This window comes from Netta rufina (assembly GCF_964035555.1).
Source record: "Netta rufina genome assembly, chromosome: 21".
Lineage (NCBI taxonomy): Eukaryota > Metazoa > Chordata > Aves > Anseriformes > Anatidae > Netta > Netta rufina.
In genome coordinates this window covers 1,007,012-1,067,959 of record NC_140145.1, presented here as the reverse complement: position 1 = coordinate 1,067,959, position 60,948 = coordinate 1,007,012, and the positions used below count along the sequence as shown (strand labels likewise).

General features: G+C 46.7%; 5 protein-coding genes across 5 annotated transcripts; 3 read left to right on the top strand and 2 right to left on the bottom strand.

Moving 5' to 3' along the window:
• Positions 1-245: 245 nt before the first annotated feature.
• Positions 246-7,788, top strand: LOC311217489 (1-acyl-sn-glycerol-3-phosphate acyltransferase alpha-like; the record flags this gene model as incomplete). Its single annotated transcript, XM_084299568.1, has 6 exons — positions 246-436; positions 3,482-3,615; positions 4,052-4,227; positions 4,514-4,609; positions 5,110-5,182; positions 7,643-7,788. The coding sequence occupies exons 1-6, from the start codon at positions 252-254 to the stop codon at positions 7,786-7,788; spliced, it is 810 nt and encodes a 269-aa protein (XP_084155694.1). The 5' UTR covers positions 246-251.
• A 2,793-nt stretch (positions 7,789-10,581) lies between these two features.
• On the bottom strand, positions 10,582-25,125 carry LOC311217667 (eosinophil peroxidase-like; the record flags this gene model as incomplete). The annotated part of the gene is made up of 14 exons (XM_084299920.1): positions 10,582-10,601; positions 11,167-11,384; positions 11,875-12,112; positions 12,953-13,123; positions 14,441-14,693; positions 15,224-15,384; positions 16,579-16,894; positions 16,988-17,188; positions 17,831-17,960; positions 20,725-20,842; positions 22,604-22,779; positions 23,412-23,505; positions 24,113-24,190; positions 25,119-25,125. The coding sequence occupies 14 exons, from the start codon at positions 25,123-25,125 to the stop codon at positions 10,582-10,584; spliced, it is 2,181 nt and encodes a 726-aa protein (XP_084156046.1).
• Positions 25,126-39,797: 14,672 nt separating this feature from the next.
• LOC311217423 (C-C motif chemokine 5-like) lies at positions 39,798-41,658 on the top strand. The gene is made up of 3 exons (XM_084299472.1): positions 39,798-39,916; positions 40,371-40,482; positions 41,125-41,658. Exons 1-3 carry the CDS (start codon positions 39,844-39,846, stop codon positions 41,210-41,212), a joined length of 273 nt encoding a protein of 90 aa, XP_084155598.1. The 5' UTR covers positions 39,798-39,843; the 3' UTR covers positions 41,213-41,658.
• Positions 41,659-49,360: 7,702 nt separating this feature from the next.
• LOC311217642 (C-C motif chemokine 4-like) lies at positions 49,361-50,435 on the bottom strand (the record flags this gene model as incomplete). Its single annotated transcript, XM_084299876.1, has 3 exons — positions 50,318-50,435; positions 49,736-49,847; positions 49,361-49,448 (listed from the first exon to the last, which is right to left on the bottom strand). Exons 1-3 carry the CDS (start codon positions 50,388-50,390, stop codon positions 49,361-49,363), a joined length of 273 nt encoding a protein of 90 aa, XP_084156002.1. The 5' UTR covers positions 50,391-50,435.
• An 8,436-nt stretch (positions 50,436-58,871) lies between these two features.
• On the top strand, positions 58,872-60,149 carry LOC311217479 (C-C motif chemokine 4 homolog). The gene is made up of 3 exons (XM_084299555.1): positions 58,872-59,116; positions 59,455-59,569; positions 59,905-60,149. Exons 1-3 carry the CDS (start codon positions 59,047-59,049, stop codon positions 59,990-59,992), a joined length of 273 nt encoding a protein of 90 aa, XP_084155681.1. The 5' UTR covers positions 58,872-59,046; the 3' UTR covers positions 59,993-60,149.
• Positions 60,150-60,948: the final 799 nt, after the last annotated feature.

The following is a 60,948-nucleotide window of genomic DNA, read 5'->3' as shown; positions in this document are numbered from 1 at the left end:
TCCTACACACAGTGTTTCCACAGCTCCCTTGCTAAACCGGCTTTCCATGGTTATTTTAACTCCAAGATTCAGCCTTGCTGAAGATCTCCCAAATCTCATTCCAGTGCTGTGCCACCCACATGTAGCTGAACAAGGTTGCGCCACCCACATGTAGCTGAACATGTAGCTGAACTCTGCTCTGCAGCATTGGGTGCTAGTTACTCATTTACTGTTCTGGGCAACACTCCTCTGGTTAACACTGGGCTGAAAGGATGGAGCTACTGCTTCTTCGCTACCCATTTACTTTTCTGCTCATTGCATTTCTAATTCTTTACCAGATGTATCCTGCATTCAGATTCTTTTGCAAGATGTGCTTCTATAAGCTGTGGGTCTTCGCCATAAGCCTTCTGGTTATTACCGCCAGTATTCCTCGTGGACGTAACTGTGAAAACATGAAGTAAGTTGGCTGGGGCTTCTTTCCGCTCTGGGCATTGATGTAGTCAACTCTCTGTTTTGGAGAGTCCTGGGAACTGTGCTGCAGTGGGGAGGAATTAGTTTTATATTGATGTGCAGTATTACATAGTCCTGCAATTGAGAGAATGGAGGCAGTTTTGGGGATTTTACTTGAGTTGATAGAAAGAATAATTAATGATGAGGAAGGAAAGGATGTAAAAGGTGATGAATTTGACAAACCATGTAATACCAACAAACCGAATATAACGCACAGGTAAAGTAACCTGCTTTTTTTCAGTAAACCACTCCTAACTCGTCTTCAGAGCTGTTTCCTGCCTCCCTGTGGGTGGTCATTCCCCTTCTAAGCTGTGTTGAGAAATCTTCTGAGGTACTCTTCTCTTTTTCTCCCCACAACTTTATTCTCAGCCAGTGCCCACATTACCACGGTGCACTGCTGGCATGCACCTTTGAGTTGTCACTGATGTCCCCATCACTGAAATCGCCCAGGTCTGTCAGTCTCTGAGCTTCTGCCCTCATTGCCCATTCTGTCTCCCCATCCATTTCTGCCTTTGCAATGAGCCACGGGGCGGTGCAGCTGGGTGTACTTGTGTGAGCTGTGACTTGCAGCAGCACATGTTAATGGACAGCTTCTTAGGGCATGGGGTAAGTGGGAGCTAGAAGCCAACTGCTACACAGCAGCACTAGCACTTTGTAACCCCTAGAAGTGCTCCAGGGAAAGGATTCACTGCTTCAGAAGGTGTATGTTGCAGTGCAAGTTCCCAGCTTTTCATTTTAAGAAATTTTCTTGACTTTTGTGCCTAACTTTGATCTTTATTTTTTCCATTGACTGTGCAAATTGCAGTCTGTGATCCAGTGACAAAATCACCTCTCTTCCCACCATCTGGGCAATAGCAGTGTCAGATGCACAAAATGTTTACTGCAGCCCATATTCAAGATTAAGCAATATGGACAGGGGAATAGAGTATAAACAGGTGCACTGTGAATTTGGGCAGCTGGAAATGTGATCACTGAGGATAAGGATAAGGCTGAGGTTCTCCATGACTTCTTTACATCTGTCTTTAATAGTCAGATCAGTTATCCTCAGGGTACTTTACTCCCTGACCTGGACGTCCCCTGTGATTCAGGTACAGAATCCCCCCTTCATGTGATCCAGGAAGAGACAGTTAGAGTCCTGGTTAGATAGTTAGTTAGAGACCTAAATTCCTCCATCTGGAATGTCACAAGTCCATGGGACCAGATGAGCTCCACCCCTGGGTGCTGAGGAAGCTGGTGGAGGTGATTGCCAAGCTGCTTTCCACCATCTATCAGCATTCCTGGTTCTCTGGGTAGGTCCCAGAGGATTGGAGGCTTGCCAATGTGAGTCCCACAAGAAGGGCCATAAGAAGGACACAGGGAAATACAAACCTGTCAGCCTGACCTTGGTTCCAGGGAAAGTTATGGAGCAAATCATCTTGGGTGAGATCACACGGCACTTGCGTGGCACCCAGGGGATCAGGCCCAGCCAGCACAGGTTCACGAAAGTCAGGTCTTATTTGTCCAACCTCATCTCCTTCTATGACCATGTGACCAGACTGGTAGATGAGGGAAGGGCTGTTGACGTAGTCTACTTAGACTTCAGCAAAGCCTTTGACACAGTCTCCCACAGTACTCTCCTGGTGAAACTGGCTGCCCATGGCCTGGACAGGTATACTCTCCTCTGGGTAAAGATCTGGCTGGAGGACTGTGTCCCTCCAGGTAGTGGTTAATGGAGTTAAGTCCAGCTGGCATCCCATTACAAGTGGTGTCCCCCAGGGGTTGGTACTGGGGCCTATCTTGTTTAATATCTTTATTGATGACCTAGATGAGCAGATTGAATGTACCCTCAGAAAATCTGCAGATGACACCAAGCTGGGAGGTAGTGTCAATCTCCCTGAGGGTATGGTGGCCCTTCAGAGGGATCTGGATAGGCTGGGCTGCTGTGCCAATGGGATGAGGTTTATCAAGGCCAAATGCCAGGTCCTGAGCTTTGGCCACAATAACCCCATGCAACCCTATAGGCTTGGGCAGAGTGGCTAGAAGACTGTGAAGAGTAAAGGGACCTGGAAGTGTTGATCAGTACTCGGCTGAACAGGAGTCAGCAGTGTGCCCAGGTGGCCAAGAAGGCCAATGGCATCCTGGCCTGTATTAGAAATAGTGTAGCCAGCAGGAGCAGGGAGGGGTTTATCCTCCTGTACTCAGCTTTGGTGAGGCCGCACCTCAAGTACCGTGTTCAGTTTTGAGCCCCTCACTACAAGAAAGACATCGAGGCCCTGAAGCATGTCCAGGGAAGGGCAACAAAATTGGTGAGGGGTCTGGAGCACAAGTCTTATGAGGGACAGCTGAGGGAGCTGGGATTGTTTAGTCTGGAGGAGGCTCAGGGGAGACCTCATTGCTCTCTACAACTTCCTGAAGGAAAGTTATGATGAGGAGGGGGTCGGCCTCTTCTCTCAGATAACTAATGACAGGACTTGAGGAAATGGTCACAAGTTGCACCTGGTGAGATTTAGATTAGATATCAGGAAAAACCTTTTCTCTCAAAGAGTGGTCAGGCACTGGAACAGCTTGCCCAGGGAGGTGGTGGAGTCATCGTCCCTCCTGGTGTTCAAGAAGGGCCTGGACAAGGTGCTAAGATTTAGTAGTATTGGTGATAGGAGAACAGTTGGACTAGATGGTCTTGTAGGTCCTTTCCAACGTTGTGTTTCTATGATTCTATGATTAGCTGATATTTGGCTGATCCATGGAATTTCTGTAGCTGGAGTTGCTGGGCCATTGGTCTAAACTGTCCTGAAGAAAACCTACCAGGTGTATTTGTCTTCTCTAATGAGAGTTGAGGAGCCATACGAGTAGTTCTTCTCCAAGACAGACAATAATGGATCAAATCTTGGACTGTGGAGAAACAGGCTACTCTCCAGGAGTAGTCTGTAAGACGGGCTAGCATGGAAGATTGTTTTTTTGGCCCCTTTTCTCAATTTTAGCTTCTCTTTGTCTCACGTCTGCTTCCCTTTTCCAGGTTTTTCAGCATGTCATTTCTGCCACTTAAATACATCTTCGGTATCAAGATAGTGGTGAAGGGCAAGGAGAACCTCAGGACCAAGAAGCCTTTTGTACTAGTGTTGAATCACCAGACCTCCCTTGACATTATGGGTATGTGGAGAACCTAATCCTGTCTTCTGCTCCTGGTTCCACTGCTCTTGAAGGGATGGTATTTATGATATCCCTAATACCACAGACAGAAGGGCAGGAGTGGCTGCTACACAGTCCATCCCAGCTAGCCTCAAGGCAGTCTGTGTTCCAGGGCATTAGAGCACAACAGTCATTTTCAAGCTAAAGCAGCTTCATCCTTTGCAACAGAATTGGGATGAGAACATCAGCTGATCTTATTCAATAGTCCTGCTCTAAGTGGGTGGTTGATCTGGAGACCCTCAGAATCCCTTTTCCAACATGTTTATGACCCTGTGAAGTTGGGTTGGAGCTACAGAAGCTGTAGGTATGGCATTTCCCAGAGCAGAGGGCTGTAGCCCAGAGGCTGGAGGGAATGTCAGTGTAGAACACTTGTTCTGTCCTTGTTCTTCCCTTCCAGTGATGATGGAGATACTGCCAAGTCGCTGTGTGGCCATTGCAAAGAAGGAAATACTATACATGGGCACTTTTGGCCTAGCATGCTGGCTTGCAGGACTCATTTTCATTGACCGCAAGAAGAGGGAAGAGTCTATCGCTACTTTGACAGAGGTGGCACACTCCATGCACAAAGACAATGTGAGTGGGGAATACCCTTTGGTGGGGAGCAGGAGGCATTTTGAGCCACTGGAAAATGTGAACCTTGATGTACATGGAAGGTGATCTTGGTGTCTGGACTAGGCACAGAACAGAACAAAGAGCTCCTCTGGTGGGTTACTTATATTTTGTGGCCAGAAAGTGCTTGAAGTGGAGGAAGTGCATGTCTCTTCATGGCACCAGATCAGTCCCAGGACAGTATGCCTGTGCAGTGGTTTTGAATAGCAACTCAAGATCCCTTCATCTCAATGTCTTCTCCCTCCTGCAGTTCCGTGTCTTGATCTTCCCTGAGGGAACTCGCAATCATAGTGGCTCCATGTTGCCCTTCAAACGTGGGGCCTTCCAGCTGGCTGTGAAAGCCCAGGTGAGACCCACCTTCTTCCTGCCACTTGGGATGTAGTTTTCCTACCATGGTCCACCAACAAGCAGGACTACAAGGCTCCTGGTCCCTGACTTCCCTTTGGATTGAGCACCTGTCCAGGAGCCCAGCAGGAGCCTGCAGGTAGCACAGGAGGGAGACATGTCTGGGACAGGTAGAAAACCTTAGTGACTCTGCCTGGGAAAAAAAGTGGAAGAACCTTGACAAACGCACTGGACCTTCCGGGAGAGTTCCTGCTGAACAGGCCCCTATTTGGCAATCCAGCCACAGTTGACCTAAATAAAGAGAATAAAAATTAAAAACCAGCAGTGCAGACACTGGGTAATATGGTTAAATGATTGAAATATCCCTTTTAGTGTCTACTATGAAGCTAACTGGGATAGTTATCAGCAAAGTACATGGTTCATCTGAAAATACCATTTCCTTTTTGGGTGAGGAACAGAGAAATTCGCAGTTTCACTTACTGTAGACTGCTTCCCCTCCAGGTTCCCATTATTCCTGTGGTGATCTCATCCTACAGTGACTTCTACAGCCAGAAGGAGAAGAGATTCACTCCAGGTGAGGATTACTTGGGGCAAAAAGCAGGCTGGCTGCTTGTGTAGGCTCAGTCCTTGGATGGAGCCATGAGATGGGTGGGCAGAGAACCACATGCAATGTGGGGATTGCAGCTGGACAAAGGCAGTTTCTTTCTTTTCAGGAGGAAAGGGAGTGGAATACTTCAGGAAATACTCATCTGTTTGCTTTCTCAGAGCTTGTCCAATGAGGGAACCTGGAGAAGCAGCAGAGTCCTAGGGCAGATCCTGCCCTGGCTCCACTGCTGTCCTTGGATCTACAGGTGCATGGAAAGCTGGGGAGCAAAAGCAAACACAGGTCTCAGAAAAAGTTATGACTCCTATTTCCTCTCATTTACCCTGTTCTTTCACATGTTTCATACATTTATGATGACAAAATTTCTGCTTGTCACCGTTATACAATTTCACAGGGAAAAAAAGATGAGTCTTCATCTTTTTGACGGGTCAAAAAAATGGGTCTAGGTTTCAAAAGGAAAATGTGGAAAAAAAATCTTTCAAGTTCCTGCAGAGAAAAACAGCCTAGCGTGTTCTTCCCTGGCATCTACCCAAAAATGGGCTTCTGGCACTTCCTACCCTCTCCCAGGCTGGTCTCAAGCCCTGCTCTTTCCTAAGGGGAGGATTTGCAGCTGGAATTCTCATTCCTGTCATCATTTGTACTTTGAGGTAGTCATTCCCTTGAAGACAGACATCTGGAAGAGAGAGATAAACACTGAATTATCTGTTTCTATTCAGCTTTCAACTACTGGGTTTATTCTTTCTCTGTTGGCCACGCACAAGAGCTTTTCAGTAGTGGAAGCATTCCCCCATGTGGGCGTTAAGATAGGAGGATGAGCAGCAATTTCAGATGTATACCCTGCTCTGCTAGCCTGCTCCTTGCACTCCCTCTCTATGACATCCTTGCTTAGCTGGGCAATCAAGATAAAGCACTTCCTTGGGAAATAAGAGGAAGATGCATTGGGGAGGGACCTCTTTGTTAGGTGAACCTTTTACTTCACTCAAGACCATCTCCAAAGATAGATGAGTTTGCTCTGTGCCTTGTCCAGCCAAATTTGGTGTAACTCCAAGAAAGCAGATTCCACAACCTCCTCAAACATTTCAGAAAAGACTATTTGCAGTTGTATGTACATTTACCTTTATAATAACCTCCCCAAAACCTGGGAGTTTGTGGTTAGCTGGGATTTTTTGTGACCTCTAAGCACTCTTCAGGGTCAGTCATTTCCAAATTGCTGTTGAATAGAAAGGACTTTCACATCTGAAGAAAGGACCACAGAGTGCTTTTCCTGTACCTCTCTGCTTTTCCGATCTGGAAGTTTTGCCAGGGCTGATTCTGAAGATGTGCTACACATGCCCAAGATTTCTGCATGTTGAGCAGGCTGATCACCAGGCCAGGACAGTTCTCCATGTCTCCAGTGGCTCTGGGCATGCTGATGGACTTCTGGAAGGTCCAGCTGGTGTCCAATGTCTGCACATTGAAGTTGTCTATCATGCATGGAGCAAGTGGGGTATTGCTGGGGTTATACCCCAACAGCAGCACTTCTAGCACCACCTTGTCATCATTCAGCTTTTTCTGCAACACCAAGAGAAGTGTAGTAGACTCCTGAGATACAAGGCCTAGCTTTGCATTTAATGTGTTTTGTGGGTATATGTGCAGGCAGAGAGCATGCTCTCTTCTTTTGGGAAGCTATTCTCTGTGCTTTTGTTTCATTTTCCTTGCATGGCTCTGCCAGCAATACTCCTGGATCCTATTTCCTAGCACGCATATAAAGGCATGAAAAAGAAGTTAAAAGTAATATGGACACTCCCCAGATCTTTAGTTGATTGTCTGTGCAGGCAGTGTCTTGTCTCCACTGTCCAGAACAAGGGCGACTGGGTGCAAGAACAGAAGAGCATCATGACAATTCCCCTGTATATCCTTCCTGTTTACACCATTTCATTGCTAAGGCACTTTCTGAGACACATCTTGGCAAACTAAGTTTTTCTGGGCATGGTTCCTCTCATAACTAAGTGCGTTTTGGTAAAGATAGACTCTTCTGAATTCGTTATACATAGGCCAGAGCATGTCCAGTTTGGATGTGTTGTATTATAGACCTCTCATTCTCTTTACCCTGATTCACACAGAATCTGAGTTCTAGGGCCAGGACTTTTTGTGAGTGACCGCTTCCCACTGTGAAATCTTATGTTCCACTTGTTTTTTTGCATTGGATATAAATGAGTGTCCGTGACTGATGGTCTCTCTGCATGGGAAGAATCTGGTTTGGGCTTTTGCTGCATGCATCTGGAATATAACTAGGTTGCTACACAGCTGTTTTGGTGTGAAAGAACACATTTCCCTTAATTTTTGTCATGTCCTTTGATTTGCAACAATCCCTCTGCCGTAGTTTCTCTTGCTCTCCCATACCACTCACATATTTCATTCCCCTCTGACCCTTCTGTCTTACTCTTCCAGGGAAAATCACCATCCAGATTCTGCCAGAAGTCAAGACTCTTGGTCTAGGCCCAGAAGATGTTCCCAAGCTCACTGAGCAGGTCCGTGATTCCATGATCACCACCTATCAGGGGATATCAGGAATGACGAATGGGGCTTCGCATTAGTGATCCAGGAACCACAAAAAGGTCTGGAAACAGAAACAACCATGACTGCAACACTGAAACACCAGAGACAGGCCAAATGTCCACAGAGGAAGAAAAACTTTTACATAGAAGCAGTGAAATGGTTGTGTTCCTTTCAGAGAACTGTGCTGCCTCAGCTCTGTGGACAGACACATAATGGATAACAGGACAATTCTTCGTAATCATAACCCTGAGAACATCTCTCTGGCTGGACCCCAGACAGAGCTAGACCTTTCCTGTGATCATCTCTGTGTGCTTATGATTATCTTTTCCTGTTCAAAACCAACAAGGTGGAGGCATTTATCCCTGAACCTGTGGCCATCCTGCCTGGGTGTCTTGGGGATAGAAGGTTACCACGATCCCCTCACAAGAACACGCAGGGGAAAGCACTGTCTCCTACCATGGGGAGGACTTGGGAGTTACCTCTGCCACAAGAGGTGGAAGCCAACGCAGTTTATTATAGGGGAATTAAAGACCAACGCATTCTTTATGTGTGTCTGCAGGGGTCAGTGTTTTCTGTTTTTTTTTTTTTGTTTTTTTTTTTTTTGTGTGTGTGTGTGTATCTTCTCTTCTCTTCTCTTCTCTTCTCTTCTCTTCTCTTCTCTTCTCTTCTCTTCTCTTCTCTTCTCTTCTCTTCTCTTCTCTTCTCTTTTCTCTTCTTTCTTTCTCTCTCTTCTTCTTTCTCTCTCTTTCCTTCCTTCCTTCCTTCCTTCCTTCCTTCCTTCCTTCCTTCCTTCCTTCCTTCCTTCCTTCCTTCCTTCCTTCTTCTTTCTTTCTTTCTTTCTTTCTTTCTTTCTTTCTTTCTTTCTTTCTTTCTTTCTTTCTTTCTTTCTTTCTTTCTTTCTTTCTTTCTTTCTTTCTTTCTTTCTTTCTTTCTTTTCTTTCTTCAGCCTGCCTATTAAGCAAAGTAAGAATTTGCATTCAGTAGATGGGCAGACCTTGAAAGTGTGAAGGGAATGTGCCCAGGGGACTCAGAGGCGAACAGCAGAAAGGTATTGCTTGACACCCTTACCATAACATGATAATCTCGTGATTTTTAATACAACACATATTTTTCAATCCAAGTACACTCTGGAAGCTGCAGCTGCTCCCAGAATGAATTTTCTGAATACTTCCTAGTTCTTCTCTGTCTTCTCCATCTCCTCAACACAATTTCTGTGGCAGGTTAGGGAGAATAGAGCACCAGTAGACATCAAATTATCAAATATCTTTTTTTTTTTAAAAAAAAAGCTTGAGTTTCAGGCACTGAACTTCATTTTTACCATTGGCTGTTTGTGATTGAAAAAGTAAAAGTGTTTTGTGTTTGTATATGGGCCAGCCTGGTAGCCATGGTGTGGAAGAGACGCAGCTCTCCAAGACCCCCAAGGAGTCCTATGAGCAAGGACCTGAGAAGTGTCTGGGTCTCTGTTGCTGTAAAAGACCTGGATCTGGTCTATGCTGCCTAGGAAACCTGGCCAGGTGAGTCCTGGGGACCATGGGGAACAGCCACCTCTGGTAGGACTGCATTTATTTGGCTTGCCTGGCATCTTGGCCTCCTCTGCCCAAGGGCATCACTGCCTTACCCTGTTCCCAGCCTGCTGGGGGCTCATGAAGCAGCATGGTCCACATGCTCAATCACACACCTGGCAGCTATCAGTGTGAAGCGTGGGGCACTCTGGGCTGAGACACACATGCCTGCACACCCACTAGGCAAAGCCTGCATGCAGTTGCTGTAGCCATGGAAATTTACAAGCATCTCCTTCATTAGTCCTCGCCAGAGAGGTACCTGCTCCACCCAGAAACTTCAGGCATGATTCCACCTTAAACTGCTGCCTTCATGCTCCCATTCCCCTCTTTGCCTCCTGGTTGTGCCAAGGAGAGATGGAAACTTAACATAATTTTTGCATGTTTGGTATTTACTGATTTAATACAGTCTTGGGAGCGATCATTTAACCAGATGATTAATTTTTAGCCCTAATGTTTGTGGTTTACATACCAGTCAATTTACAGTTTGCTTTTTTTGTGCTGATAAGTTTAGCAATGAACCATAGTCAAAGAATATTTTGGGACAGATGTTTGACATACCAGAATGGATGCCAAATGCAGATGAGTGCATTTAATGTATTTTATTAATGCTCAGCACAAACACATCTTCACAATGGAGTTAAGTAAAAGTTGTCTCTAGGCTTCAAGATGCAGCTGCCATTCTCCAGCATCTTCCAAGAGTGAAATCTCACTGCTAACTAGAAACTGCACTTCTCCTCTCTCCCCCCCCCGAAGTTACACTCTTTAGCAAAACAAGGAGATAAGTAACATTGGGATAAAGATTATATGTTACATGCACTTGCTAGATTCTGAGCAGATACAAAGGATAAGGAATTTGATTTAGAAGGCTAAATTACTACTACTATAATTAGGAGATCATAAATAAGGACAATGTTTGAAACCTGTTTCATGCAAGCACCTTGGCTTCCAGATTTCCCTCCCCTTCAGGATGGGAAGCAGAAAATTCCTTCTTTGATTGTGCTTTTAAACATTCATAAAACAAAAGGCACCTAATTGAGTCTTGTAAACCTCGGAAAATTTTTAAGGCAATAGGTGATAAAATGTCACTACTTTATCTGAATAATTTAATTACAGAAAGCTTTTACAAAAGAATGAGAAAAAAAAATACAGTACAGTAAATGAAACAGTGGTCCTCAGTCTTGAGCTCCTCTCTGGGAAAACACATGCCAGATGCTCACTACAGCAGTTAGTTGAACATGACATACAGGCAGTATGCACAGCTTAGTGCTGTCAAAAGAAGTTTCCAGTACCTGTTGGAAGAGCGAGATTAGAAGCTATAAATGAAGCAGAAAAGGCTACTGAATAGCAAAAAGTCTTTGCTGGACACAGTATTCCCCTCCACATTTTTATTTGATAGTGTAACTTAAAATACTGTAATTCCTCGGGGAAGGCAAGAGGAAAGTAGGGGCTTAGACCAGCAGAGTAAGAGTTTGAAGCAGTTTGGATAATTCTGATTGATTTCTTCATAGACACCTTTCCTATGAAGAAAGACTCCAGATATCTTGGAATAACTTATCTGACTTGGAATGTTTCCTAGAGAAGGACACATTCACAGGGGCCCAAACAGATTGGACTGTCAGGGATTTTCCATCAAGTTGAAGAGGAAGAATTAGGCTGCTAAGGAGGGGATTATGAGAAGAGTAGGCTAACAGCTTGTGCGCTTCCTGTTGTGTCTGAGTGGGGCTGAATGGATGGACATACTATATTCTGGGGGCAGGATCACTATGATGACCTTAATTCTTTTATTTCTTTAGGTGCAGGAGAGTGTAGATCAGATTTAGTATTTTCGAGAGACAAAGGAAGTCCCCTGAGTACCTTTCCTGCCACTCTCAGGTTCATCTTTCCAGGCTGAGAGATTGAGCATGTCAATCTCATGGCAGTCAACGAAGTTCTCAGGATAAGTGCTGGCTTGGAACATGTCCCGGGGTAACTTTTTGATATGAGTATTATCACAGATCACCTTCGACAGAGAAACTTTTTTCAGTGCATGTAACTGCTGCAGAGTGAAAACTCCTGGTTTCTCCCACCAGAATCTGCAATGATATTTACAGAAGCAGCTTATAGTCTCCTTCAAGGCACTTGATGCTGTTTACTTCCCAAAATGGAAATCTGGCCAAGATGAATCCCAGTTCAGATCCACCTTAATTCATCAGGCCATAGGCACAACACTTTGGAAAGAGGTGTCTCCAGGTGTGACTTCTGCCACACTCATCTGCTGGTACACAGCATCACCAGGTTGCTGGGACACAGTGACTGATCCTCCTCCCTTCTGTACGTTGAGAGCAAATGTCACCTCAAGCAGAGCCTGCTGCAGATCACCCATGGCCTGGAGCTGGTGCTCCTCAGACACGTGGGTCTGTATGGCTGGGCTGTAAGAAAGAACCCTTTGACAACTAGGGCTAAAATCAAGGTGTGAGTCCTTCTGGGAGCACTCAGTGATGTGTTAGCGATGGGCTGGATCAGTGCAAGGCATAAAATGTAACCATTTTTCCCCATAATAAATGCCACAGGAGAGCCACCTACCTGTCTCCGTCACGCAGGTTCCTGAACTGGGTGCCAATGATGCAGGCCAGGAGGGGCCCGACTCTACCCTGGGGAATGAAGGGCTCTGCAATTGCACCAATCCAAAGGTCAATATTGTCTGGTGTCCCATACAAGTCCATGAACTTCTTGGCCAATTTGGAGTTGCCTAGCACCTCAGAGAGTTCTTCTACACTTTGAGGCTGGGAGAGCCCACAGAAGCGTCTCCAGGCATTGTAACCTGCAAAAGCAGAAGCTGGTCAGGACCCATGTCTCCCCACTATCTGCTTATGCTCAGAAGCTAAACAGACCCCTGAGGTCATGAGCAACATCTGCTTCTTCACATGGCATTAAAGAATTTGGAAGACATTCTTACCTAGGTAGAGACAGTCACAACAGATGTTCTCAAAAGTTGTTTTTATATGCACATACTAACATTTTGGGTTTTCTTTACACATGACTACCAGTTCAGCCCATCCTGTCACTTAGAGCTACCTGGTGCTGAGGGTGAATGCACCAGTTCTTGCAGGAGGCAAAATGCCTAGGATCAAAATTGTAGGAAAGACATTTTGTTGTGCTTATCCCAAAAACACCAATTCCTCTGCAGCACCTGGAGGCGATCATCCCCATGGGTAAAAACCACTTCTGCTCAGAGTTGTGGGTTGTCTGAAGACATAAAACGAGTCTTGATGGGCAAAGAACAGATGGTCTGTCCAGCTTAGATGAAAACTGAACTTTGTCACTTGGGTCTGTACCTTCTGTACACCACACGCTTTCTTGGCAATACACCACTGCTTCTTCCACCCTTTAATACATTATTCCAATTATCATCTTTGCTCTCCAGGTCCCTTGTCCTCTTCTTACTTCCTCAGAGAAAAATCTGTATAATAGACTCTTCTTCCCTGAGTCTGTCTATCCATTCTTCCACCTCAAATCAAAGTACTGGTTTTTTTTTTTTTTGTTTGTTTGTTTGCTTTTTCCCCATTGGTTTGGAAAAAGCTTGGTACATTCATGAAGCTGCTATAAACAACCAAGAAAAAGGAATTTTATTCACAGGATCTGTGGACTTGTGTCTCCTTACCTGGAAGGCCATGGTCTCTTCCCCGCTGCAAATTCAGGGCTGCTAGATCCAGACCCATTACAGCAGTCTGTTCAAAAAGGTGGTTCTGGAGCTCCTCAACAAGCAGTTGATTCTGTTTCATTAGTTTTGCATGATCAACAACCATGCCTCGTATCAGAGGGTCAATGCCACCTGCATTCATTGCAAATCAGGAAAGGACTTATCTTTTTACCAAGTTCCAGCTTTGATGGGCCCTTCTATGCAGCTGAAACAGTGCTGCATTAGATCATTTTTCTACTCTGAGCAGTGTAGTTCCACAATTCCATCTCAGCATATGCTAGTGCCTATGTACATATCTGCAAAGGCCAGCTGATAAGGCCCCCCTTCAGCAACCAGATTCCCTATCCCTTCCTGTCCCTCAACCTTCCTTTCTTCAACCTTAAATGAACTTGTTGCCAACCGGTACCCCCAGGTCCCTTTTTGCAGACCTGCTCCTTAGGCAGTCAGTCCCCAACACACACTGATGTACGGGGTTCCATCCAAAGTTTTGTTCTGCAATTTACTTTGTTTAGAATTAGCTATCAACTGAGAAATATTTACTGGAACATTAAATGAAAAAAAATAAAATCAATTCATGTCTGTTTATCTATGTCTTTTTCATAGCCATTAAGACAGAATTACAAAAACACAGTAAAACTGGCTGCATGCGTACATTTTCCATAATTAGTGAGATAATTCATTTTGGAGGAGACATTTGTCTTCCTTGGAAAGATTCATGCCTGCAGACATTAGCTGTATAAGAGCTGGATTCCATAATTCTCTTTAGAGTCATAAAGAGACCACTAGAAAGCAATTATCCTGTCTTAGCTCAGTTGGATTGATATGTCACCCTCTGGCAATGGCTACCAACTACAGGGGGTTATAAAAAAAAAAACTTGCTTAGTCTGGCCTAAATTTTGGTTGACTGATTTTTGGCACTGTGAATCTTGTGCCTCCCAGAACAGCATGAGCACTACAGTATTTGAGTGAAGGCACAGTGCTCACACTGTCAGGTCTCACTGAGATGATAGGCAGACGGCCACCTGAGACGCAGATTTGATCTGTTACATATTCTGGTTATTTACTGGCATGTTCAGAATACGAATGCAATGATGTAGTGGGTGCTCAATAAAATTCAGTGACTGGAGTATTACAACATGTAATTTTGGGCAGAGCTCCTTCCCCTGGGTACAGTATAGGTTCAATGTTCTTGTGATATGTTTGGAGACAGTTCTCCAGGACTGTTCTGATGTGCCACATCTAGCAGACCACTCATTTGTCTTCAGCCCCTTGGGTAGACATGTCATGAGCAACTTTCAAGCTCAATGGCACTATAATTTCTGTTAAAAATTAAGTAAATAGAGCTAGAGCAGTTTTTGGAGTCTAGGCTTGTGTGTCTAACCAGTGTACCTCCACCTGAGTGCCTACTTCAGGACCAGATCAAGACTGCTGGCTGCCCTATGTTCTTACCTTCTGTTATAATTCTCCAAGAAGCACAAAATGTCAAATGAAGAGGGACATGGGAAAGTTGACCCATAGGCTGAAAACTGTCATCTAAACGGGATACAAAAGGCTGTACTGAGGTATGACCAAATCGGAAAGCCAAAGAGAAAACATTTGATACCGTAGGATTCATAGTCTCATTGTAACCACTGTACGAGGGTATCCACCTGTTAGTCTCCTCTCCAAGCACAAGTGGAAGATAATCCCTGTATGTTATTATCTGAAAAAGGTATAAAAGCAGAGCAAGTGGTCAGCAGCTGTAGCAGAAATGCCATCAATGTCAAAGAGAACATGGAATCTCAGTGAACATAGAATCTTAGACCAGTGGCAGAGACATTGTAAGATATTCAGGGAAGAGAGAGAAAAAAAAAAAAAAAGCAAGCTGTAGCAATAATATGAGTCTGGCAGGAGATGCTGAGGTAAAGTAATTGATTTAAAAAAAAAAAAAAAAAAGGCAGCATTAGAGAAAGGGGAGGAGGATTTTCCATGATTTCCATCCTGTTGTTACTACACAAGGTGACAAAGAGAACAGCTGAATTGAACATCTTCATATCTGCTAAAGAAAGTACACGTGGGTTTCACAAAACCTCTGGACATGCATGCTGTCTCAGGTGGACTGTGCTTATTCATGAGTTTTCAGCTCCCACAAATATCTCCATGAGTTATGCAAAGCACTATTTTTCCTCCTTTTACAGGAATAAAACCAATTTCTAAGGATGCAAGTGATAAACAGTGAGTAGTGGTTGGTACCTGAGTCATGGCAACTACGATCTTTCGACTCTCTTGGTAAAGCTTTTCGCCATCCCAGTGAGGATTTAACTTCCCCAGCTTTGTAACCAGGCGATTGTGCTCTCTGAGGAAGACAGTGTGCAGAGCAGAAAGTCCCAGGTTTTCAGTTACCCGTTTATCACCTATAAATGAAAATATTTTAGGAAGTTTGTAAGCTGTTTTTTATTTCAACTGCAGATTTTGATGTTAGGATAGACAAGCAGCAACCAATAGTGCTACTGACAGTAATGCTTGTGGTCACACTTCCTCACACTCATGACAGATATTTGTTTCCATCACAGACAATCCAGATCATTTATCCAAAAACCTTGGAAAGGGGGCTTTGGGCAATTTAAGCTAAATTGCACTTGTTCATGAAGTACCTGTAAACATATCATTTTGTGAAAATCTAACATCTGTCTTCCTCTTGTACCTCAAGGCTTTTAACTATCTTCCTTTGTATCACTGTGAATGTTTGTTTTTGAAAATCTATCTCAGTTCACTCAAGTTATGAACACCTCTGAGAGGCTTGTGAATATACTTTCAGCAGAGATGCTGGAGAGAAAACTGAGGAGATGTGGCAAAGTCCCTCAGGCAGCTTACAGAAGAAGCATCGAGTCCCTCCTCATTCAGCAAGGGGCTCTTCTCATGTGGAAGGAAAGTGACAATATTATGTAATGGGTACACGTTATATTCTTATCATTACCTTTGGAAGCTTCACATTTCTAGTTTTTTGTTTTGTTTTAATATTGTACTTATTCTGGACTACTTCCCAATTTAAATCAGTACCTTTTGAGTCATTGGCTTGTTTAAAATTCAGATTGAAATTTCTAGACTTGTCTTCAGATATATGTTGGGATATTCTTAAATATTACAAATTTAGAATGTAGTATGAAGGAGTTACTAATAGAATTTAAGAGCTTTTAATTTTTAGTATTTATTGAATTGAAAACTGGTGAATTCTAGGTAGGAGGGAAAAGATCACTGAGAAGTTTTAAACTGTTATTTAAACTTTTGAAGGGGGTGGGGGAGGATTTGCTGTAACTCTTTCTGGAAATGAAAATAAAGTCACTTTTGTATTTAATTAAACAATTTAAACAATTTAATTTAAATAATTTATTTAATTAAACAAATTAAACAATTATTGTTTTGTTATTACTCTTTCTAAATTTAGGAGTGGTCTCTGTCTTTCACCTTATAAATTCACGTCTTGCAGCGCCTCATACAAATATAAAGAGACATGAGACAAGTGACCATAACAATCCTTTTTGGCTTTATGGACCATTAAAATATCACTGTTGCTCCCAGGAGAAAATTACTCCATGGATGTACCTTACCTGCTTTAAAACAGGGGATGTTCATACTCTTGTTTGTGAGTACACAAATACTTTTTGTTTTGTTCTCAAAGGGCAATAACTCCAACCCTGCATCAGTAAAGTTCTGGTTCACAGCCAACAAACCCATCCAGCTGGTCTGATTTCTAAGACTCTTTGCCACAGAGTCTTCGCTCCCATACACCATGCTGGCATCAATGAATGAGCTGACTGCATTGATCTGCTCGCGGGTAAATGTCCTGGAATTGCACACTGAAGCTGACTGGATGAACGGCATACAAGAATTTGATCTCAGCACCCGTGGGTCATCAGGGGGGAACTAAAGCAAACAAACGTAAGCAATGCCTCAGAGAAAGTTGTGTGGCTTTTTTTATTATTAAGGTGGCATGGGATGGAACAAAATTCATGGTACCTTGATTGGGAAGCAAGGGGACTTGAAGGTACAGTCGGTCTCACAGCGAAGATCCGGGTTTGCTCCTGCACCACTGGAAGGGGCTAAGTCTATATCGTGGCTGACCCACTGGCCCCAGTGCATGAAGAAAAGAGAGAGCTCTTGATCCTGAGTAACGTTCTCATTGCCTGTTCGAGCAAGTTCATTGGACACTCTTCGAACCTGCAGAAAATCAAAATTAACATGTGTGGACTATCTGTTCCAAGATAAATTTGCCTCTCAGCATAACACCTAGCATGAGAACATGGCTAAGATGATCTCAGATATGTTCATAAGAGTTAGTTATGGCTTTGAACAGCCCCATGCCATGTCTCAGTTGGACTAAAATTGATGTGATTATAGCCTCCAGCCCTTTTGCAGCACCATCTTAACTCCACAATCACTCAGCCAAGCCTCACTTCATGGCAGGCTCAATGTGAGGTATGTGCACATACCCATAAAGACAAGATGGCTTAGGAACAGCCAAGCCTCCTTGCATGTATAAAAATCCTGTTGTATCTGAGTACACCCTGGTGCTGTCTGCACCAAACCCGAAAATGCACACTTCTGAAAGTATTTTGATGTTGCCCTGGCTTTGCTTAGTGAAGTACTTGCGTCATTGTTTCTCATCTCTGTCTCTGACAAACACATGAGCCCATGCCACAACTTCATTTCAGAAAACAATCTCTAAGTTAGTACCTGATTTAGCAGCCAATTTACACTCTAGGTGTTGTCATTGTTTCACTTCTGATGAAAGTGAATAACTTTCTGCTTCCTGAGGGCAACGTTCACTACTATTACTCAGACAAGAGTAACTGTTCTCACCAGTGGGAGTGGAAATCCATTGTAAAGCTTTCCTTCACTTACTCCTCTGGGAACAGACACTCCATCTTCATATGCCGCTGGGAGCCAGCGAACAAATGCATGGTTGGAGGCCCCAAAATGAGAATGCTTTCTGGAACATCACAAGAAGAAATGCAAACACTGGTATTATTTCATAGATAATTTAATTATTTCAGGCATGTAGACAAATGCTTTCCAGGCCTTTAATCCATGTCTGATTATTCCAGTAACAAAGGTGATAGCCAGAAAACACTGAGAAGTAAACAATACCAAGATTATGACTGATTATTATTATAAATTCCAAATAAAATTAATATAATGTCATGAGGAATCTTTTCTTATTTTTTTTCTAAGTTTATTTATTGAAGTTTATCTAAATAAACTTTTTAAAAAAATAAGATTCCTCATGACATTAAATTAATTTTATTTGGAATTTATATCTCTCTAGCACCTTGCTCACACAAAATCACAGTCTCACAGTAAGGCCATCATCAATTATCAGGGTGGCCATGCTTTGTCCAGTTGAGGCTTGGAAGCCTCAAAGGATGAAGATCCTCCACCAAAGGATGAAGGTCCCTCACCTCAGTGGGGACCAGTCCCAAGGCTGCTCCTTCGGGAAGTTTTCCCCTTGTCCAGCATGAACAGCTCGAAGTGCTATCTGCAGTTATAGTAAGTATATTTTCCCACATTAATTAGAAGAATTTGACTCCATTGTTTAGTAACTACACTTCAAATAGCTGATGCAGATACTAGATCTGCTTTTGGCCTCCTCCTAGCCAAACTACAGAAGCCTAGCTTCCTTCACCCCTTCTCAGGGGCCATGTGCTCTAGGCCCCTGATATTCCTGAAAGTCCTCTGCTAAATCCTCACTAGTTTTTTTTGCATCCCTCATGAATTATGGACTATCCAAAACTGGACCCTCTATCTGCACGTCATGTTCCTCCTCCTCCTTCTATAGTCCAATATGTCATGGGCCCTATTTGCAGTACAAATGAATAGTTGCAAGGTGAGAGCATTCTTAAACTTATCTGTGTGCCTACCAGTTTTGAAGACAGGTTTCCTCAGCTGACTTGGCACAATAAGAGAGTTAGTCCTGGTTGTGACTTGAAACACTAAAAGCAAATTCCTTGTAGGGAGCTATGAAGCATCAGATTTTTTCCCCAAACATCCTTTGAAATCACTCAGTTAATAAACTCAAGGTTAACTTCAGTTAATTAGGCAATCTTGAAAGGAGGTAGGTCATACATTTCTACACTATAACTACGTTATCAATAACATTAGTAAAACTTGTTCAGAAGAACAATAATACTGGTTGAGCTAATGATCTGTGACTCTAGGGACACAGTAAAACAGGCTATTTTGATGAAGATAGTTACTGAATATCAGCTTATGCACATCAACTGTCTGTGTATAAGCTTTTAAATCAATAAACACAGGGTAATACCTGTCTATACTGAAAAAGGGGTAGTATACCCAGAATTCACACCAACGTGCTGTGAAATTAGAGCATGCCCTAGAACAAATGCCACACTATAGCTGAAGCAATTACAAAATAAATAAATCGGTACAGAGCCCATTACCACCACAGCTTGTTTTGATTGCTATTATTGTCCTTACAGGAAATTTTTGCAGAGTATTCAAGCACTGTCTCATGGTGTGCATCTCAAGCTGAGCAAGATCCATTTTAAATGATCTTTATATAACACAGAGTGCCTTTGTTACTGAGTATCTTGTTATCTCACTGGATTAGGAAGCCAGAAGACAACCCCACCGTGAGCCTAAGAAACAGCATGGGCATAGCTGCTCTTTGGGTGCTGAAGCCTCTGTGGATGGAGTGAAAGTACAGATTAACCATAATGCCAGCACTGAGTATGAGCTCCCCGCACAGGTCATATAGAGCTGTGATGTCCAATCATATCTGGGGTGTGGAGTTAGCACATCAGGCAGCAAATCTGTGGTAGACCAGGACAGTATGCTTTGCTTTCCAAGTATCAGGCTAGAAATTTTCTGCTCATCAAAAATCCCAACCAAACAAAAACAAACAAACAAAAAGCTATCAAGGAGAAACAAACCAAAGTATGATCCCAGGTTTGAACCAGGAAGTAACAATGCCCAGAAAAGTGAAAAACTCTTTTTTCCAGCTTAAAGTATCGTGCTATGCAGAGCTAAAAAGCCAAGAATGAAAGTCTTTTGATGCATAAGAATGGGAAGCAAACAAGAGTATGTACTTGGATAGCCACAGATATGCTGAGAGTTATAAAGATGTGTTTATACAAACCAGGCACTAAAATTAGTCTCATGTGCCATAATTCTTAGTGGAGTATAACAAACAAGGATTATTTATATTCGCAGGACCCATGAGACCTATGTTTTTAAAAATATTTTTTAGGTAGTATGTCCAAGAAATCTGAAGTTAAAAATTTTTATAATCAACACTCATCAGGTTCAAAACTTGGAGTCTCCCTAAGGCTGGGAAAATCAATATTACTAGTATTACAAAGGAGGAAGGGGAGGTTTTCTGGGACCTCAAACAGAGAGTGTGGTAGGATTCCATAGTCCCCAAATATTCTTTCCTCAACTTTTGACCTTCCCCACCCCAGGAATTCCTTTCCTTCAGCCAAAGCAATGTATGGAGAGCAGTGGACTTATATGCAAAATTTTCAAGACATGTCTTTTTTCCTGCCAGGTATAAGTAGAAATGAAACATCTGATACTGGCATCACTAAAAAATAATAATAATAATTAAAAAACAAACAAACAAAAAACAACAGACATTTCACTCTTCTTGTCCTTTTGAAAGGTACACAAATGACTTTAAGATTTCTAACCAAGTCAATGCATAAACTGGAAACTCCTTGCCCACACACAGATCCTACCTGTTGTTACACTCTCCAGTAATGGTCCGGTAAATATCATCCTCTGGGCATTTAATAGAATGATAGTCACAGCCAGTTTCTCTGGAAATCATCTCCTTCTGTTTTCTGTCTAGGAGGTCTGCAAAAGAAACCATGCAAAATAACATTCACTCTTATTGTATCTTTTTGGTATTCTAAGTTAATGCTTGAAATTTCTGTATCCCTAGTAAGGTCAGCATCCACTGCACCAACATCAAATGTTATTTAAAACTTCCTCTGATTTAAACTGTATTCCACAAGAAGAATGCATTTTCTGCCATTCTGTTACCAATATCTGCCTACTTCATCTCTCAGCAACACGAGAATCTTGGCATGGGAAACAGTGGGTCTATGCTGAAAATATCAGCAACTAACTCCCACCAGATAACACTTCTTCTCAGGGATTTAAACTTGTACAATGGCTTTAACAAGCTCAGTGAATTTTCTCTGAAGATGAATCACAAATGGAGAAGGTTCACGCACTGACTTTTGGTGTCTAGAGTTGACAGCTTTCCTGAAGTTACTTAGGGGTAGTTACATTGAAGTTCAGCTTATGATTCATCTGACCAAATGCAGGTCTTCACTTATCCCTGTTCTATTACAGATATTTATCACATGGCATTTATTGGCCTAAGAACACATACGCAAAAAGTTGCTGGGTACCAGCTGATATGCAGTAACTGGTTTCCTCATAATAACTTCTGCCTGTCTGTCTCTCTGTGCCACAGACCATTAGCTCATCCAGAATTACTCTGCTCTTACTAAGTCTAGTAACTACAAAAAAAAAAAAAAAAAAAGAAGAGGAGATGTGAGATACTATGAGAATAGTGGTAAGGCTGTGAGGCTTAGTAGGAAAGGATGACACCACAGAGCTCAGCACTAGTGAAGTTGTCTTAAACAAGAACTTCTTTGCACCAGCAAATTGTCAGCATCAGCTTGATGGTGGGCATGTTGCAGCTGCCAATTACCTGGCATTGCAGCCTGTGCTTTAGCAGCTGTGCTCAGCTCAAAGACTCCAGATGGCTGGTTCACACTCCTCAGCTGTGACACAATGTACCTCCAACATCAGCAAGGTCACATGACAATTGTTTTATTTGTTCTAGGAATTAATCCATTGGGAATAAAACAAGGAATACAGTCAGGACCACTGCAATAATTTGAAGAGCCCCGTTTGGTTGATATCTCAGAAACGTTCAGGCAGAATAGATGAGAAATTGCTCATCTGTATGTCCTTTATATTCTCTAGCACAGGCAAGGCTTGGTTGACTAGAGGCACACTAGCTGTGATCTGAGTCAGGACTGTGGAAATATAACAGCTGTGTTTCCATTGTTAATTTGATCCCTAAAACCTTTTGTCATCTCTGGGCAAGGAAAGCTGGGATGGCATGGAATAACTTTCCAGGAGATTTGGAGACCATCATCACCAGCAAAGTTTTACATTTGACTGGGAACAAAACCATGAGCATGTAGATGTGCTTCTGTCCTTGGAGGACAGAGTCTCCTGACATTCAGCATGGTTTGTCGCAGATTTATTCTACTTATTCTTAGCAACCTTGTTACTACCCCATTCACTCTAGGTTTTGTTTTTTTTTAATCATCAAAGATATGAGTTGAAAGAGGCAGTGCCAAACTGATGATTAATACACCAGGTGGTCTGGGTCTGCCTCTGAACACACTTTATCTTTCCACTACTTACAGAGTCTACTCACCCAGGACCATAAAGTCAAACAGAACCAGCTTTGTTTCTGTAGGGAAGGGCTTTATAACCAGTTGTTTGGATCATGGCAGAGCTGCTCTCTAATGTGCCTGCTGTGATAGCTTTTCTGCTGTTGGCAAGATATTTTGGACTAAACCACATTACCTGTAACATTGAATCTCCCCTTCCCAAGCAGCTGCAGCTTTCCTTTGAGGAGTTTCAAGGTAGTTTCCAAATAGTCAGCAGCACGGACTGCACATCTGGTTCTTCCTACAGGCTCCTTTAAGTGCTTCAGGAAATCCATGGAGCTGGCAACTTTTTCCTCTAGTTTTTGCTTTAAACTAAACAGGAAAGAGCCCCATGAAGTGACATCTTCTGCCCTGCAGGGCTGGTGTACTTAGTCATAACTGACTACTCATCAGGTTTGCATATCTCTATCTTAGGTAAATTTTGGAAAACAAGTCATTGTAATCCCTTTCAAGTTTGCTTTACATCCTTGTCACAATGAGTCCTGTTAAACTATATGAAAAGCTAGAAAAAAAAAATCTGTGGAAAACTGAGTTATTCAGTCACTGGATAAAACTTTACATTTAGGATGTCCTAATATATATTCTGTGAACAGAAACTGCCTTGGATATGCTGCTTCTGTTCCTGGCCCCAGGAATCTTTTGTAGAAAAAGGGACTCGTCCCCCAAACAGCCTGCTGCCTGGAACTGGCTTTCGGGGACAATACAAATGGTATAAACCAGTTCCTGGTTTTTGACTCCCTTTAACTTTAGTGACACAGAAACAGCATGCTCATACCACTAGACACCAGATCCAGCCATACTGAGGAAAAGGACCTCTTCAACTGTAACAGGGAGAGTCCTTAGATAAAGGTATCTCCTTAATAGACACACACTGGAGAGAAGAACAAATATATTTCCTCTTATTGCCTTATAATGTTGAAGCTGTTGTGCAAAAAAAGACTCACCTTTTTCGGGCACGTAAGTATGCTGAATCCACCAGCTGCCTGGCTTCATTTATGGTGCTCAGGAGAGATGAGTCTGATAGCACTTCCAAGTGCTCTACTCAAAAAAGGCAGAAATTGAGGATACTTTGATACTTTGTAGTGCACACCAGGAGCTACACATCCCACTCTATCTCTGGGTGCTGGGGCACGTTGACTCACTTTACTTGCAATTCTCACTATGTTTTTAGCACTACTTTGACAGATTTGTCTGTTCCTCCTGTTCACCTGCTTTGTCCCATCACTAAGGTCATGAAAGTTATAGGACAGTAAGTGACTATAAAGTGATAGCTTATTATCCATGTCATACTTGACTCTATTGGCTTTGGGACATCTTTAGAGAGTTAATTTTCACCCTTCTTTTTGAAGTTATTCTTCCCCTTAAGAAGGGACATTCACTTAAGATATAACATGGAAGAAGCCAAATATATGGTCTGTGACCAGTTTTACTGTCATAAAATGATACTCACGCCCTCAGAAGACCCAACAAGACAATCTTCTTAGGCATTGATTTCATTGTCAGTGGGCAAATTTGAAGGGTATTTCAAACTTATATTGGAGCTATGACTAACTAGGAAATCAGACTGACTGAGTTTTGACTCAAATGGCCAATAAAACATCACATTTTTTCAAGCACAATATCAGCAGGAGGAAAACAAACTTACGATTTAATGAGGAGTCCAATGGCCCAACTAAGCAGAAGGTGATGATTACTCCTTGCAGAGTTACTATCAGTTTTATGCCTAGAGAGAAACAAAACATAATAATTCTCAGTTCACATAAATGAATGGGCAGAGCTTCCCTGAACCATCAGAAGGGATTGACAGGCCTTGTTTGGTTGGAGTATTTCTTTCATGACCCAGGAATAAAATACAGAACCCCTCTGATCAGGTTTGTAGGTGGGATTCTGACTTGCAAAGACAGTAGCTGCAGGTCTTGGTGGGACACAAGGCTGTACCTGTGATGTAGGACATTTAATAAATTGCACTGAGTAATTGCCAAGGAGATAGCAAAATACAGTTCAACCTTCAGTGACAAGGGTTGTCAGGAAAGTGTATTGGAAGAGGGCAGTGTCCCACTGTACGGAGATTGGGAGGGTCCGTTGCAGGTGGCTGGTGTGAAGGAGACTCCATAAATTCATGGTCAGCCTGCCCCCTCTTCCCCTTCTCAGTCTTGTTACTGATGAGGAGGCAAATCTAGCACTGGTCCTCCAGACTTTATATATACAGTAGCAGAATGACTTCCTTGGAAGGAATTACTTAACAAAAAGGTTGTAATTATGTATATATATAAAGCCATTTAGTCAATATTTTAACAGTTTAGAACAGGAAATAAAGATAAAATTTGGAGGAACTGGTGAAATTCTCATCATGAGCCAGGCTATTTGTATTTGCAGCCTAGGGAAATTCTTCACAGGGAATGACAGCTGCTTATTCCTTGCAGTCTTTTACTGCCGTGTATTGCTATGTGAGGGAGGAAAACTCGTTTTTCTCACTTCTCAAAATATATGTATTTCAGGTATGCTGGGAGAAGTAAGTAGAGACACCAGCTCCTAATGCTCTACTCTGTGTCCTCATCTCCTTGGGCTCAGTTAAGGAATGCATCAATACCCACACCAGAAATACCAAACTGGTTAAATACAGACTTAAGATTAAAAAGCACTGATCTTACCTTCCATCTCTGCAGAGTTCAAAAGACTGGGAAACTAGCCAGTCATTTATAGCATCTGCAGCAGGGCAGAAATCAGCTGGGTCTGAGCTGGGTGTGGCGAAAAAGGGAGAACTTGGGACCAGGTTGAGCCAAGAGGAAATATCTGCTGGTTTACTTTCCTGAATTAAGAAAGGTGCACACACCTCTATCCCTTTTTGGTAAATGTGTACTTCCTTTTTGAAAAAAATAAAATAAATAAATAAATAAATAAATAAAATTGGGGGGGGGGGGGGGGGGGGGAACAGTAAAAAGGGAAAAAGAATAAAGGCACACATTTCTTTTCTGCAAGGTGAAAGGGAACATCTTAATTTTATGAAGGTATAAGATGATGGTGAAATTTGGCTTCTTTTTCCCTTTTGGTTGACGTGTCTGCTGGTTTAGAAAGCCAGAGATGTGTCATTTTGCCAACATGTGTTTGCGGAGTATGCAAAGGTCAAAATAAGCATGTCTGCCTGGTGGACCTGTGGGCTTGCATGCAATTTCTCTGTGAGTGCCCTGTATTTTCAGAATATGCGTTATGAACTGCTGACCATAAGTGTGCAGAAGAAGGCTGCATGCATTTGTCATAGCACTATACAAAACCATAAGCAGTAACCAGCCATCAGAATCTGTAGATTTGGCAGGAGTGAAGACATGATATTTATAAAAAATAAAAAAAGATTGCAACCTTATTTTAAAGTGACATAGTTGAGTAAGTGCCATTTCAGGTACTTGCCAAAATTTGTATCAAGGAAAACCAAAGTTGTATCCCATTTCAAATTGCTTAATAACATTATTAGTATAATTAAAAACTTGTCAGATCATCAATGATTTGGAAATTAAAATAAAATCTCTGTTCATAATTGTGGATGAAAAACACTGGACAAAGAACAAGGCAGTTGCACAGAACAAGGTGGATCAGTAGGAAAAAGGGCTGCACTTCAGTGGGCAAACAGGAAGGTAGAAGCAAGAATTTACTTCTTTGAACATCAGTCAGGATTATTTCAAAAGACAATGCTCATGATCACAATGTGGAAAAAAAAAGAAAAAAAAAAAGAAAAAAAAACATCCTACATAAGGCACTTGTGCCAGGTAAAGCTATATTCAGAAAATAAGAGTACTCTGTTTTAAATTCAGTTTAAGTAGCCAAATTTTTAGGCTCAGACAAGCTTTTTCAGAAGCCCATCAATTTACCGAAAAGAAAATTAAGTACTGACTTAGAGCGTACATATATCTGAACACCTCTACCAGTGGTGAAGTACTTAAAACATATCTTAGTGCGAAAATGAAGAGCACATATCTATCCTTCCTTTTCTTCCACCAGTAAGCCAAATGCCTACACATGGTCTTGCCTTCTTCAGTGCAGAAGCAGGCACCTCCATCCTGTCCAAGTCACTGGGGGACTTGAAATGATTACTTCTGCCACACTATGAACTGACTCTTCATTCTACCAGGAAAGATGGAACAAGTGCAAAATTATATAAATTAAACCCAGAAGAATAATCAAAAATAAGACAAAAATTTTGAAAGATAAGAATGAATCATCCACAAAAGATACTGCTATAATTTCTTCATCTTTGATTTCTTAATAATTTCAGCTTGAGATCAGATAGGTGAGATGGGTGAGTGTAAGAATGTTACTGTGGAATAATAAACTCTTTTCATTAGCAGCAAGGGCCCAGAACTCCTTACGATAGGAAGACTAAAGTCACCAAAAGACAGGGACAAAAATAAGCAAAAGGAGAGAGGTTTACACACAGCACGTAACTGTGAAACCATTGAGCATAGAATGAGTCCAGAGACTGATCAGACAAATTAATGGAAGAAAGAACCTTCCAAAGTGGATTAGACACAAAGACACCAATATAGTTCAGGTATCCCAGAACTACAAACTGCAGACAGGAGGTGGAGGAGAAATCACATGGTATGTTTTCTCAGCTGAATTTTCCGCTCCTATGATCATATCTAACTCTCTCTCTATTCCACATATGAAAACACTAGATATGAGTGGATGAAGAAGTGCTCCAGTGTTCAAAGAGAGATCAAGTGATTCATGTCTGAATAACAGGTTCTTTAGTTAGTTTTATACCCACTCTGAATTAGTTTCTTTGAGACCAGGCTTTGATAGTTTGCTTACAAGAATATAATTGGAAGCAGAGCCAAAAGCACCACTGGGTCTTATCTGTGGTATCTTTTTCTTTCTTCAAAGTACCTGCTGCCCTGATTGGTTTGGCATGGTTTCTTGAGAAGCCAGTGTTGACTCTTGCTCATCATCTTGGCAGTTAAATAATCAAACACTTGGTCAGTGTTGGTAGAACTTTATCCAAGAATTTAATGAATTTCCTAGTTCTTCCTTCTGAAGTGAGAAATTTGTCCTGTTCAGTGTCCTTCATTTTCATCCAGCCCTTCTCCTAGAAAAATGTCACAGGCTTGAAGACTCTATCAAAGAGTTTAGTTTCCTCAGTTCTTTAAAAATGAGGTTCAATATTTTTGAAAACATCTCATTTGTATAAATTCAATGCTGATAGATTGCTTTTTGCCAGTATTATGAAAACCACCTGATTTGCATTGACTTTTAAAGTGCAGACTGTTGCCAGAAGGGTAGTAAGTATTTTTGTCATCAGAAGTCACAGGCTGACAGCAGTCCAGTGCATTGTGCACCTGCTTTTTTGGTTGTCTTTTTTGTTTGTTTGTTTGTTTATTTGTTTTTACTCCTAGATGCATTTATTGAATGATCTTTGAGGGCAGCCAGGCTTTGTGGCAGGTGGTGGCAACAGGATCATCTACATGGGGGTGACAACCTCTCTTTGCCATTGGACATTAAACAAATGGGAATCTTGAGCCTCCATGTGTGGAAGTGGGAGTGGGGAACAATGGATGTCTCAGCAGGTCATACTAGAGGAGTGTTGCATTTTTTGTGTGAAAATCCCACAGGTTGTGCCCAGAAGCTGCAGGTAAAGAGCAAAACCATGGTCAACGTATGTTTGTGAGCTGTGTGCTAAATGTTGTACCACATTCACTTGCACTCCAAGGCAACCATAGCACCAATTCCCTGCCCTGTACTGGCTGCAAAGATTTCAGAAGCATTTCATTATTGCAGAATACTTTATGACACCACGATGATTTAGTGTCAGAATTGCAAAAGGAGTACATCACTGATCTTAAAAAAGTGAAATCTTACTTCTGAACAGCAAAAGAAAAATACGTAATGTACCAGGAATTAATTCTGTTCTGTTTGCTCAGAAATAGTTACTGTTCAGTGTAAACCCTTCTCTGTGTCACTACTGTTATTTATGATCATTCTATAGAACATTATACAAGCTGTTGTGGAGAGACTGACATTCAAGAGGAACTTCTTACTGATGATCAACCATGTAAATCCCAAAAGATTAAGTATCCAGTCCTTCCTAGTGTTTAAATATTTTCACAGATCTTACTAAGACAAAATAAATAGATAAATATACAAAGAAGAAAACTGCAAACAAATATGCATCACGTTAAATCAAACATTTATATATGTGTGAAGGTTAGGTTTTTGGGAACTGAAAATACAATGCCTTTTTTCCAGTCCTAAAATGAAATTCAGAATCAAAAGCAGAAGCTGGTACTAGAGGCGCTCTGCTCACCCTGACTGATGATCTACCATGTCCATCCAGCTTTCTACATATAAACTGTACTTATGCAGAATTCTAGGTATCTCAGGGTGATTTTGCTAAATTGCTTTTGTATTTTAGGCTATACATCAGGAAAAGGTTCTTGACTGAGAGGGTGGTTGCACACTGGAACAGGCTCCCCAGTGAAGTAGTCACTGCACCAAGCCTGTCTGAATTCAAGAAGAGATTGGACTGTGCACTTAGTCACATGGTCTGAATTTTTGGGTAGACCTGTGCAGTGCCAGGAGTTGGGTTTGATGATCCTTATGGGTCCCTTCCAACTTGGGATATTCGATGATTCTATGATTCTATTTTTGACACGTATCATTGCAGTTGCATTAGTGCCTCAGTGAAGCCTAAACCCCCAAGCTGCCCTTGGAACAGTGAAACTGCAAAGACAGGTACACTGTCTGCCTTCAGAGGTGTGCATTGTCACTTGCAGGTGGCCCAATGCCCATTCCCAAGGTTGAAGTAACCTGACATTTGCATTGCAAGTGTGACACTAGATGTGTCCTGCCAATTACTCCAGCTCAGGTCTAAGTACAGTACCCAGGGCTTCCAACTGCCCACAGGCAAGTTGACTCATGTCACCTGCAGCTAGGAGTTACGGTTCTTCAGTGCAATCTTTTGAGCTTTTGAGCATTGCCTACCAATGCTGATCACCATTCAGCAAAGCATACAAGACATCTGGGCAGCCAGGGCATTCATTATCCATTAATTAGCCTATCTCAACTGCAATAGCCTCTCTGTCAGATCTTCTCTCTGTTCTGAGTGAATAGAAGTTTGAGAATTCTTCTCTTTCAGACTCTTATTGTGTTATTCATATTATGTCTTGGTGATACCATTTAGGTTGCATATCCTCACCTGTAAATCTTAGTGTAAGTATAAAAATATATAGCTATGCAGCCACTGATAGTGTTTGCTAAATATGTCATCAAGAATTAGCTGTAGCAACAAGATCTTTAAACTTAAGTAACACACACACACACACAAAAAAAAAAAAAAAAAAAAAAAAAAAAAAAAAAAAAAGGCTTGTATGGACACAAGACTATGACAAGGATTTGGACAGGTTTGCTTGTGGATCTACTTGGGCAATAAGTAAGAGGCCAAACACAGCAACAGTGTGGTTTGAAATCAGGTGAATTAAAAACCAAGACGCTATGGGCTAAGGTGGGCTCTTTGGCTCCCCTACACGTAACACTTCCCTTCTGTCCATGGTTCAACCAATCTACCCCAACCACCAACAGTTCTGCAGTTCTCACTCTCCACCCAGGGACAGCAACTGGTAAAGTTTGCTGAGAAAATCCCCTAAGCACAAAATACTACCAGCAGGAGCTGGTACCCATCTCGCAGCAGCTGCATACATTCTTGAAGGCCCCATGGGATCTGACCACTTCAAACTCTTCTCTCAGTGGGCACTTTCAGTGCTGTTGGGACAGCAGTGTTGGACTGGCAGCAACACCATGGGACACTCAGGAGGTGGCACCAGAGGCCTTTACAGCATCAAAGGCCTGGTGGTGAGATTCCTACCTCTCTTTGAAGTCCTCCATTTCTCCAGTTTATATTATCTTCCTGCTCTGGAACCAGTTCCTATCTCATCTGGGCATCTGGGACAAAGTCAAAGCAGGAGCGGCTGTCAAGCACCTACAAAGCCACTGAGAAGACTTACAGGACTACCAGGTGATCAGGCCCAGTCAGCATGGGCTTATCAAAGGCAGGGCCTGCTTGATGAATTTGATTTCCTTCTACAACAAGGTGACATGTTCAGTGGATGAAGGAAAGGCTGTGGATGTGGTCTACCTAGACTTCAGTAAGGCTTTTGACACTGTTTCCCTCAGCATTCTCCTGAAGAAGATGGCTGCTCAAAGGTGTATGCTTCATTGGATTAAACACTGGTTGTGTGGTCAGACCCAAAGAGTTGTGGTGAATGGATTTAAATCCAGTTGGAGACCAGTCACTAGCGGTGCCCCCCAGGGCTCAGTGTTGGGCCAGTTCTCTTCAGTATCATTATCGATGATCTGGACAGGGGGATGGAGTACATACTCAGTTGGTCTACAGGCAACACCAAGTTAGGAAGGAATGTAGGCTCAAGGGTAGGAGGGGTCTGCAGAAGGATCTGGATAGGCTGGAATGATGGGATGAGGCCAACTGTATGAAGTTCAAAAAGGCCAAGTACCAAGACCTGCACTTGGGGCACGATAACTCCAAGCAGCACTACAGGCTGGGAGATGAATGGCTGGAAAGCTGCCTGGCAGAAAGAGACCTGGGGGTATTGGTCAATAGCCAGCTGAATATGAGCCAGCAGTGTGCTCAGGTGGCCAAGAAGGCCAACAGCGTCCTGGATTGTATAAGAAACAGTGTGGCCAACAGGTCTAGGGAAGTGATTGACCCCCTGTACTCGGCTCTGGTGAGGTCACTGTGTTCAGTTTTGGGCCCCTCACTACAAGAAGGGCATTGAGATGCTGGAGTGTGTCCAAAGAAGGACAACGAAGCTGGTGAAGGGTCTAGAGAACATGTCTTACAAGAAGTGGCTGAGGGAGCTGGAGTTGTTTAGCTTGGAGACAGGAAGGCTCAAGGGAGACCTTTATAATTAAAGTACATCAGGGAGGTGCTTTACAATTACATTAAAGGAGGTTGTAGCAAGGTGAGGATCAGGCTCTTCTCCCAAACATCAAGTGATAAGATGAGGGGAAATGGCCTTAAGTTGTGCTAGGGGAGGTTTAGGCTGGGTATTAGAGAAATCTGCTGGGCCTACCAAAACCAGCACTGGAGAAAAGCCATTATTTTCTGAACCTTGGGAGATAAAAGGGCAAAAAATTGCAGATAGAAGGAGTGTTTGAACATTTCTCTGAAGAAGAAGAAAAGTCTGTCTCATGAGTACTGCTTTTGTTGTAGTTTGCTGTCTTGCATAATATTGAAAAATGCCATTTGTTATATGAGATGAACTGTCATCTCTCCTCTTGTTCTCAGATTTTTCTTTAAATACATCCTGTTCTTATTAGGCAATATGGTTTTGTCTGTAAACATTCCAAGAACTGTAGATGAAAATAGGTGCTCACTGACAATGACACAAGATGAGATAAGAAAAAAAAGTCAACAACAATTAAAAAAAAAATAAATGAATAATGTTGTGGGAATTCTGACCAGAATAATGAAAGCCTGGGTCTAGCCAAGCCGCAGGAACCAGTCAAGGATGTGGTCCTCTCCAGACCCATCTGGTGTCCTGATCAAACCATATGCCCTCTTTACCTTTGTCAGACATTTTCTTCATGCTCTGGTCTGCTCCAATCTCCTCTGTTTAGCTGCCAATGCTCTCCAGACCCTCCACACCTTCTCTGATCCTCTCCAGGTCCCTTCATTGGGGTCTGGAGCCTCTCTGTCCTTTCCATATACACTGTGGATCCCTCCAGACCCCTCCATTTGGGGTCTAGTATTCTGTGCTCTGTGAACATAGTATCCTGTGCTCTGTGAACCTTGTCCTTCCAGGTTCCTCCATTTGCCATCTGAAGGGTGTTTGAACCCTTACCCTAAAATGAAGTGTCACTTCAACAGAGCTCTTTGGATACCAAATGCACAGTACTTCATGCTCAAAAGGAATAACAAGAAATAGCTCATTGCAGACCATAGACCTCAGCTTTACTAACTGTGCCAATCAGGACAGTAGTGCTTTCCAGCTCTGAAGGCTCTTCTCCCTTGTGCCATATCCTAAGCTGAACCCCACAGTCATTTCAGGAGATCTAGAGGATGCATCTCCTAGCTGCGAGTGTGAATATGGAGCCTAGAAGAGGGAAAGGACTGAATAACTGAAAGGGATGAATTTAAGCATAATTTTTCTCTTGAGTCTCTCCATAATTGTCCAAAGACAGCTTCCCCCCACTCACCCCTCTATTTAGCTCTATCACATTTGTTAGTCTTATTCTATTCACTATTTCATGTGTGCAGAGAGAGAGATGGTTTAAGGACCTGGTTTCCTTAGGTTAGATATTAGGAGAAATTTTCATTACTGAAAGGGTTGTGCAGCATTGGAATAGGCTGCCCAGGTAAGTGTTTGAGTCACCATCCCTGGAGGTCCTCAAGAAACATGTAGATGTAGAACTTAGTAGCGTGGTTTAGTGGTGGACTTGTCAGTACTAGGTTAAAGGTTGGACTAGATGATCTTAGAGGTCTTTTCTGATCTGAATGATTCTATGAATCCAACACACAGGTTCATGTGAGCAGGCAGGCATTCATGCCCAGGCATTCTTCCATGCATGTGTGACTGTGCCAAGCCTGAGTATGTCAGGAACATGCTCCTCCCTCCCTGGCCAGTGGAGGAAGAAAATCAAACCACAAAGACAGACGCCAGAGAGGGTGGCAGTGCAGTAAGACCCTACTTTGGGCTGGGAGCTGCGCCCAAACTGAACTGAACATGCAGTTCCTGCACAGTGAGGTTTCTATCCAAGCTGCTCCTGCTAATAAGTCACCCAAGGGAGGGGGTGGCACTGAGATACTGAAGCACTTGCACAGGTCCTGGACATAACACTGTGTTGTGGTTTAACACAGACAGCAGCTAAACACCACACAGCTGTTCGCTTACCCTCTCCCCCTCCCTCTCTGGGATGGGGGAGAGAAATGAGAAAACCGAAGCCTGTGGGTTGAGATAGAGACAGTTTATTAAGACAGAAAACAAAATAACAATAACAACAACAACAACAACAACAATAATAATAATAATAATAATATGTACAAAACAAGTGATGCACAATGTAATTGCTCACCACCTTCTGACTGATGCCCAGCCTATCCCCGAGCAGCTGCTCTCCCCCAACCCTGGCTAGCCACCCCTATATATTGTTTAGCATGACCCCAGATGGTATGGAATACTCCTTTGGCCAGTTCTGGGTCTGTCCCCTCCCAGCTCTTGCTGCACCCCCAGCCTGCCTGCTGTTGGGACAGAGCGAGAAGCTGAAAAGTCCTTGGCTTAGTGTAAGCACTGCTCTGCAACAGTGTTATCAACACTATTTTCATCCTAAATCCAAAACATAGCACCCTACCAGCTACTAGGAGGAAAATTAACTCTATCCTAGCTAAAACCAGGACACACTGGGAACTCAGGAAAGGCTTTGGATATCTAAAGATAGGCACCCAAACCAGAGATAGGCAAATGCTTCTAGGACTGTCCTCCAGATAGGATTTCTGTGGTACAAAGTAGAGACCAAGGTTGCTATAGACTGCTCAGCAAGGATTTCTACTCAACAGTCTCTTTTATTCCTTTCTCCAAATCCCTTTTGCCAAAAGCCAAAAGGCAGGTCAAAACCATGCAAATCTGGCAATATCAACCTGCCAGCTGTGGGACAGGACACTGCCTGGTCTGTGTGTCAGGTGGCCTCAATTAGCTAAGTCTGGACCCATTTTCACAGAAGCAAATGTATGTGTATCAGGAGGGACAGAGCAGGCAAGGGTGTGCCCAGACTGGGAAAGACAGCTGGGGCTGGATGTTCAGGGCCAGGTTTTTGCTGTTAGAAAGGAGATGAGATGGGAAACAGAGCTCCTGCCATGTCCCTCTACCACATCACAACCACTGATGTTGTGAATGGTGCCTGGTTCCCTTTCCCAGCACGGTGCAGTGCAGGTGACAGCAGTAGCAGAAATACCAGCACTGGATGTGCAGGAGGGACCCTGTCTAGTATGGGATTGGGTCCTTTTGTGACCCCCCAGGGCCAGGTGAAAGTCCCTCCTGACATCCTCCTGTGGAGACTCCACCATGCAAGCTGCTGTGATGGCCGAGCGGTGAAGGCGTTGGACTTGAAATCCAATGGGGTTTCCCCACGCAGGTTCAAATCCTGCTCACAGCGGGAGCTTTTACTGACAGCCCCTGTCCTCTTGTCCACAGGAGGGACAGATGGATGTGACCCCACCTGCTACTGACACCAGTCTCCTACTGGCCCCCTTCCCTTTAGGATGACGAAGACTATGTTCATTGGAGCAGCCCTGCACACCTACATCTCATTATCACAGGAAGAAACCCACACACACAGCTGCAGCATCACTGTGTTTGCTACAGCGGTAGCATTCTGCTCTGCATTGCCCTAATCCCTGCAGCCACATCACCCTCCCTGAAGCCACGTCACTCTGCTCCCTGCAGCCACAGGACAGGCTCTGGCTGCCTTCCATGCAGGACAGCTTTCTGCTGGAGGTGCACGCCTTGTGGCAGTGAGGGAGAGTCAGTTGCTGCTGACCCCAAAAGTTACCCAAGCACTGACCCCACATCATTCCAAACCCCAAGATCTGCTCCAGGGCATTGCAGGAAAAGGCTGGAACCTGCAGTGGGGGGAACCCCTTCCCTGGCTGGGAATCGAACCCAGGCCGTGGCAATGAGAGTGCCCAATCCTGCCCACTAGACTACCAAGGATAAGATGAGGGTAATGGTGACAGATTCTGTGATGGTGACCAACCAAGCTCTGAAGGGATATGGATACATGGACCCCACAGACAGAGGGGAAGACTGGTTGGTATGGATGCCACAGACTTTCTGTGGGACTTTGCAGGAACATCTGCTGCTTTCTGAGAGCTATGGTATTGGACAGACCCTCTGTGCAAGAGGATGCCATCTCTGCCAGGTATGGGAAGCAGAACTTAGCTATGCTGAGGCTATGATCACCAATGAAGGCAGGTTTGGGAAAGACAATGATGTCCAATTGCTCAAGAAAACAATCAGCAGTACCCAAGGAGGTTCAGCCCTGCTGCTGATGGAGCAGGCACCCCATTTGTGCTGCTGTGCATGGCCAGGCTAAGGTGACACAAATCACAGGTGATCATGGACACAGCAACCCCAGTTCATGGAACTCAGCCAGAGTGCCCCTGAAATTGGGTGAAGCAGAACAGCATAGGCACAGGCTGATGATTACTAGCAGAGCTTTCCCCTGCTCAAGGGAAACAAGGTTCTGAGTCCTTGTGCTGGTAGAGGGGCTGTGTCTGGGGTCCTCATTCCTACTTGGTGCACAGTAAAATCTGTATCTTGTTTTCCCAGGTGCCATCTTTTGAGAGTTTGGCTGGAGCTGCAAAGAGAAGGTGACCCTAGTTTACAGAGAGAGTCCTTCTAAAGGAGCAGAGCCTTTTGCCTTCATTTACCCCACAGAAGGAAGATGAGTAAACACTTGCCCACTTGCTCTGGGAACTGTGCTGCAGGAGGGGACAGGTGAGGGACACAGGCAGCACTACATGGGTATCATGCAGCAGTGGCACTTGTCATCCACCAACCCTTGCCCCAAGCACCTCACTTAGCATTTTTTATTTCAGAACAGTATTTTTTCTTAAGTGAAATGTCTTTTTCAGTCTTATTTTGTTAAGTAAAATTTATTGGACAAAATCCCTGGAGCTTAAGTGAGGTTAGGCTGGGACAAAAACAAAGCCTGACTTCTCCCCCAGTGCCTGTGCACATCCCCTAAAAAAAAAAAAAAAAAAAAAAAAAAAAAAAAAAAAAGACTTTCTGCTGAACAAAACAGAGAAGAGCAGAGGGGTTCGGAGTGGGCCCCCATTCCTCGGGTGGTTGCTGCCAGCGTGGGCAGCACCACGTCAGGCTGCAGGGAGACGAGCCCCACGCTTGCACCTGGGGCACTGCAGGGCTTCCCAGCAGACGGGCGAATGGTGACTACGATGCAGAGGAACGAAAAGGCTCCAGGAGCATTTCCCACAAAAGACAGCAGAGGGCTCATGCACCTTGCGCACTCATGCATGGTTCAGAAAAGTAAATGATGTGCAGGACAAGGGAGCTCTCTCTGCTCCTTCACCAGCCTATGCTACACCCGTGTCTTTAGCTGAATACACAAAGGAATGTGCCATCACAGCCTCTTCCTTCCTTCCTTCCTTCCTTCCTTCCTTCCTTCCTTCCTTCCTTCCTTCCTTCCTTCCTTCCTTCCTTCCTTCCTTCCTTCCTTCCTTCCTTCCTTCCTTCCTTCCTTCCTTCCTTCTCTCTCACATCCCCCAGCACAGTTCCTATTCCTGTCAGTGTTGGCCAGGGTCCCTTGACGGGGACTTGCTCACACAGAGTGCCCTGGGGAGGCTCCTTCAGGGCTCTCCCTGCCCCATGCAGCTCCCTAAAATGGCCACACAGCTCCCCTCTCCATCCAAACTCTGGCACGGTCCGCATGGAACCCCTGCAGTCCTTCCTTGACATGGTCTGGGGTCACAGAGGGACATCCAGGGACAGCTCCCCTGTCCCTATGGTGCCCTGGCCTCTACCCAGTCATGCTGTGCCCACTGAATGATGACTGCTGCTTGCTGCCTTTGCCTGAGGAGCTGTGCTGCAGGAAGCAGGAAAGGACAAAGGGAGGCAGTGGATAACACTGGAGGACTGACTAGTGAATTGCAGAGTAGGATGAAGAGAGCAGAGAAGAGTGTCACCTTCCCTCAAGAGCAAGGATGGAGCCAAGACAAAAGAACAGGGCCTCGCATCTTTGCAATTCTGCAGCATCTCAGCCATGTCCCCACCACAAAGACCTGCATAGGGCCAAAGCCCCAGTGTGAGGGATGAGGCTGGGTGTTAGAGGACGCATGGCCGAAAGCACGACAGACACCAGTAGAGTCAGATCATGCTCCATTTTATTGCCCGAATAGCCTAACTTTTTTAGTGAACTTAGCAGGGGCGGATAGTGTTTCACACAAGATTATTGGTCAACAGCACTCAGACAAACAACTACAAGAAAACAACCCCACCTGCAAGAAAACAACCCCCTTGTGATTAGCAGTCATGTAGACCTTGTCCTTGAAGCCAGCTGCTGGTAACAATATTTTTCTGAATTCCTCAGCTGGGCTGTGCAGTGGACTCCAGAGACACCTAACATTATTGCACCCCTTGTGCTCATTAGGGCAGAGGGGAGAGGGGAGTCGTGCTGGGCTGAGGTGCAGATACCCTGCATCATCAGAAAGATATGCAGATTTCATGGTTTTGGTTGCCTCTACAAGCTCCAACAGAGCATGGGCTCTGGCAGTCTTGTGGTTGGGGCAGTGTCAGTATCTCTCTGTGGTTTCTTAGATCTCTATCTGGGACTTTCAGATGTTTTGTCATAGGCAGTAACCAGTCTGCTGGCTGCAGCAGCCTCACTTGCATGACACATACTGGGCACAGTCTCTGGCTGTGATGGCAGAGGACTGGGAGGTGGGTGATTGCCACCCCCTGAATGCAACAAGGAAGCAATGCAGTCCAGAAGCTGCACCTTGTCAGCAGTGTGCAGGGCTGTGTGTGATGTGCAGCTGTGGGGGATGAAAATATTTTCTAAAAGCACTACTCCTTTGAAGGACAAGTCCCAGCCCCAGGGGCAGCCTTGGAGCAGCAGGCACAGGTCAGGACCCAGTACAAAAAATGCAGCCACCATTGCAGCAAGGAGATGGGGCTGAGATGCATGGCCTTGCTTTGTACCCCATTGTGGATCTAGGGTATATAATGCAATAAGTGCATAAATTAGCCAGAATATTTGGCTAAGTGCAATACTAAAATACATTCAGCAGAGGAGTAGCAATAAATAATCCCTCTTTCCAACTCAAAGAGTAGGACATCCCTTGGAAAATCCCAGTTGAGGTTTTGTCTCTGACAAAGCCCAAGTGCCTGTTAGCATATTGATGTTCTGCCCCAAATTGCTGCCACCAGGCATTTATGACAACCCCATGGTGCCAGTCACAGCAGCTGCACTATCTCTATCACTGGGTTCAGCTCCAGACCCTTCACATTAGTTTGAGGGCAGGAGTTCTTGGGGTCCCCAGGGCACTTCACCTGCCTGGCATCCCCCCTCTAGCCCACCGGGAGAGCTCCTGCCTGCTCATCTGGGAGGGAGGTTTGGGGAAGCCTTAAGTTCTTGCTGTCCTGTAGCACAGAGCCCTCCTGCAGCACCTCTCATTCTCCCAGTTTTTGGGGACATAATGGTGAAGGGGACACCATGCCGTGGGAACAGAACACAGCTCCTATGGCAGTCCACTGCACTGCAGGAGCCACAGGACAGCAAGGAAACCCCAGGGAGAGGGGCTCGTGGTGCCTCGTGAGCAGCATTTGTCTCTGGGAGCCAGGCATGAAATTCACGGAGAAACCACAGGCTGTGAGCTGGCAAATGTGGTGCCAGCTGAAGAGAAGAGGGAGGTGGAGAAAAGGGAAATGCTCCCTGCGGCAACCCGGGGAGCCCATCGCGAGGCCCATGACTGTGAGTGTGCACATGGTGATGGGGCTCTGCCTTGGCATGAGATCAGGTCCCAAGCAGGGGAGCCTCCTGCTCTGCCTTCTTCATCCCACCTTCCCCCAAGCCCAGGTTGGTGCTTGTGTTTGCCCCACATGTCTGGGAGAAGTCAGTGTTTGTAGAGGTGGACTTCAAGGTGGACTTACCAGGCAAGCACCCCCTTTCTTGGCTGATGCTGGTGTGTACTGGGAGGTCCTAAGCTCCATGCTGGGAGCACAGCTTTGAGGGTTTTGTGTCTCTCAAAGATTGCCCAGGGCTACAGCCTCCCCAGGGTGCCAGCTATCCTTGCTACCTGCACAGGCAGTGGTGCTTGGAGCATGCACACTGCCCACGCTGCCCCTCACGTGTGTCCCAGCCCACCACAGGACCCCCAACTGGACCTGGTCCCAAGCCATTCAAGGGGCTGAGCGCCTTTGTGATCAGGACTTGGGTTCTTAAAAAGGACATTGGGTTGACATCTTCCTGGCCCTGTGGGAGGCTGCTGAGATGAGCTTGTTGGGGTTTGCTGTCATCTTGGTGAATCTAAGTGCAAACCTGCTTCTCAAGAGCTATCGCATATCCTGTCTTGGTCAGTATAGCCCTCGTGAGGATGCTGGTTTGTTCAGACTTACCCCACCTTACACAAAGGCTATTTTAGTATTTCCTAAACCTGCTGCTTCCTCTTTTTTTCAGTATTTCTGAGGCAAAGGTGCCATGACATCAGCTCTGTTACGCTTTGGAAATTCCGAATACTTGCCTTGAAATCTGCTGCCACCCCTATAAAAAGCAAGGAGCATCCAAACCATCTTGCACCAGACGAAGGAGAAACCTGATCTGATCCTGCTTCTGCCTTGCAGCTCGCCTCTGTCCATAATGAACATCTTTAGTGCAGCCCTCTCCATCCTCCTGGTTGCTGGCCTCTTTTCTCAGGCTTTTTCTGGTCCAAGTGAGTACAACTCTCTGCTCTCCTGGGGTGGGATGTTGGCATTCAGGATTTTTGCTCTGAAGGCAATAATTTTGAAGAAGAGATGGAAAAAGTTTCAAAGATTAAAAACCTGTGTGAATGGCTTTTCATGCTTTGAATTGGTTTTCCTTTCCAGCATCCTTTTAACTTAGGGAGGTAATTATGAATTTTACATCGCAAGGATTAAAGGTTTCAGGTTTCACAACTCTGCTTCTGTTACCAGGCTTTAGGAGTGATCCTAGAGTGAACGAGGGGATTTTTATCATTGGTAATGAGAGAGAGAGCCTTTAGCAAGACACTCTAGCAGTGACCTTCATTAAGCACTGTCATTTTTTGCTGACTTTATGGTTAATTTGGATAAGAAGAGGGCTCCACAGCTGAGTAAGGGAATGGTTGCTCATGGTAGACTCATGCTGTCCTTCCTGATCTCTTCCAGTTGGAGCTGACACAACCATCTGCTGCTTCAGCTATACCTCACAGAAGCTGCCCCAGAGTCATGTGAAGGATTATTTCTACACCAGCAGCAAATGCCCACAGCCAGCAGTTGTGTAAGTACTGGCTCCTGCTCTGAGCTCTTTGGGAAAGGCTCCACCAGTCTTTGGGCTCTGCTCCAAAGTTTCCTGCCATCCACTGGGACTAAGAGCATGGTGGTGTGAGGAACCATGCATGGAGTCAGGGGGCAGCCACCACAGGCCCCACATGCTGTATGTGAGCACTCATCCTCCTCAGCTGACAAATAGGGCCATCCTGGTGCTGGGAACAAGGTGTGGGAAGGATATTCCTGCATAGCCAGCAGGACCTCCCTGTGGCCATGAGCCCAAGGCACATAACGTGCCACTTGTGAGACTTGTACCTGATGTAGACTAGGGGTCTGAGGCCAGCAGATGCTTGCCCCAGAAATGCCAGATGCCCATACACTGCTTCCAGGCTCACCTCCAGACTGGACAGGGACAGGAATGTCTGAGCATGGGGGCTTCTCCCAAGGGACCTAGAGCTCTCCTTGATGCATGGGTTTAGCTGGCTCCCCTGGAGCTTGTGGTTTATGGGAGGGTAAATGATCCCCTTGGGAGCCAGCACTGATCACAGGACAGGTCAGTAGGTGTCCAGAAAGCGACCCAAGGCCCTGGCTGCCACTTCGGCATGTCCCTTCTACCTCCAGAACTATAACACCTCTCTGCCTGGCTTGACAGGTTCATCACCAGGAGGACTCGGCAGGTCTGTGCTAAACCTGATGCCAGGTGGGTGAAGGAATATGTGAACTTCCTGGAGCTGCACTGAGCACTGGGAGCTGAGGGGAACCTGCCAGGAGAGTCCTGCAAGACCATCCAGCAAAGTCATGGCATGGACAAGAAATCCTGCTTGTTCTGAGCACCGAGGCCAATAGACGCCTCAGGGGCCTTGAATTTCCTTTCGTCTTGCAAGGCGTTGTTTATCTTTTACAATTTAGCCACCCCTACTGGGCAGCTATGATGCTGGGGACCTACCTCCTGGCCTTGCAGACATGGCCTGGCATGGCCTGCTGTGTGAGCTGTGACTAAACTCCATCCACTCCTTGCGCCTCTGCTGCTAGAATGGGAGGGGAATCTTATCTTAGGAGCTATTTGTGGGAAGTGGTCTGTCAAAACTAGGTGTAAGTGCTGTCATGTAAATGCAGTCTGACTACCAAGCCAGCTGGCTGAACCCTGCAGTACAGCAGATGCTGTGAATGAGATTCAATGAATGAAATCCTTCCTTAATGGAAGAAATGGTACACTGGATATTTATGGGATGCTGGTTGTGGAACCATGTTGTTCAGCCTTATTCTCAAAATGCTGTGTCTTGCTGGTACCAAAGAATAAAGATTTTCTCTCGCTCTCTTCACTCTGTGTCATCTCTTGCCCAGCCCCAGAGGAAGGCAGAAAGCACTTGGTCCTGGGAGTGCTGGAGTGTGACGGGACCTTTCTGCTACACAGCCCAGCACCTGCCTACCCCAGAGCTGGTGCTTGGAAGGTACTTGTCTAGGAGGACTCCACCACAACCACCTTGGGAGAGGCAGGAGACTGGCCATGACTTCCCACCTGGAAATACCTCATCCTTCTTTTTCCTAAGTCTTCCCTCCTGCATTGCCTCCCTAGTCTCCAGCACCCAGCACTGCCCAGGGCTGCATCCTCCCAGCCCCTGCTCTGCTGTGAGCCAGTCCTTGCCCCCATCACGAGTGACCAAGGCCAGGAGCTGGTGGAGCTGGTCCCGCAGGATCTGATGCTCTGCTCTGGCCCTATCTTCTTAGTGTTTTACCACAGGCACCCATTATCTGCTGCAGATCTGTCTGCAGCTGGTTTGCAAAGAAAACCTGAATTTGGTTTTAAAAAGCACACTGAGTAAAAACAAGAAAAACACTTTGTCAAGCTCTGGTTTGCATTTAAAGCTTGCTGATGTCTTTGTGGGTGGAAAGCGAAACTGCTGGGTCTGACCTCCTGCCACTGAAGCTCTGTGCAGGGGGGAGAGGACCTTCGCTATGTGCCCTGGGCTGCTTCCATCAAAGCTGCCTGAAGCAAGAAAGAGCTTTTGTAAGCTGACCTGACCTTGTGCAGGCAGTTTGTGCATGTCCATGTTTACCTCCCAGGCCATTGTTTACAAGGAAATGAGCTCCTCTTCACTCACTGGGACTTATTTCTCAGCCCTCCCCTCATTGCCATAATTTTCTTCCATAGTTTGGAGCAAGCAAACCAGTGTGAGATGATACAGTTTCTGTTAAATACCCCAAGCCCACTGGTGCTACAGTGGTCTGCAGGTGTTTGTGTTGTCTCCTGTCCTCCCCTTGCTCATCACCACCTTTCCACAGGTCTCCCTGATTAATGACCACACTTTCCTATGAAGTTCTTTATTAGCTGCCTCAAAGTCTCAATTTCCGGCAGAATCTGAGCACAGAGCTCTAACCCACTGCTCCCAGGGCTCTCTACAGACCGAAGCTGTGTTCCCTGCAGCCTGGGGCAGGAAACAGATGCAGAAGCTTCGCCAAGCTAAAGTGCACAGTGGACACTGTCATTGCCCAGAGGATGGTGGAGGTGGTTTCAGTGAAGAAGGGGCTGCCCGGCTCAGCACGAGGCCTTGCAGCCATGCTGTGCTTTCATCTGACTGGCTGAGCTGGCAGCATGTTCTTACGGTGAGAGCAGGCAACAGGGAGCCCGGAGACATTTGTGTATGTGTCCATGTCAAAATATCACAACCCAAAATGATCCCGTCCTTGAATCCTGGCAGGTCTCCTGCCTGTGTAGTGTCCACATGCTGAGAGGGTCCTGTCCCCGGGGGACCCAGCTGTGGAGGGATTCCAGATCCTTGGTGATGGGATACAAGGAAACAACTTCAGGCAGAACAGGGTGGCTCTCCCTAGGGATGGGGAAGAAAAGTGTAGGGGGTGGAGTTGGGTGCAGGGCACCCCGTGGGACAGGAACCATCAAGGAGGCACAGATGAAAGAGGCAGAGAGCTGGGAGGTTGAGGACAGAAGCAGAGGAGGGAGAGAGAGGTTGCAGTAGAGGAAGGGATGCGAGCACCCAGGCCTGGGATGGGAAGAGCCCTGTCTGGTCAGTGGTGTTCCCAGGCATAAGAGCAGGGTCCCCAGGTGTGCTGCCTCCAACCCACCTTGTCAGAAGCCTGTGGAATGTACAGAGACCTGTCAGCAGGAGATGGAGGACAATGAAATCCACATGGGTGTCAGGTCTGGTGCTCACAGCAGCCTTGTGGCTGGGGCCCTGCACATCCAGGATTCTGCAGGGCTTCGGGGTCCTAAAGGATGTGAGGTTGTGCTCCCTTTGCCCTGTCTGGCAAACACCATGAGTGAGAAGAGGGGGCCATGGTGTTCATGACACTGAAACTACTTTGCAAGAGGAGGAAAAGAAGCTGGGGCTGAGATGCCATGCTGATTCATGTGTCCCCAAAAACTTCACAAATGCCCTCACCCAGCAGTGGTGGAGCAGCTCAGACCATTTTTTTCCTGGTGGTGAAGATGTGGAGAGGACCAGGAAGCCTTTGTGGTGAGGAAGGGATGCACCACTGCAGAGCTGCACTGTGGTGCCACATCAAGGCTGGGAACTGTCTTTTGTGTGACCCCTGACCACTGTGCAGGCAGCCAGCCAAGGGGAGGTGCTGAGAAACCAGAGAAGGTCCCATGAAAGACTCCTGGCTCTGCCTCCACTTGCTGCAGGCTTTGGCAGGCAGGAAGGAGGACCACAGACTGCAGGCCTGAGTGGCTGCTGCAGAGTAGTTGGTGTTCGCCGGGGCAGGCATCATGTGGACATAGATCTCTGCACACCACACACATCACGCAGGGGCTCCTCCTCAGTCAGGCTGGGATGGTTTTGTGGTGGTTTATGTAGCTGAATTCCACCACAACCTCTCTATTTCTCTTCCCCTCCTTGAAGGAAAAAGGGGAGAAAATATGACTGAAAGGGCGCCACGGTTGAGATAAGGACATGGAGATTTATTGACAAACAGTTATTGTCATGGGCAAAACAAACTCAGCATAGGAAGATTTATGTAATTTATGCCCTATCACTACTGGATTACAACAGTGAGAAACTAAAAACAAATTTAAAAAAACCTTCCTCCCCACCCACCCTCTTCTCTGACCTCTCCTGAGTGGCACAGGGAAATGGGGAATGGGATCTGCAGTCAGTCCCTGACGCTTCATCTCTGCCACTCCTTCATGGTCACTCTCTGCCCCTGCTCCATGCAGGGTCCCTCCCACAGGATACCGTCCTTCCTGAACTAAGCCTGCGGGGGCTGCCCACAGGCAGCAGTTCCTCAATAACTGCTCCCACATGGCTCTGTACCACGGGGTCCAACCCCCATGAGCAAACTGCTCCAGCACGGGTCCCCCACAGGCAGCAGCTCACCACAGGCCCCTGCTCCTGCATGGGCTCCTCTCCACGGGCTACAGCTCCAGCCTGAGGCCTGCTCCTGCTGGGGGTCTCCATGGGCCACAGCCTCCTCTAGGCTACATCCACCTGCTCCACTGGGAGGCTCCTCCATGGCCTGCAGCATGGAGATCTGCTCCATGTGGGACCCATGGGCTGCAGGGGGACAGCCTGCTCCACCAGGTGCCTCTCCACAAGCCGCAGGGGAACTTGTGATGCGTACCTGTAGTACCTCCTGCCTCCTGCTGCACTCACCTTGGGGGTTGCAGGGCTGGTTCTCACTCATCTCTCTCCCAGTTGTTGTTGCACAGCAATTTTCTGTTTTGTTTTGTTTTGTTTTCCCACCTTTCTTAAATCTGCTCTCACAGAGGTGCAAACATCACTTCTTGGCTCAACTCTGGCTATCAGTGGGTCCTTTTTGGAACCAGCTGGAGCTGGCTCTGTTCTGACATGAGGTCTCTTCTCACAGAGGCCAACCCTGCAGACCCCTGCTACCAAAACCTTGCCACATAAAACCAAGACAGATTTCCCAGAATAACATCCCATCCTTCTACAGGGCTTGTCCCTTCACCAGTACAGGCAGGTCTTTCTCAGCCACCTCCCTGCAGCTGGAAAATCTCTCTCCTTGCCAGTGCAGAGTGATGGCCAGTCCCAGATAACACCCAACAAACCCAGCTCTTGGTCCCAAGATAGAGAAAGACTTGTGGGGTCAAGTCAAAAGCTTCCTGAATGGGCCCAGGGCTGGCTGCTGGCACCAGCTGGTAGTGTATGAAGGCTCCTTCTCACATTTCCCGGAAAGCTTCTGCAAAGCAAGCACGAAGCAGTGCACAGCTGTGACAGGGCTGTCTGAAAGAGATTTGGAGTGTAGGACTGAATCCCTACAACCAGAAGGAGACACATCAGGGATGCTGACCCTGCCATCCCACACACATGGAGAGTGAGAGCACCTAACCCTAACCATTCCCACCCCAGAGACCTTGGGACTTTCTCCCCACTGGGCAAGGATGGGCAAACAGGACACAGGCTTCCTGCACCACCAGTGAAGATATGCTGAAGTCTGTAGTGGGAAGGGGCAGTAGTTCCAACAGCTTCAGCCCCCCTTGCCCTATCTGGCTCTGTGGGCAGTCCCCAGTCAAGGAAAGCTCCAGCTGGACTTCCTGAAAGGCCTTGCCATTGCTTGCCTGTGACTGGACTCCCCAGGAACTTCTTGTGCTCTCCCGGAGTCCTCAGGCATAATAAGGAAAATCAACCATGTACTACCAGCAGAAAACAAACGCTCCTGCTGGGCCATGTTCCAGGCCAAAGATTCAGAGCATCCCATGCCTGTTTGTCAGGCCTTACAGGTCACAATGATGAGACCTTCTTCCTCCAGGAGAACAAAAACAACCCAAAGACAGAAGTGGGTTCACCTTGGGAGTAGAGGGCAGCAATAAGAAGAGCAACCAGAGAGACCCTTACTTTCCCAACTAGAGCTAAGCAGACGTACAGATCATTTCTGTGCTCATCACTGATCCAACCAGTCCTTGCTTTCCATAGGGAAGCACCAGTGATGGGTGCTATAAAAATGGGTTTAGGAGAAAGGTTTCCTGAGTGATGTGGAGCTGCCACTCAGGAGCTGCCACACAGACAGCATTACATAGCTTAGAAAGACAAAATTCAAAGACACTGAGTGGTGAGGTCAGATCCAAAACAACAGCTAACACGGAAGAGCTGCAGGGGGAGGCTGTGACAGGATATGCCTCCCTTAATACTTCAGCAAAGTTGTCCAGAAGTAACCACAACTCCACTCCTCATGGTGAGGACAGCTAAGAGAGGTAGGAGGCAAGAAGTGCCTCCTTACACTCTTTACCCCCTGAGGGCTGATGAAGGGGATAGCTGCAGAATCAGGTTAGGAAGAATGGCCATAGGGAGAGAATGCTGCCTGTGGGGTTGCTCACCACCTATCCCAGGGCTTTTCCCAGATTCACAGGCAGTAAGGGAAGAGCTAAATAGGGTTCAAGCTCCCCAAATGACCAGAGAGGACCAAGATACCAGGTTTAGCCTGCAGTAGTGCCCAAGGCTTGATGCTTTGCCCATGGGACTACAAAGGTCTTTTGACACTCTGGGTGCCTTCTGGGCATTACTGAGCACAGGCAGGGAAAGAGAAGCCTGTGCACGTTCAGCAGCCTCAATATGCCAGTCTCCTTAGTTTCTGTCCACCTCACTAAACACACAAGCCTTGTAGCAAGCAAGAAAGAGCTGGGAAAAATCTGGTGTTGTCCCAAGCCTCAGGAGAGGACCATTGCAGGCAGCTGATGCATCACCCCGCAGCCCTGCCCTGCCCTGCCTAGAGCTAGCGGCAGACAAGAGGCTGGGGGCAGGCTGCTCCCCTGCACCCAGGTGCACCCCATTGTTCTGAGCCTCCCCCCCCCAATATCTCACACTCGTACTGGCTCACTGGAAGCCAGGGCTGGGGTGTCAGTGAGCAGGGCTGGCATGACTGCTGCTCTGGGAGCTCCAGCAAGGAAACCGAAAGCAGAGAGTCTGAGGGAAATTCCCACAGAAGGCTGGGCTTCCAGCCAGGGACTGTCCGGAAAAGATCCAGCTGCAGAGCCAAGCTCCTCCTGCCTCTCCCGACTGTCGGGTCTGGAGCATAACCTCCCACCCCCCCAGGCTCCCTGCATCAGTGCTCTGTCCCCTCACAGAAAAGAGGATCGGGGAGGATTTGGGGAACAAAGCTAAAGGCATGTTGGCCGTCGGGTGGGGTAAGATTTTTGCAGTCATGCTGACCCCCCCGGTCCCTGCTTTAAGCTGCTCCTGTCTGCTAGAACCCTGCTGAGGAGAGAGAGAGAAAGGAGGGGGAAGCTGCTCATCCTCCCAGCTCAGCAGGCAGAAACAGGATTGCAGAAGACCCCTCCACATGGTCCCCATCACCAGCGCCATCTCCTGGGACACAGAACAACGCTCATGGCCAGGGACAGGGCTGGGTCTGCCCATGCTGCCCCTTGGGTCCCCCATGAGCCTTCCTGCCTGAGGTTCAGCAGGGAAAACACAACACTAGAGGGAAATCACAAGACAGCTGAGAGGTGCTTTCCCAGTCTCAGGGCAGCCAAGTCTGACCTATAAGCAGCAGGGAAAAAAATGAAACAATAAGAGACTTTTTGCATTAGGAAGAAGAAATACTGACTGAACAGAGCAGACGATGTGCTGAGCATGACACAGGAAACTGCGCCCAGCACTACACTTTCTCCACTGGGACCTGCTCTGCACTATTGCAAAGCCTTGTCCTGGGAACAACAGCTGGGATAAAGCAGGTTTGCTGGTGTTTTTTTTTCACCCCAGCAGCACAACTGAACTGTGTTTTTGTTTACTGGTGGGAATGTGAGGAGCAACTCCATTGGGATGCTCAGAGAGCCAGGGTGCCTGCTGTCTTCTGCTGCCAGCCAGAAGGACCCAGATATATGCTGGGGCTGGTGGCAGAGCTGCAGTGGTGTCCTGGAGGAGCAGGAATATGGGACAAGTGATGTTGCAGGGCTGCTGACAATATGGGTGTGGTGCCTGCAGGCTCCATTATGGGAACTGCGTCACCTTCACTGGCACAAAGCTCCAGAAGAGAACGCTTGTGGGCAGGGAGTGCACGCTTGTGGGCACATGGGTGGCTCACGTGTCCTCTGTGCCTGTCAGCTTCGCGCACAACCCCAAAGCCATGACAGCCTTCCCCAGTCGTGCCCTCTGAAGTGTGCCCAGCCACTGCCTTGTCACACAGACAGTGCCCATCTGGGGACCAAGGCACCTGAGGTGTGTGTGGGGCACCTTCTTGTGTGTGCGAGGCTATGTGTGTGCACTGGCGTGTCTGATTTTGTAGAGGATGTGGGAGGCAGAGGTATACGTGGTGGGGGAACAGAGTCAGAGGATATTTATATGTCTGTCGTATGGAAACAGCATGGTTTTACCTCAAACCATTTCCCATTATCACATGTCATCTAGAGTGTGTCAACGGGCTCAGTGGTGAGGTCTTGTCTCTGTGCTGGTGAAAGGGAAATAAAGGGGGGAAAAATAAAAACGCTTTATCCAAATCCATGTTTTATCCAAATTCTTTATTCTCCAGAATCATAATTTCACACAAGTAAGCCAGGGCCACTCGTTGTCCTATGCTGAGACTCTGAGCTGCCCTCCTGTAAATACCCTCCCTGCCACCCTCCTATAAATAGCATTATGATCCACCGATGAAAATACCATCTATCTCATATGATCATTTCTTAAATAAATTAAAATAATAAAAGAACAATAGAGGCGCAGTCCCATGGGCCTTTCTGGGCCACAGGCAGAGGTGTCAGGCTGACTGATGACGTTTCAGACTGGTCTGTGCAAGCTGAGTGCAAGCAGCAACACCCCAACATGGGGTGTCTCATGGTGCCCTTCCCACAGTCCCTGGGAGCTGCATGCAGACGGTGTGGTATCGTGCAGCTCCTGCCATCCCAAAGCCCTGCTCTGTCACAGGGGCTCTGGATGACAAGACTCATGACAGCAGCTGTGCTTCCTATCTGGCTTTGCTCAGTTCCGCTTCATGTTCTGCAGGTATCTTTGCACCCAGGTGTCACTCGGATTGGCACAGACTTCGCGCCCTTTCTTTGTGATGAACCTGTGGAACAGGGATGAGACACGTGAGGTCTCTGCTCAGACCAAGATCCCAGGTTTGGGGTATTGCAGGAGGTTCTCCCTTGTGTCCCAAGCTTGTGCCATGGCTGACAGTGATTTTCCCCCATTCCCATCTGCTTTTTCACACTACAGGAATATCCCTGGGAGTGCCCACAAAAGATTTGTTGGCAGTCCCTGCAGGAGCATCCCCCGCAGGTCCCTGCACATGAGCACGCACGTGCCAAAATGGCTGTGCCTGCGCTGCACCCAGGCGTCAGCCTTGATACCTACACGAGGGCTGGCAGGGAGCAGCTGGTGCTGGTGACGTAGTAATGCAGGATGAGCTTCTTTGGGAGCTTGTGGGATGTATAAGAGAAGCAGCAGGTTGGGTGGTCAGGTCCAACTGGAAGAGACAGGGAGAGACAGCATGAGCATGTGCTGAGCTGTGCACCAGGAGCAGCCAGCCCAGAAGTGCAGGAAGCTAGGCAGGTAGGAGGGAGTGAGGAACCAGGGAATAATTAAGGCTGAAAGGGACATGGGAGATTGTCTGGTCCAATGTCAACAACCATTGCTAGGGAAGGCAAGTATAGGAGAGATTCCCACTCAGTTTTTGGGCAGTGATTGGGAACCCTAAACTATAACCAGGAATAAGTATCCCAGGTCCAGGATGGCTGGACAGATGGCTAGTTAGATGGAGGGGCGGACGGATGGACGGAGGGATGATTTTCCAGTTCAGGGAAATTGTAATTGATTGCAGTGCAGAGTGGAGAGTGGCTGAAAAATTCCCAGCTATCTACCAGGGGATCTCAGTGGAGAAATAATAATGAAGGCTCAGCTCCATTTTTCCTTCACAAATAAGAAAGCAGGACTCACCTGGGGCAGAGGACATTTGGGAGCAAGAAGCTGCAATGAGGAGAAGAGCGAGAACAACTGAAGAGACCTTCATCTTCCCGTCAGACAAGGACAGTCGGAGCAGGACCAGGAGCTCTGGCAGATGCAACACAGACTGCATCAGCTGGATTCAGTTCCCTTTTAATAGGGAGTCCTGGAGGCAGCAGAGAAGCCCAAGTGGAAATTCCAGAATTATGATAGAGGATGTCACGAAAGTGAAATAGCCAAAAAATAATAAGGCAGAAGGAATGGGATATAGTTCACATTGGAGCCAAGAATGTTGAGCTTTGACTCAGCATTCATTTTCGTTTTTATCAAATCAAAAGGAAACTGAAGCGTGCCAAGTAGCTTGGCCACAAAGAAGGTATCTATTCATCCAAATTACAGGAGGGATTTTCCCTGTGAGTCTGTACAAAAAAAAAAAAAAAAAAAAAAAAAAAAAAAAAAAAAAACATTTACTTAAGATTATGCAAGTCTGGAAAAAAAAAAAAAAAAAAAGGCACGCTCGCGCTGTTTTTATGCCAGGTGTTTGCTAAACTGCAGTGCAAGGAGCTGAGGGGTGGCTGCACTGCAGACTCTGTGCTGTCTGAATCGCTCAACCCCTACCAGTTCCACCATGCCGGGTTTAGCAGGGACCAGCCAGGAGCTGGGGCTGGAGGCACCCCTGGAGGTCACCTGGCCCAGCCCCTGCTCGCAGCAGGGTCAGCTGGAAGCCCTGCATGGGCTGTCCGTGTTCAGCTGGTCTTTGAAAACCTCCAAGGAGAGGAACACCCCAGACTCTCTGGACAACCTGTTGCAGTGTTCAGTAATAAAGTTTTACCTGAGTTTTAAATAGAATTCCTTGTGTTTTGGTGTGTGCATTGCTTCTTGTCCTGTCATAGACACTGAGAAGAGTCTGATTTCATCTGCTTCTTTTCCCATCCACGCATGGATAAGGCCCCCCTGCGAGTCCCAGGTCTCACAGCCTCTCTTCCCATGACAGGTGCCCCAGCCGCTAAATCATCTCTGTGGCCTTCACTGGACTCTCCAGTATGACCGTACCTCTCTTTCGCTGGGGAGCCCAGAGCTGGACGCAGGACTCCAGCGGTGTCTCATCAGTAGGGGGGAAGAATCTCCTTGCTGGCAGCACTCAGGCAGCCCAGGATGCTGCTGGCTTTCTTTGCCACAGGGACACACTGCTGGCTCACGTCCAGTTCGGTGCCCACCAGGACCCCTAAGTCCTTCCCTCCCAGGCTGCTTTCAAGCCAGTCAGCTCCGAGCATGCCCTGGTGCACGGGGCTATTCTTCCCCGGGGGAAGGGGTTTGCGTGTCCATTTGCTGAACTTGATGAGGTTCTTGTCCTCTCATCTCTCCAGCCTCTCCAGGTCCTTCTGGCTGAGAGCACAACCCACTGGCATCTTAGCCAGCTCTTGCAGTTTGTGCTGTCTGCAGGCTTGCAGAGGGTGCACTCTGTCCCACTATCCAGGTAATTAAGATATTAAACAGGACCGGCCCCAGTACTGACACCTGGAGTGTCCCAGTGGTGACGCTAGCTGGACTTTGTGCCATGGATCACAATCTTGTGAGCCCGGATATTCAGCCAGCTGTCAGCCCACATTAATGCCCAATATCATCGCCCTCATCGGTTTGTCTATGAGGATTCTATGGGAGCCAGTTGAAAGCCTCGTTAAGGTCAACATAAATAACATCCCTGCTCTGCCAGGAGGATTATGGAAGAGGAGTTTTGCCAACCTGAGATGTTTTCCAGTCTGAACTGCTCCTCTGGCTCCAAGATGGATTGGTCTGGCTGAAAAGGTGAGAAACAGGTAGCAGAAAACCTGCCTGGCATGGGAGACACTCTCCAGCCCCGCAGGTGCCCAGCACTGGAGCTGTAACAGGGCAGTGCCACAGTGCAGCACGGGGCAGCTGGGCACAGCTGCAGCTCTGTAGGGGAACGGGCGAGCCTGTAATATCTGACCTCCTGCCCCAGCCTGGGGGTGCATGGGTGGGAGCCTCCTCCACGGCAAAGAGGAGACTTGGGGCTGTGCGTGGGCCCCTGGGCCTGGATCTTCATCCCCAGGAGTGCAAACCCCTGCTTGTCTCTCCTGGAGCTGCAAACGGGAGCAGTGGAGTCACTGATTTAACTCTGTTCTCCATCAGGAACAGGTATGAGATGCTTAGAGAGAAGGCTGACGGCTCCTGGCACAGGTGATGGTCTGCTCCACCACACCCTGACCCCTCCAGGGAGGATCCCTGTCACACTCCTGCTTCCTGCTTGCTCTTCCCCTGCAGTGCGATTCAGGATACTGGTGCTGTCAGATGCAGCGGGCTGCAGCTCACCTTGCAGCTGGGCAGATGCATCATCACAGAAGCTCACAACCACTTTTGTTGGTTCCAAAGCCTCTGTAGGATTTGACACAGGCATCAGGAAAGTGGAGTTTTGCTAGATTCAGAGCAAGGCCTGGCAGGACAGGCGGGGCTCTGCTTTCCATGGCTTAGCAGAGAAGTTCTGGACAGAGGTGCATGGCAGAACAAGAAGTGGCTCCAGCTTTCAGATGAATTGCTGTAGAGTAAAACTAAATCCTGGCTTTTTGCCACGGAAATAAAGTGTGCAGAAACCAACAGTGGGAGCTATCTGTTCCCCTCTTCTTGCAGCTCATAGGGTAGCATGTACACCGGGAAATGACAAATACTCGCTGCTGGTTCTGCAATTCTTGCTGCATTTCCATGACAGAGAGACTGCGGCTACAGAAAGGCAGTTTTGTGGCTAACACCAGCCAGAAAGAGCTTTGCTCATGGGAACTTTGCACTTTCTTCTCCCCAGCGTCCCCCACCTGCAGTGAACGAGCCCAAGAGCTAGAGGCTCGCACTGTGCCGTCTTGCTCAGCGCCCATAGCACCCGGGGCAGTGAGGAGGTGTGATGGAAACGTTCCACATCAGGAAGCTCTGCCCTCCATCCAGAAGCTCTGAGATGCTCAGTGGAATGAAAGGAGCTGTTGTTCACTGCTACTGAATTTGACAAGGCTGGGCGGCAGAGGAGGGTCTGGAAGGAGCTGCTGCAGCCACAGTTGTTTGCTTGTGTCATTGGCCCAGACTGATAAGCACTTACAAAAATGCCCTTTGAGAGCCGTGATGCCTTCTGCCAGGGTGGGCACCTCTCCAGCCACGCCTGCGTGGCACTGACCCCTGCTGCAGGTCTCCACCTTTGAGCTTCCAGCTGCAACCACAGCCACACGCTCCTGCCTGGCTGTTCCTGGAGCAAGATGACCCTGTTGGCCTCTGAGGCCTGCGTCTGTTTCCAGCTTTCTGTTTCTCTGCACTGTTTTCTGTCTGTCTGTTAAATCCTAGAGCCCTCTGCTGTCAGAAAGCTCCTGCAGTTTAAGTAGTTATAATTCAATCTCTCTCAAGCTTGCTTCCCTTATTATTCCTGGCATGGAGCTGCCTTTTATAGCTTTAGCCTCACCCAGCCTTGGGCATGAGGTTTGTTTGAGTAGCAAAAGAAAGCTAAAATTATTCAAAAAAGAAGATTATAGAGAAGGATGCTATAGTGGCTGCCAAGACTTCTTCCACTGGGATAGCGGTCCCAGGGGCCCTGGGACTCCCTCCAGTCCCCCCAGATCCTGCCCTTGCCAAGAGGTACCAGACGCAAAGCATGTGCCCCAAGGGGAAGGGACCCTGAGTGCTTCGCTTGAGGTGATGCTGAGGTCTCCCGGACTGGAGAAAGCCACATCTGCTGCACCAAAGCACAGCTCACCTGCAGGCACTGCAACATCCCCAACCCAGCTCTGCAGCACAGTCAGATGCAGTACACAAAGGGATATTAGCCTGTCCACAGCTAAGCCACTGCTCGATGTTCACTCCTGTTGTCCATAAGCCTACAAGTGGCTGTGAGCTCCAGCGTGCAGGCTGCTGTGTTTGGGGGATGCTGGGGGTCTCGCCCTGGGCAGAGGGCAGTGTCCGGGACTCTGTGCACAGCTGGGGCTAAAGGAGACCCCTCAGCACCTGTTCCCAAACTGTCCCTGGCCCAGGAGACCACAGGGGGAGGCTGCAAAGCTGCATGCAGCGTTCCCCAACACCAACCCCTGCCCTGTGTCTGCCAGCACCAGACAGTGCTCATGGCTCTTTTGAAGGGCGCAAACCCATCCAGGGGCGCAAGAGGCTCACATGGGAACTGTGCTTCAGAGAGGTGCTGCAGAGTACCCCAACCTGCAAGCAGTCTCCATGCATGGGAAGTGGTTTGCAGCCTTGCAGAGAGCCCAAACCAAAATAAATGTTGAGGCTAATAAACATCCGAGCATCACTGTTGGACTCTGTGTGTGGCCTCGCCCCTTGCTGTGAGAGCAGGGGCTCACACCTCCCACAGGGTTTTGCTGCCCCCAGCTCTGGGGGGCCAGTGCCAGACATACCCCTGCCACATGCTGCTAGGAGGGTGGTCAAGGTGGTGCTTGTGAGCATGGGGTCCTCAGGAGGCAGGGCACAATCGAAAGGCTCCTGAGCCAGGTCATGGTGCTCAGCCATCCTCAGAGCTCCCAAAACCCTCCCCAGCTTCCTGGAGAGCTGGGCATCAGGACAGCTTACAGAGAAGATGATCAATATATGGCTTTCATCTCCTCTCTGCTTGATGATGTCATACACACAAAGCCTAGTGGGTTCACTTACAAACTGGCTTTATTTTTCACCCTAGCAGAGCTCTGAATTTTCAGCCTGGTCTTCTTTGCTTTTCCTGGGGCACTCACCAAAGATCTGACTGATATGGCCCATCCTTCTGGACAAAGGACACAGACCAGGCAGAGACACGTTGTCATTTCCATGCATTCGTGGGGTTTGAGGGCCACCGAGGGGATGCTGAGGGGTGGGGGTGGGGGCGAGCCCCCACCACTCCAGCCAGGAGTACCCTGACAGCTGCAAACACTGCCCTAGGGCTCCAAAATCACTGAAACTCACTTTTCCCTGTTTCTTTCATTGGCTTTCATGACATGGATGGGGAGGGGGCTGGAGCAAGGAGAGTTGTGTTGTTGTGTGTGTTTTGTTTTGTTTTTTTTTTTTATTATTATACTTTTATTTGGTTTGAAATACCCTACATTTAATCCTCTTTTGTTTGTTTTATTTCAAAACAAAGGCCAGGAAAAATGTGAGGCACACATAGGAAAGCAATATTTTTCTCCAAAGCATTTTCTCAGAAAATATCCTTGCTGGAAGAAGGTTCAGCCTTTGATGAGATACCATCTCTTATCAACACTAACAGCTTGCTGTACCCTGCTTCTCAATGGCCGTCACTGTCCAGGATTCCTTGCATGACACGGTTTCAAGGAAACACGAAGCCGCTCTCTTGTGCAATGCAGCCACACTCGCCCATGCTGTGTGGCCTGGATGGCTGCACTGCCCTCACCCCAGTGCAGCTGAGGCACTGGTTCCCAGTCACTCCCACACGCACAGGTTCCCCCTGGAGCCAGTTCCAGGACATAACATCATCTTGAAAGTTCCGTTGTTTCTCCAGAAATGTCAAGAGTAGGGAGGAAAAGAATTTCTGGTTCCTTCAGGGACGTTTTCAGCACCCAAGCTCTGAGCAGGGCAAGACAAAGACTGCTGCAGGTTGTGCTGGAGGCAGTTACTGAACTTAGGCCATTTTTAACACTTCCTTTTCCAAGCGAATCCTGCCAGCTCAGCATTTAAAACTGCTATAAATAGCAAGTTACATCATCCAGTCTCACCATTTTTTGCAGTGTTCCCCTTTCATAAGGCAGATCTAGAATTTCTCTATTTCTGCCTCTGACCAAACTTATTTGGGGCATTTGCTTTATTTAGCATTTTCTTCTGGGATTTCCGTTGGCCTGCAGACAAGCTCTAACATAACCTTCCAGGCAAATCAGTGCAACATCAGACAGACTGCTTCAACCAGCCTTCCTTCTGACTCCAAACATTGCCTGCCCGTGGGGGGGGGAGAAGGGCAGACCATGTGCTGTGTCACAGGCCCTGAAACCAGCCGGAGCCAGAGTGGGAAAATGTTTATTTTCCTGCACAGCATCTTTTGCATGAACCTAATTTCCCTTAAGGAGCTCCAGCCTACTTTGGCCACTCTTCCATGGCCATCTGCCCATTCCAGAGCACCTCCCAGACAAACGTCCTTCATCCCAGACACCCAGCCCCACAGCTACCCTCTTTCCAAAAGGGAAAGGTGAGAAGAAATTACTTTCTCATTTCATCATGATAGGGCTGCAGGGGTATGGGTAAGCACACCGTTTTAGACACATTACCACATCTCAGGGCATTGACTACAGCCTCCCACTTCCACCCAGCCTGGGAAGAGCTGGCAGAGTCAGGGCTTTTGTCAGATTTCTAGGGAAAAAACAGACTCATAGGAAGCAAACACTCCGATTTTGAGGTTATTTTATTGGCTTTCAGTAGTGGAAAAGTTCCAGCACTTGCCTGGCCCCTGTAACACACATTATCTAGGCTAATCTGATCCTAAACTGACCCAACTAAACTGAAAAGGTGTTTTCTTTCTTTGTTTGTTGTTGGGTGGTTTTCTTGTTTGTTTGTTTGTTTTAATTTAAAAATTGTCCCTGAAAATTCAAAACATTTTTGTATCTGCTTGCCAACAGAGGTACAAATGCATGGAGAATTTCAGCTACCTGAAACTGAAAAAATATCTCACTGAAAGCATTCAAATAACCGATGCGTACTTACAAATAATTCTTCTATTCTAATGAAACCTGTTTTTATCAGAACATCTCTGCACCATAAATGGCATTTTGCCTGCCTGCCCTACCCACGTCATCTGTCTTGGGAGCAGGACAGGACCAGATGGCTGTAGGTGGCAAATCTCAAGACATGACCTATGAATGCCTGAAGGTACAATCACAGGGAATAGCTCAGAGGCAAACCACGCTCTTACGTATCTACAAGTTACATTCCCCAAGCAACCAGACAGAAGAGCCAAGAAAGCTGAGGCTGGCTCAGAGCTGACTTCTGGTCCAGCTGGCTTCTGGCTGAATGTCAGCTTCCCTCCCCCTTCCTGGCCAGGTGCCCCAAGGCTCTCCCAGGACTTTGAGGGCTCAGCACATGAACAAGCAGGGGGGGCTGTGCTGGTGGGGGAGCCTGCAAGGTGCTTCACCACCCTGGCCAGATGGCAAAAAGAAGGCTAGGGAGGGGACCAGCTTGGCATGGTGTTGCCAGGGAAGAGCTGATGCTCCATTTGGCAAGTGCCACATTTGCTCCATCTGCCTTCCATGCAGAAAAAGCGCTGCAGCCATGCCAGGGCAAGGGGCAGGCATCCCACCACCGTGGCTCTCTGCAGGCTCTGGAGACCACCTGGAGGGTGGGTCACCTCTGGGACCTCTCCCACTAAGGCCTTGGACCACATTGTCTCCCAGAAACCCCAGTCTGCTTGGAGGTCAAGCCCCCTTCACAGGGCTGCACTGCCTCCCTTCCCACCAACTGCAGACGGTAGAAGGACTGTGCACACCATGCGACATTGGAGTGAGGGTTGGAAAACACTGGGTTATCTACAGAACTCATCCAAGTCGACAGCCTAAAAGTTGCCTTTTACAGAAACATGGTGAGTCAGAGCCCAGCGCTGCGGCAGGGGTTGTTTGGTTGGCTTGCTCTACTTTTTGTCATATTCTTTCAACAGACCTTGAGGAAGCATCTGTTGAAACATCACTGAGTAGATGAAAATAATGAAATGGAGACATTTCCCTGAAATGCAGCTACCTTGCTGTTGAGAAGAGGTCAAATTCTCTTTTCCTGACTGACATCCCAGTTTATGCTTGTGCCTTCACCCCCATCTTGAGAGTTCCTGGTCTTTAGAACTGGTGACTTCTTCCTCACCCAGCTCCTGGAGCTCCTTCTGCTTCATCTGCAGGGTCACAGTCAACATCTCCATACTTTTCTGGATCTCTGCATCTCCAGGCCCATCAACAATAGGCCTCACCTCACCTATCAGTAGCCAAAGAAACTTAAGTGTCTAACCTAAATTGGTCATTTAAGGTCTTCTTGTAGGACCCGGAGTGAGGCAGGCCCCTCCAGGAGATAACACCCCATCTCAGCTCCCTTAAAACTGAGGAAAAAACTCAAGCACTTCAGCTTCTGGAACTCTTTTTTCCACCCTTATGCTCACCACTACCTGCGCTGGTGCCTGCAGTGCTGTCACAGCAGCAGGGCAGCTACTGAGTCCCCTCAGACAATATGAAGAGGGAGCCCACAGGTGACAGCCCCTATCTTGTGCTGCTGTAGGAGGGAAACAGTTCAGGGTAGAAGACATCTCTCTCCCCGTTGTTCCTAAGATGGCCTCATCCCATCTATACTCTTCGTCCCATTTGTGCAGTGCAGAGGCAGGATGCATGCTTGCCTCTAAGTTGCTGTTACAGGTTGGGTAATACAGGCCTGTTGACAAATGCAGGAACCTCCACAGGGGAACTTCTTACTAAAGGACATGCATGAAAGAAACAGAAATAGATATTGTGATAGTTTCATATCCTGTGTCACTGGGGAGGCACTGAATCAAGTGGACAGCTTCACGTTTCCGGGGCTGGGGCTACCACTTCGTTCCATCACGAGACTGTGCTGCGAGCCGCTTCTCTGGGGGAAATTCCACCACACCTACGCAAGCAACTGCCCAGACCTGCTTGCCCTATAAATTGGAGGGTATCTGAGTGTCTCAGCACCAAAGAGAAAAGAAGCTTTCAAGCTCACTTGCCTGCTTCAGCTCCGGCCACAACTTCTGTGTTGACATGAAGGTCTCTGTGGTTGCCCTGGCTGTTCTCATCGCCGCCTTCTGCTACCAGACCTCTGCTGCACCAAGTAAGTCTGGACTCTATGAATCTCTCTAAATGGGGACAGGGTCCTTTCTGCCAGCCCTTCCACCCCGGGTCCCTCCTCATGTCAGATCTCCTTCTAGCGGGTGCTCAATGGGTGCTATTCAGCCGTGGGCAGGCACAGCGCAAAGCACAACACGTGTGTGGTGTCAGCAACAGCTCAGGGTGAACCTAAATGAGAAAGAATTTAAGGAAGAAGGAAAAAGACCTTGCTTTTTGTATTCCCCCTCCACGTCCTCCCAGACCCATGGGGACTCCAGTCCCAGCTCCCTGCCCCTGTTCGCCTGTCACTTGCAACTGCTCACACCTGTCTTTCCTTCACAGTTGGCTCTGACCCACCAACCTCCTGCTGTTTCACCTACGTCCAACGGGAGCTGCCCCGTAGCTTTGTGACCGACTACTATGAGACCAACAGCCTGTGCTCCCAGCCAGGTGTCGTGTAAGTGTTCTCCTCCAGGACTGGGGGTTCTCACTTTGGGATGAGGATTCCTCCACGTTTTGGACCTGCAATGAGAAAGACTCATTTTCAGGGGGGACAGGAAAGATGTGGAGCCAAGAGATGCATGGGGATGCTCCATGGGCTCAGTGTACTTGGGGCTTACACTGGTCCTGCTCCAGGGTTTTGCAGGCTGGTGGCTGCCAACATGGTCAGCACCAGGTGGTGCTGCCCAAATCCTACTGACCCTCAGGAGAGGCTGGGTGTGGAACAGGGATGGTGGGGTCTCCCCCACATGGAGCTCTCACATGGAAAACTCATCTCGCTGCTCCCCACAGGTTCATCACAAGGAAGGGACGTGAAGTCTGTGCCAACCCTGAACATGACTGGGTCAAGAAGTACGTGACTGAGCTGGAACTGAACTGAAGCTTTGGAACAGGATGCACTGTGCCAGGACAAGCAAGCCATGGACTCCATCAGAAATGTTCCGTGTCATTTAGAACTAGCTGAGAAACTGAAAATGTCCCAGAACCTGACTTCAGTGTGCTTTATTTTTTTTTATTTATGTATTTAATTTTTATAAGGAAAGGGAGCAGGTGAAATAACAAGAAAATTATTTAATATATTTATATATTTTTAAATTAAGAATCTTGCTTATAGGTCTTTATATAGATTATATTTTCTGTATTTAATAATTGGATTTTTTATTCAATATTTAATTCAAATGTTTAGAAATAAATATTTTTGTACGAAATTTCTGTTTTTGTTTCTATTACAGTTTTTGCGATGACAATAGCTGAAATAATAATTGTGGTAACAAATTTATTTCTTCTTCTAAAGTGGCAACACCCATCCCCCCCCCCCCACCTTCAGAGGGCACAGGATGTCCCTCTCCGGGCATCCTGTGCCAGTGTTTCGTCACCCTCAAGGACATGAGGACACTTTGGCCACTGAGTAGCAGCCAGCCCCATACCTGCATGCCGGAGCCTGGTAGCTTCACCCAAGAACTGAGGTTGGCACAAAGCTGGGCACCCACAGCTGCCCTCACTCCAGGGACCAGCAGGAACAGGGGACAGGAGCTCCTGTCTAGGGGCATGGAGACCCACAACGGGGGCATCACACAATTGGCTTGACCCCCAACAGTCCCCTGTGGACACAGCTCCACCTGGTCCTGTGGCAGTGGGAGCAGTCCCACAGCTGTGGGGTGTCTTGTCAAAGGACACACCGCACAAGGTCAGCCACGAGCACCACCCAGCCCACACACGGTTTGAGCCCGTTGCAAACCACACCAAGCACTGATGTCCTTATCAGCCTGGGTCGTGTTGGAGCCACCCACAGCTGACACCTACCCCGGGTACCTCAGCTAACCCCTCACCACCGTT

Bases quoted from the DNA above. Each gene is read 5' to 3' on its own strand.
- LOC311217479 (XM_084299555.1), top strand. From the start codon at position 59,047: ATGAAGGTCTCTGTGGTTGCCCTGGCTGTTCTCATCGCCGCCTTCTGC. The intron at 59,117-59,454 runs GTAAGTCTGGAC...TTTCCTTCACAG, and splicing joins CCAGACCTCTGCTGCACCAA to TTGGCTCTGACCCACCAACC. The intron at 59,570-59,904 runs GTAAGTGTTCTC...TGCTCCCCACAG, and splicing joins TGCTCCCAGCCAGGTGTCGT to GTTCATCACAAGGAAGGGAC.
- LOC311217423 (XM_084299472.1), top strand. From the start codon at position 39,844: ATGAACATCTTTAGTGCAGCCCTCTCCATCCTCCTGGTTGCTGGCCTC. The intron at 39,917-40,370 runs GTGAGTACAACT...GATCTCTTCCAG, and splicing joins TCAGGCTTTTTCTGGTCCAA to TTGGAGCTGACACAACCATC. The intron at 40,483-41,124 runs GTAAGTACTGGC...CTGGCTTGACAG, and splicing joins TGCCCACAGCCAGCAGTTGT to GTTCATCACCAGGAGGACTC.